At 42.1% G+C, this 67,472-nt stretch overlaps 3 protein-coding genes across 5 annotated transcripts; 1 reads left to right on the forward strand and 2 right to left on the reverse strand.

Moving 5' to 3' along the window:
* Positions 1 to 256: 256 nt before the first annotated feature.
* LOC121190044 (leucine-rich glioma-inactivated protein 1-like) lies at positions 257 to 5,837 on the forward strand. Its single transcript, XM_041050594.1, has 8 exons — positions 257 to 845; positions 1,076 to 1,147; positions 1,762 to 1,833; positions 1,924 to 1,995; positions 2,815 to 2,886; positions 3,335 to 3,504; positions 3,603 to 3,767; positions 3,901 to 5,837. Exons 1-8 carry the CDS (start codon positions 643 to 645, stop codon positions 4,716 to 4,718), a joined length of 1,644 nt encoding a protein of 547 aa, XP_040906528.1. The 5' UTR covers positions 257 to 642; the 3' UTR covers positions 4,719 to 5,837.
* A 373-nt stretch (positions 5,838 to 6,210) lies between these two features.
* On the reverse strand, positions 6,211 to 31,788 carry LOC121189842 (serine/threonine-protein kinase MARK1-like). 2 transcript variants are annotated; one of them, XM_041050310.1, is made up of 18 exons: positions 31,423 to 31,788; positions 28,448 to 28,648; positions 24,489 to 24,542; positions 16,630 to 16,678; positions 16,313 to 16,378; positions 15,947 to 16,017; positions 14,381 to 14,437; positions 13,980 to 14,216; positions 12,964 to 13,083; positions 12,115 to 12,214; positions 11,894 to 12,006; positions 11,612 to 11,804; positions 10,756 to 10,937; positions 10,194 to 10,285; positions 9,915 to 10,055; positions 9,487 to 9,738; positions 7,762 to 7,806; positions 6,211 to 7,641 (listed from the first exon to the last, which is right to left on the reverse strand). In XM_041050310.1, the coding sequence occupies exons 1-18, from the start codon at positions 31,471 to 31,473 to the stop codon at positions 7,296 to 7,298; spliced, it is 2,370 nt and encodes a 789-aa protein (XP_040906244.1). In that variant the 5' UTR covers positions 31,474 to 31,788; the 3' UTR covers positions 6,211 to 7,295. The 2 variants fall into 2 exon arrangements, with proteins under 2 accessions (XP_040906244.1, XP_040906246.1); XM_041050312.1 differs by having other exon boundaries at positions 11,651 to 11,804; positions 31,423 to 31,787.
* Positions 31,789 to 39,944: 8,156 nt separating this feature from the next.
* On the reverse strand, positions 39,945 to 57,486 carry efemp1 (EGF containing fibulin extracellular matrix protein 1). 2 transcript variants are annotated; one of them, XM_041050335.1, is made up of 11 exons: positions 57,285 to 57,486; positions 56,566 to 56,669; positions 56,360 to 56,405; positions 55,897 to 56,166; positions 45,320 to 45,442; positions 45,063 to 45,182; positions 43,706 to 43,825; positions 43,440 to 43,559; positions 42,464 to 42,590; positions 42,185 to 42,377; positions 39,945 to 41,948 (listed from the first exon to the last, which is right to left on the reverse strand). In XM_041050335.1, the coding sequence occupies exons 2-11, from the start codon at positions 56,644 to 56,646 to the stop codon at positions 41,787 to 41,789; spliced, it is 1,362 nt and encodes a 453-aa protein (XP_040906269.1). In that variant the 5' UTR covers positions 56,647 to 56,669; positions 57,285 to 57,486; the 3' UTR covers positions 39,945 to 41,786. The 2 variants fall into 2 exon arrangements, with proteins under 2 accessions (XP_040906269.1, XP_040906268.1); XM_041050334.1 differs by having other exon boundaries at positions 57,275 to 57,427.
* Positions 57,487 to 67,472: the final 9,986 nt, after the last annotated feature.

Consider the following 67,472-nt stretch of genomic DNA (forward strand, 5'->3'; position numbering starts at 1 on the left):
TATTTCTTTTATCACAGTAAATTTTCTTCGGGTTTCCCACCCGCTTCCCGCATAGAAAGCCCGTGTGCGTCTGCGCCACAGGCAGCAATCCGCTGGCTCATGTCAGGGCTTCATTTTCTCCCGCTGATTCACGAAAAATTACACAATTCCGTTGCCTATTGGGCGGAATCCTCCATGATCTTGACAGGGAGAGTGTGGCGTTGGCTGAAATCATAGGCGTGGTTTTGGATGGAGATGCTCCGTCTGCTCCCGCTGGGATCCCCACCTGCCCTCACACCGCGTTTGTCTCAGCGCCAGCCGCTATTTTCTTCAGCTTGAGCCACCACCGCGCGCATTTTATTAGATCTTATTTTTGTCACAGGAGAAACAGATCTTTTTTTTTTTCTTGGTCTGGGGGTGTAGTGTAGTTACAGCGCTCTGGACGTACGGGGCGCCCGGTTTAGTCACCTCCAGAGCAGCGGCGTCGGCGGCGGCGCACGGCACTTGGTGGAGATAAACAAGAGCGGACAGCGCGTCGCTTGGCCTCCAGGCAGTAGTAGCAGCAGCAGCAGCAGCAGCAGTGGAAAAGGAACCACAGCGGAGACCCTGGTTCATGTGTAGGGCTGTTCGACGCGCAGGTCGTGCCCGCAGCGGTTCGCAAGGATGGAAAATAGGCCTACACGCAGGATGCCCAGAAGATCGCCCTTGCTTGGCTTACTTGTGGTGGCGTCTGTTTTACTTGTAGTGGACACCAAGAAAGCCAAGCAGCCCCGCTGTCCCTCATCATGTACATGTACCAAAGATAACGCGTTGTGCGAAAGCGCAGGACTGATCCCTCGCAGCTTTCCCTTCGATGTCACGTCACTGTAAGTCACATTTTCGTTTTCTTATAAATTCCAAACCAGTGCTTCCCATTACAGTGATTTACAAAACAAGCTGGGCTTCACCTACTGCTGGTTAAAACGTGGATTTCTCTGCTGCTGCACAGTAATGCATGTCCAAGGAACAGACTGGGATAACTGTTCGCGTGAGACAGTCTGTGCTTTAAGGCTTTAACGGTGTGTCTTGTCTGTCTTTCGTGTTTTCTCCCCCACAGATCATTCGTCAAGTCTCAGTTCACTAATATCCCGAAAGAGAGCTTCATCCACACGCCTGCCCTGCATCTCCTGTGAGAAATCTCTCCGGAGCTTTTTGTTCTTCAGTCTTTGTTGCATGCTGTCAGTCCTAAGTGAGGTGATCAACGCCATGTTTAATGTTCTAGACATCTCCCTTCCACTGATGCTACACACTATAATAGACTAGATGTTGCTGCAGCTATTGATTAGAGTGAGGAGCTTTAAAAAAAAAAAATTTTTTTTTGAAGAAATTATTTCCATACATTCCCTTCCCTTTCTTGGCTTGGTAGAGTCTCTCAGCTGGGCATTTACCCAAGTCTTGTCTTAAAATGCATTTGTGTATATACTGGATCTGGTCTGGTTTCAGTATGAGCTTTTTCTATGGGGAATCCCTCCTTTTGAAGAGGGAATCCCCTTCACTCCTATCTCATGGGGTGGAGTATTGACTTGAGTCACTGTGTCATTCAAAACAAACATGTAAGACTGCAGGAATCCTAATGGAGCATTGATCCTTGTCTCTGATCTATTTGGGTTTCCCTTAAAAACAAAGGAGAGGGTTTTCCATCAGACACTTCCATTTTTTCAAAGTAAATGTGGGACGACAGCTTGTTATTATCCAGTTGTGACCCTGAATAGTAAAATATTAACCAGAGATATCCCTGCGCAGCCTCTTTACAGCCAACAACCTTGAATCTATAAACGAGGATGCTTTCCTTGGACTTCCTCATCTGGAGTATCTGTAAGTAGATGGCACAATTTTATCTTGGAAGGTGTTTCTAAAAGACAAGACTGCCTCCTTCCGCGTGTATTTACGCAACACCTTTTTCAGGTTCATTGAAAACAACGAAATCAAGTCGATATCACCACATGCTTTCCGTGGACTGAAAACCTTGGTGCATCTGTAAGTGTACATTTATAACTTCCTATTCAAAAATCACATGACACAAAAACATTCATCAGCGCTGAACATGTAACATGAATTTAAAATGTCATCGCTTTGTAAGAGAGAAAATGTAAAGAAGCTCTTCTGGTATTTTGTATTAGTAGGAAGTGTCGTAATCAGTCTGCAGGTGCAGGCAAGTGCTGTTCCATTGAAACGCTGACAAAGTTAATTACGCAACACTTTTTGCCACATAGACATTTCTCCCAACACTGTGCAGCTGTTAATATGATTATAAAGCAAATCCTGTCGCCTTTCCCGTCCAGCTCAATGAAGCTTAGAAGCTGAAGGTCTATTGTAAACATATTTTGTTACAGATATTAAGTAATTAAGCGAGGTCTCTTAAATTCTCCCATCTTCATTTCTTTGATACAAACAAGAAAATGTTCAGCAAGCCCCCAATGCAACAACAACAACAGCCCTCTCGACAGTGGAATCTACCCTTTTCCCCTCTTTTTGTAGCAGAGAAAGCCATAAAATGGCTGAGGAGGCAGCTCTAAAAATAGCTTAATGTTTCCTCAAACTCACAATAAGCAATGTTCCTGCCTCCAGTCTCCAGGGTGGCAATACAGTATGAGCCCAGGCTCTTTAACAGATATTCATATATTCCACTGCAAGGAAACACAGCATAAACCGCATCTACATTTAGATTTTGTCAGGCACTCGAAGTTCCTCTTATAAAGGAATATACAAAAAGCAGAATATGTGTATCATTACCATTTAGAATAATAGCATGAAGAGGGAAGTGATGATCTGCTATCTTTCCTCTTTTTCACGCAGGAGTCTAGCCTACAATAATTTGGAGACTCTGCCCAAAGATTTGTTCAAGGGTCTTGAGGCCTTGACAAAGGTGTAAGTATGAATTTTAATCCTGCATTATCTGGCAACAGGAGAGATAAATTGCATAGTTACTTCACGTATTATGTATGCTATCGCTGACTATGAGTTGTCAGTACAGGCTTCTAAATATAGAAAACTGTCTCATTATTCCACTTCAGCCAAGGCTTGAAAAATGTGTGGGCAGCTGGTGCTTTTAGCACCATTAAAATTACATGCGGCAGCGAGGTAGTTTGCAATGTATCACCCTCTGAAGATCTTCAGTTCTTCTTTATGGTTAATTTATAGTCCCTCTTGATATTAATGAGAGCTCAGAATGAAGATGTGAGGGCCAAAGAGCAAAGCCAGCAGTCAAACCTACATGACTGCAGCTTTTGAGATGAAAATCTATTCACAAAGCTGAGAGCATTCCTGTGAGCTTTTCAAGGGTTTGGAGGTTAGTTTGGTGGTTTTCTCCCTTCAGAGACTTGCGGGGGAACCAGTTCACCTGTGACTGTAAGCTCAAGTGGTTGGTGGAGTGGATATACAGCACCAATGCTACAGTGGATCAGATCTACTGCAAAGGCCCGGCCTCACAGCTGGACAAGAAGATCAACGATCTGGTGCCACAGTCCTTCGACTGCATCACCACAGGTGGAGTACAGAAAATACTCTTTATTTTTCCCACAATAATCACAGATTCTCTTGGTGTTTTAATGTTATTCAAAGTGTGTTTTTTCTTTCTGTGACAGAGTTTGCTTCCTACCAGTCCCTGAAGTTTGAGTCCATATCGGTGGAGTCATTTTCCTTTGGGAACGACCAGTATGTGGTTTTTGCTCAGCCCTTCATTGGGAAATGCAGCTTTCTAGAGTGGGATCACGTGGAGATGGTCTTCAGGAACTTTGACGATATTGACAGTGAGTAAACGTCATTTCAGAAATGCTGTAATATGGTGAGGGGGTGAGATTGGAAAAGAAACCACTAGATGGAGACAAGCATCTAAGACAAAGTGAAGCTGTAATGCTTTTATCTTTTCTTTCTCCTCACCAGGCACATCCACAGTGATTTGCAAACCTCTGGTCATTGACAACCAGCTCTTTATCATTGTGGCTCAGCTGTTTGGTGGCTCGCATATCTATAAACGTGACACCTCTGCAAATAAATTCATCAAGCTTCAAGGCATCGACATCCTCAAAATCCGCAAACCGAACGATGTTGAGACTTTCCGCATCGATGGAGAGTCTTTCTTTGTCATAGCAGACAGCTCCAAGGCCGGTTCCACCACCATCTACAAGTGGAACGGTAATGGCTTCTACTCTCACCAGTCTCTCCATCCATGGTATCGGGACACTGACGTGGAGTACATGGAGATTTCCTCCAAACCTCACCTGATCCTGTCCAGCAGTTCCCAGAGGCCGGTCATCTACCAGTGGAACAAAACCACCAAGCTGTTTGACAGACGCACCGACATCCCGGAGATGGAAGACGTCTACGCCGTGAAGCATTTCCAGGTCAAATCTGACCTCTTCATCTGCCTGACACGCTTCATTGGTGACTCCAAAGTGATGCGCTGGGATGGGGCCCTCTTCAGAGAATTGCAGACCATGCCCTCTCGTGGCTCCATGGTGTTCCAGCCTTTCGCTGTGGGCAGCTGGCAGTACGCCATCCTTGGCAGCGATTACTCTTTCACCCAGGTGTATCGCTGGGATGCCAAGAAGGGCGAGTTTGTCCATTTCCAGGAGCTGAACATCCAGGCGCCAAGAGCCTTCTCTCCTGTCTCCATAGACAACCGGCAGTTCCTGCTGGCCTCCAGTTTCAAAGGGAAAACTCAGATCTTTGAGCACCTGGTCATTGATCTGAGCAATTGAGTGATTGTTTTTTGTTTGTTTATTTTTTTTGGCTGATTGATAGGTTATTGGTAACTTTAGTGGTCTTTGTGTTTAAAGGAGGCTGTCTCAGCAGATACAGTGCTAAACAACACTGAAAGTGATCATCAGGTGATCCTAACTTGAGAAAGGCAGGCATTACTACCACTCATTTTTAAAACGCTTCCATTGAAATCAGTGCATGGCAAATGTAAAGATAAACGCATGTATTTCAACCAAATATACTTGGCTGAAATTCATGTTGAGTTCAATGCATGGATCTCAAGTTAGGATTAGACCCAAGATGTTGTCAAGACATTAATGCATGACCAGGGCCTCAGTCAGGCCGTCCCATCCTGATGAATGCAACATCCATGTTCATTAATCCATTAAACCTAGCATTGGCCAGTAGGTTATTTTTTGTGTTCAACCATTCATGTGACTCAGCAAAGTTTATACATTTGTAATCTCATATATTTATCTACGGAAAGTAATAATGAAATGGTACTTTTTAACCTATTAACATGTTTAACTGAACAGATCTGCCAAAACAAAATGTTTACATTTTTCTGTCTTTCCACTTGTTCGCTAAAAGATTTGTAAATGAAGCTTTTTGTAAGTTTAAGAGGGACCACGCCAGTTAGATAACTATTTGTTAAGGAGAATGATTTGAAATTATGTTTATAATTTGGAAAATATCAACAGAAATGTTGTGTGAGAATCTACCTGTATATCCTTGCAACTTACATTTTTATCATTAATGGTTTATATAATGTTTAAAGTATTGAAAAAAAATACAGTTTTTCACAAGGGGTATGGAAAACATTTTGGGCACATGTGGAACTATTTTCACACACTTAAAGGAACTGAAATGAAAAACTGAGGATATTGTTCATAATGCTTTACCTTTGACTAACATGTATGCAAAGTACATCAACCGTGTCATTATTAGGATTAAGTTATTGACTAATATCATGCTATTCAGAGTCAATAAAGGTTTACATCATTAACTGTTCTCATTTGAGCTCCCTGCTGGCACTGTGTAACGTGACATGGCTTAAGTGTGAAATGCCGACACGGTCCAACACACGTCAACACATCTGCTACATCGCTTGAGGGAAATTGTCGTTAGTCTGAAGTTAGTTGTGTAATTATCATACAGACAATGAGAAATTAAATAAAATAAATACAAACAAATAAAATCCTTTTTATTTTCTCCAACAAAGTGCACGCCTCAATTCTACAAAGCAGCACATTACAATGTAATGGAATAAATACAATAAAATCCGCTGAATTAAAAAAAAAAAAGACAAAAAAAAAAAAAAAGAAAAACACAAGCAAGGAGATACACAAGTACCTGCACAATCACACTGGTGGCAGGACTAAATCAGGCTCTTTAGAAAGGCTCCATGAGAGACATCTGCTTCTTTCATGGTGATTGTTTGACTTTTCATGCATCTTCAGTCCTTTGGATGACGTCCTGTCCTCTGCTTTCTAAAGTAAACCAATTTAAAACCTGCCTTTTTTTTTTTTTGTAATTGAGGACTACCAAACTAACATGAAAGAAATACAGGTGCATACTCTCATGTTCATACACATCACCCTGGAAAACTTGTGCAATAGCAGCCGGACCTCCGAATCACCAACCTACTGCTGAGAGAAAATAAAGTGAACACATTTTCAGTTTTAACTGAAGTTACTACTCAAGTCTATGTGGTGCAACTTAGTGTTTTTTTTTTGTAGGCAAATAAAACATAACATAAAAGGCAAGGGAAAACATCCCTTAATATTCCACAAAATAATTTAGTGCTCTTTAAATAAAATTAAAAACACTATTTTCATATGGTGGCTCTTAAAAAAAAAAAAAGAAAAGAAAAAATTAAAAAAAACTCACAGACCGAAAGGATAATGTTCTAAGAGACATCAATAATATTAGGAAAGAACTCAAATTCCATGAAAAAAGACAGTATTGACAATAAAATTCTGTACAGAACGCAAAATCAATATACAATACAGTACCTGCAGATGTTATGCATACAGTACAATTCTCTTTTTACATAGTTTTAGTATGGGCTCCAGCCTGATCTATATACTGACTTAACACAGGTGGAAAAGCGGCTATCTTAGCTTTCAGTAATTTTAATGGTTATTCAGCAAGGAGAGTAGATCTTGCAGTAGGCATTTAGAAAAAGAGATTGAAAACATTATTGCAGGATGGTCATCTTCAGTTGCATACTGCATGTGTTACATGAATGTGTCCTATGACAAGGAGCAGCGGGCTGATGAGACAGACAGAGAGCTGGACGGAAGAAAAAAAAGAGAGAGAGAAGTGGGAGGGGGGTTTAGCTGTTTTTGCTATCTCTCCGTCACAGAGGTTAAACCTTGTGAGATCTCTCTGATCCACTACCCTGTACAGTACATTCGTGGCCAGTATTGCACGTTACCAGCCGAGTCCACCCTGATTCTGCGTGGTGAGGACCTTCAAGTGCTGAATTTTGTCCTGTAAATCAACACTAATCCAGTGATGAGATGAGACCGTAACCAGAGCTCACCAAAGACTGACTGGGACTCCATCTGCTGTCACAGTTTGAGCTCATTGGCAATTTTGCAGGCGATATTCTTAAAGGCGATGGACGTGCCCGATATCCTCTTGAAGCGCACGCCGTTGAGTGAAAGGCGGGGCAGCTTGCACACCTCCATCTCCCATTGGACCAGGTTGTCCTGGCGAGCGTCGCCGTGGACGCAGAAGAGCAGGAAGCGTTCACGCTGCTCGTAATCGCAGCTGTTGGCGTCCAGAACCTTTCGAATCTCCCTCATCATCTCAGCAGGCTCCATGGAGGAGGTGGTCTTCATGCTCCAGGTGAAACGCAGCGAGCGAGGCTTGGAGTCCCGGCCGCCGTCCTCTTTAGCATCACCGGACGCACTCCTACAGCAATATAAGAAGAATACAGAGAAAGAGTAGAGGGAGGGAAAGACAGAGGCGCTGAAGGAGGCAGAGATTGGTTACGGGTTCTCTGTGAAATCTACTTCTCTATGAAATTCTCACCTTGGTGTTTCTGTCCTGGCACTGGCCTCTCCCTCACTAGGCACCCTGAAATAAACCAGGAATACACTGTTAACTCCCAAGAGCTGATGTCAACATGTGTTCTCACTCCACCCACCACCAGTACCACCGTCATCATCACTGGACACAGAGAGGGGTGTCAGGCATCATGCCAGGAAAGAATCCACACTCCTGGGTGTCAGGGTTCAGCACACAATGAGGCGACTGTGACTTTTTGAGGCACATATGGTCGCGGCTCCCTCGCAATAACCGAATGCATCCTACCGTCTTCTGTACGCCACCTTTCCTTAATCCCCACTGATATGTAAGGAGTGTTAAAGTGGTTCTAAATTTTTGATCCAGCCTGTGTAATTTGCTTTTCTCTTAAGCGCAGCATGAAGACGGGGGAGAGTAAGGAGAGGAAAGCCAGCGACTTGAGAAGCAGATATTGTGGCTTAGTACAGGAGAAGCTGGTGAGCTGTAAAGGTTTGTTCTCGAGGCAGTGGAAACAAGGGAAGGAAAAACACGGCATAACAAGGGTGTCAGTATGCAAGGATGTGGAGTGGTGGGCAAGAACGTAAGGGGTTAAGGAGACAGGGGCCAAGGTCATAGTGGGCACAGAGAGTTTTATTTTCTTTTATTTTTTGGACAGGGGGGCAGGACAGGGGGTGCAGCAAGCGTTGTGTTCTCCTACCTCCGGGTTGACCTGAAAGACAGAGCTCTATGCGGAGAGAAGAGGAGAGAAAGCTGTGAGCCTCTACCGGATGGGCCTTTATGAAGGTGACAGCAGGAGCTAAATAGTGAACGGGTGAGAAGGTTCTATCCTTTGCTTGTCATATCAACAGGAAAGGGTAACAGTGTGCGTGTAATAAGCTCTAAGGATTGGGAATAGATAAGAGCATATCTGTTTTCAAGAGGCTGGGGGAGAATGTGATGCTTTCTTTGGTTTCACTGCTGAAAAAGTTGAAGTAATCTCAACATTTTGTGCCAGGTACTCCTTAAATCTCTTTAGAGCTGGTTTTGAGGGATTCTAGTATTTTTTAAGTTCAAGCCAGACAAATCCATGGACGATATTTTATGTCTCATCATGCACTTTGAAGGCAAATAGAATAATTCAATGTAGATTAGTTCAATTACTGGATAGACAGCTATTAGAGCCTATAAAGAATGTACTAGTTGACATCCACAATAAATATTAATTGAGAATAACATTTTAAACATACTAAGAGAACTATTATGGGTGCATGAAAACAGAAACTTGAAAGAAAGTTTAGTATGCAATGCATTTATACCAAAAAGTTAATTAAAACATCTAGTTTAGTTATCCCAGTCATTCATGGTTGAAGAAGCCTAAACAGCCCTTTTCCTGGTTTTAATTTTAGCCCCTGACATTCAGTGTGATCAGAGTTAAGGATCAGTTACTGATATCACCATCTAACACAACTTTAGACATAATTCATAATTTGAGACATAAAACAGCATCCATGAGTTTGTCTAAGAAGGAAAAGAACAATTCCTTCAAAACCGAATGATTTCATTAAGATCAATTCTTTAGTCATTCAGGGAGGATTAAGTAGCACACTTTTTATTCCTATAGATTTTGAGAGAAGACTTCACACTCCAAATGTTTGCAACTTCAGTATGCCAAAGGGAACATGAATACCTGAAGCTGTAGGTGCCAGAAGTGTTAACTACAACCTAGTGTACTATTTGTTCATCTTCACTGACCTGCGGACAAACTTGGACGTGATCTTGCTGATGATCCCAGTGGAGGTGCCCCTGCGTTGCTGGGCGAGAGCCCCCGTGTCATGGGACAGTGTGGGCGAGGCCGGGGGGCCATTGTAGGTGGCACTGCGCCGGTCTCTGAGCTGAGCTCCATGGAAGGTGCTGCGACTGGTGGTACCACGAGGGAAACGGTTCTTCTCTGGGGTGCTAATACTGTGTGCAGATGGAGAGGTGGAAGGACCCCGGGGAGAGGAGCTGCAAAATACACAAAAATTACAGGAGAGAGGAGAGAGATGGTACATATCAGCATGTTTGCTAAGTATAATTTAGAAGTAAAACATACTGTCAGCATCACCATCTTCAACACAAATTTTTACATGTGATAGTGCATTAGCCTCTGTTATTACAGATGACAGGATGAGGGTGCTCACCTGGCTTTAAGCTCTGTGTTGTCGTCGATGGGGGGCAGTGTGCTCTTTGAAGGATGCCCTGACGATGACATGGACTTCGTGTGACGAGGTCGCGTAGAGCTCATGGCAGTCGATGGGGTGCTACCTGACACCTCAGTTAAACTGGGGACCAAGAGCAGAGAGTGTTCGCAAGTGAGGATAAAAACATTTCACTGAAACATGCTCATTTGTACAACCGGGTTTGTATTATGCACTATGACATTTGACACTGTAGTTTAGTGTGAACGTGTTGGTATTTACCTGCTGTCTTTGCCATTGGGAATAGCTGAATAGCGGTCAGTGGAGGATCGTTCACACACATATGTGTTCCTACGAGTCATTGATCCATTGGTCTATTTGTGAAGAGAGATAACAAAAAAATATTTTCAATTTTATCTGTTAGTGACAGATGGTCACTTAGGTCATTGAGAAATTCGGTTAAGAAAAAAAGATGTGGTTTAATTTTCACTGTTTATGAAAATTAAACCACAGTAAGCAAACAAACTAGTTTGTTAGATTTGATATATGCCTTTTTACTCCATGACAGTCGAAGCTAAAAATAAACCTACAAAGACAAGGAATAAAATGTACTTTATAGGAAAATATTTTGTAAAGCTTTATAAGCTTGATATAAAATGACCTCAGTGACTTAAAGCAACTTCCCCCTACACAACACGCAGCCAGCAGCACTCTCAGAGCTGGGAAGGACGAGGTTACTTTACTTGGCTTCTCACATGTAAGCTGAAGATGTAAGCTCTACTTTTGGACCTATTTGTTCAAGTGTATGTGGACATGTATCTGTGCGAGTCCTCTGTGTTCTCACCCCCACAGCACTTGTACTTTTCTTCCTCTCCTGAACCCCCAGTGGTGAAGCCGGAACGTCTCCTTTCGAGGTGCTGAGCTCCAGCCGGCGTGCTCCATCCCACTCCTCCCTGTGGTCGCTTTCCACGCTCAGCGCCTGGCCGCGCTTTGTATATGATACTGCCGGGGGCACAGATGGACCCACTAGGAGAGACACATGTGGGAACAAATTTACATACGTTCCACCTAGTACACCCTTACTTTTTCAAGGATTTTTAGACCACAAAAAAAGAACAAATAAGGATAATGTCCTTGTTACAATAGCGCCAAAAACAAAAAAGCCACTCAAAGCCAAGATTTACACATCATCCAGTCAGTCAGATACTATACTCTGCCACAAACATTTGTTTCATAAGTGGTACAGCTATAGAAGCCAAGGTGAGCAGGTACAAGACAAAGCTGTTCCCTCCTCATGCTTTGAGGTGCTGTTCCTGAGGGAGCTGCAGGAAAGCAGCCAGCCAGCAGATGGCGGCAGACACAATGGCCCCACATGACATAGAGGGAAGCTGCTACACAACCAGTGCAGTGTTAAGGTTGAGTCACTGATTTGTACATTTAAATATACTGTTTATGAAAATTAAACCACAGTAAGCAAACAAACTAGTTTGTTAGATTTGATATATGCCTTTTTACTCCATGACAGTCGAAGCTAAAAATAAACCTACAAAGACAAGGAATAAAATGTACTTTATAGGAAAATATTTTGTAAAGCTTTATAAGCTTGATATAAAATGACCTCAGTGACTTAAAGCAACTTCCCCCTACACAACACGCAGCCAGCAGCACTCTCAGAGCTGGGAAGGACGAGGTTACTTTACTTGGCTTCTCTACGACACCACCACCATCATCATCCCCACCATGATCACTGTAGCGGCGCTGCTTCTGATTGGCCGAGATGCTGCGTGTGACCTTGGGATGGGCGGGAGAAATGCTGGAGCTGTTGTTGATGTCACTGGTCGGCCGCTGTCGCTGACCCAGGATGCTGTTAGTCAGAGGCTCGCTCCCCTCGAACTGAATTACAAAGACACAAGATGAGGCATGTGATTAATGCATTGACTATTGGTGATGATGTCGAGACGATGTAGGTCAAACATACTGACCTCCGGAGCTTTTCTGCCCAACAGCAGGTAGGTGGCCATGACATCATCGTACTTCTGGCTATGTAGAGACTCTGTGATCTCATCTTTAGGGAAACCCATCGTCACCATGAGCTCTGATGGCGGAAAGAAGTCAACATAAATCACAGTTAGTCATGGACATGATAGAGAGTGACATCTACAGACACAGACAGACAGACACACACACACACAGTCTGACACACCTATTCTGGATGAATCACTGAAGTCCGCCTCAGGCTCGATGTAAGGTTTTAGCTCCTCCTCCTCATGACCCACATTCATCCAATGGTCTTTCATGATTTGCTAACAAAGAAACAGAACAGTAAGGGCTCATGTGTGTCCAGTACAATTAGCTCAACTGCAATTTCAACTATTAATCTTTTAATGGCAGATAATTAATTAAAGAACACGGCAGTTAAGTGCAGGGCAAATGACACAACAGACGAGTGAGAACTGGATGATGTCTTTATGAAATCTTTTTGATCGCCAGTTCAGCTGTGGCTCAACAACAGTGCAATCAATTGTTATTATTGGGGGAGAAATCTTTACTATTGAACTTCAGCCTGGTTCTGAGTGCAGGGGTGGTATCGACTCTGAACAGACTGAGTATGAATTGAACTGACACCAATATATTGTTTGCAAAGCAGAAACAAGCCCCAGCCATCCCAAATAACACAGATGCAGTGAAATCACAGTGAATAAGGATTTTTGTTGTTTTTAATATTTAGTTTATTTCTTATAATGCTTTAATGCTATAATGCAACAAATTCTGTTTAGTTTTATTATTTCTGAATGCTTTCATTAAAGAATTATGTAAGACCAGTCTTTGATCTCAGATGAATAATGTTTCCAAATCTCCATCTGACAGGCTGTAAATTGAAGTGCTCCGCCGGTTCATAATTAACAACAGCAACAATTATGTGGTTTCAGATGACGCACAACAAACTTGCTCCAAACCATTAGGGCTATCTGTTCGACTGCAGGCCTGCTGCTGTGCAAAACATTTGTGAACGGAGAGCAAAGAACTGCCACAGTGCAAACGCTGGTAATACCTCCAAACTTCCTCGTTTGACAGGGTTGAGAACGAGTAGTTTCTTCAGCAGGTTTTCACAGTCTGTGGACATGTAGAAAGGAATGCGGTACTTCCCCCGCAAGACCCTCTCCCTCAGCTCCTACACACCAAGCAACAAACAGACAGAGATGAAACAAAATCAGTTTTTTGGGGGTTTTTTTTTTGGCCATTTGGAGGCAGTGGACCAAGCTGTAAACACAACATTATCACTGTATAAAGCTGTTACGGCGAACATGTCAGCAAACAGTTGCCTATTCACTCATCCAGCAGATACAGAGCAACATGGGCATTATTGCCTCATTATATTCACTAGCAATGCTTGCAGCATACATTGGGTTTAAGCCTTTTTGCTATAAAATTCTCAGTTCAGTTCACCAACATGAGCAACCCCTTTCACATTACATACATTCATATGATTAATTGTTAATATAAAAATACTGATTATCTGTGCAGCTTTAAAAAAAGACTACAAATCACTTAGCGCAGCTATAAAGATGCATATCAAATTACCATATGTAGAATATTTCCATTTTTCTTGATCTGCTGCATTCACTGCAGCTTTGCGACTTTTTCCAAAACTGCTGCATTATTAAAACAGGGTGAATTAATCTCTGCAACGTCTCATTCAAATCGACAGACACAGGAAATTCCACCCTTAATTTGGTTATTCAAGTAACCCAGTTTTGGGTTGATGCATGTAAACATCCTAACTTGGTTAGAATAGCTTGAGTTCATGTCACTTATAAGGAAATTGGTTAAGATGCCAGGCACTTTAGCACTTTAATTTAGCTCTTCCCCTTTAATTTGGCTTTTTATCATGTATACAAATTCAGACTCAAACAGACTCATTTATGTATTTTGATGCATGCTTGTATTGTTCTTGTTGTTGTTGTTGTTGAAACTATGTTGTTTCATACTTTGTTTTGAAAGACAGACTAAAAGTCTCAGTGTCTTTCAAATTAACTAGGGTTAACAACGTGTTCTTGGAGTCCACACCTTTAGGTTCTGTCCGTCGAAGGGCAGTGATCCGCTGACCAGTGTGTAGAGGATGACCCCGAGGCTCCAGACGTCCACCTCTGGTCCATCGTACTTCTTTCCCTGGAAGAGTTCTGGAGCAGCGTACGGCGGGGAGCCACAGAAAGTGTCCAGCTTACTGCCCACAGTGAACTCGTTGCTAAAGCCAAAGTCAGCTATCTTGATGTTCATGTCTGCGTCTAACAACAGGTTCTCTGCCTGAGGTGGGGAGAGACGAGGATGAGGATTGTCGGGTTATCAGCGTTGACAAAACATTCATTTATGGAGGGTTTTTCTCAAGATAAACCACCTAGATATGGATAAAAGTCACAAGAAATCAGATATCAGAGTCTCAGAGAGACGGTAAGAGTTTAGATCCTTACCTTTAGATCCCTGTGTACTATCCTCCTCTGGTGACAATACTGCACTGCAGACACAATCTAAAATACAAACACACACATCACAAGACACTATCAGATATCAAGAAAGAAAACTATTTATATAGCACTTTTCAAAACAGTAGTTAGGCAGTTCTTTTCACAAAGATGGAAAATATAAGAGACAAACATATATCATATATACATCTATAAAATGTTAAAAACAGTGAAAAAATGTTCAAGTTCATTCTGATGTCCTCAATTTACTTGTTTTGCCTAAGCCCAAAACATATTCAATATACTGTCAAAGAAAGGCAGCAAAATCTCTCATTTGAGAAGCTGAAACCAGAGAATATTTGGCCTTTTTGCTTGAATACTAACTGAAAGGACTAACTGACTGACTGACTCAAAATAATTGGCAATTAATGACTAATTGAGTAATTGTTGCAGCTCTACAGCACAAAGAACAAAATATTGAAAATGGTAGTCATTGTTGTGTGAGGTGAAAACCGTACCACAGTTTATCTCAAACTGCAAGGCAATAAACAAACAGGAACTCTTTCATGCTAGCAAGACTTCACGTTAGATGTAAATTATCGACATTTTTTTTACAGATATGACCGGCAAAATAGGAAATCCTTATTGAGCAAAAACTTCAGTCAAACCAGAAATCAATTAATTACTCAGATTTAGACATTTGAAGTATGTCCTCTATGTCCAAACACTCCAATTTGCCTACAGTTTCCATCATGCTAATGGAAATACCATTCAATTAATCTAATTTTTGCTAACGTCCTCAGTATTGTTAAGGGTTGATAAAACTTGGTTTTAGGGCCGGGGGCATGATATATATATTTTTTTTTTGCTTCTGAAAGAGAGGTATGTCTGAGCATCACTGGGTTATTGTAAACTCTACCTGAGGTTTATGAACTACATTTCTCATGCAAGTCAACACTCAACAGTTGCTATGGCAGCTGACAAGGAAATTTCACTAACATATGTCAGAATAGCTACAGTGTCAATCAAAAAGAAAACCTGCTGTTCTTTGACAGATGCCACCTACCTGCCTGCACTCAGGCATACACATGAACACTTTTACCTTTCTGAATGCTCAGCTATCTGTACTGCAACACACTCACACACAGACACACAAACTGCCCACACTGTGTGACACACAGTTCCTCTGAGTCATCTAAAACCATCAATGAGGGATTTTTAATATGAACAGCCATGTTCAGAACTTGTCTATCAAAATCTTGTTTGTGCTTCATTGAATAAAAAGAGAAAAATGTTCTAATTCTTTACATTTCAGGGCATACGTGAGCATGAAAGAGGCTATTACATTCACAAACTGCTGTAGATGCCTTACTGCTCTTACAGCACCACTAGGTGTCAGAGCAGCATCTCTAAGGAAGTGGTTCTCAACCCACGTTCCCTCAGAACAAGCTATCTGTGCTCCATCTTTCCTCTGCAGTTGGTGACGAAGCTTGATCTTGGTGCATGCAGTCTTCCCTCTGAAAACAGTATCGGAATGATGACAGACGTGCGAGCGCTGCGATACTGGTGACTCACCTGTCTGAACTTGGCCCTGGCCTCCTTCTCCTTCATCCTGCCATGAGCCACTAGATAGTCAAATACCTCTCCTGGCATAGACAGAAGAAATATACAATTATTAATCAGTTTATACAATCTTTATCACACCGTACCAAATAACATATTCATGCTCACCATCTACCAAATGGCAGGTTTTACAATGAAGCATTTGAGATTTGTAAAGATCAAGATGTTCTGTGATGAATATTACATTAGAGGCAGCTTAAACTTGCATGACCTTGTGGCATACAGTACCGACAGTGTTTTTGTCTGTTATTAAATTGCTCTAGAACTGATCAACCAAATGTCTCACATTTAGTGGGCATGCATTAAGGCTTCACTCACCACCGCTGGCGTACTCCATCACCAAATAAAGTGTCTTCTCTGTCTCGATCACCTCAAACAATTTCACTACGAGAGATTTTGGGAAAAGGGAAAGAGAAGCAGGATTAAAATAAATGAGCTATTTACAGTGGAATAGACTGAGGTTCTGATATCTGAGTCTGAAATTATTTTGAACAGGAAATCAAGAAGATCCCACTCAAAAAAAAAAATCAATAAATCAACTGACCTATAAGTGTGATTTTTTTTTAAAGAATGATATTTCTTTGATGGAAGTTGAACTGGTTTAGCTTGGTGCCAGAGTTGCAGTTTGAACTTACCTATATTTGGATGATTCAGTATCTTCATTATTCGGACTTCCCTGAAGAGCTGTTGAGACACAGAGGGACATTTAGTGCATCCAAAAACAGGCTGAATGACATTACAAGCAGGGACGGTGTGTGCCAGCTCTGTGACAGCACTATTAGAAAATGCTATTAGGCACTGATTAGGGAGCTAAGTGGAGGGAACTGAGCCACAATAAACTGCAAACTGTGTATACATCTGAAACTGGATTACACTCTGCAGGAACATGAGAGGACCTGAGGATCATAGGACTACTGTACTGTGTAAAGCAATATGACTGAGGCAGTGACAACGTCGCACTAAACTGTGCCCTACACAGATAAGGAGCAGAATTACAACTCCACTGACATGCTGCAGTACAGCCAGCCGGCCGGTTCACCATCTAAATAGCTAAACAACAGCATAACACACAGCCAGCTACTGCAGAGTAGCAGTACACGGGCTTACATCCTGCCAGTAAGGCATCTGTGGCCTAATATAATCATCTTAACACAGACTTCCAAAAAACAGCAGCAAAGTCATATTGAGGCCTTGGTGCTGCAGTTCCAGAAAACAAAGCCCAGCTGAATTTGAGCTCCAGGGTTTAATTTGATAAGAGTCCCTCTACTGCAGACGTGAAAAGTTTCTATCCAGTGTTGGGAAAAACCCCTAAAAGGAAAAAGCACTATGTATAATAGTTGAGTGCAGAATCGGAAAGAGGAGTATTCAGAGTTATAATCATTTAAAACTGTCTGTCCTCAGTCTTGGCATGACTGTTTATGCCAGACAAGCTCCTGCAGCCACTTAGAGGTGCTGTTGAAACATTTACATCCTGCTGATTCCCAGTCGTGCTGTGCTGAGGGTGTGTTTGAGTGTTAAATTTCAACACTCACTCGACTGGGATTTAGCATCTACTGCTACCGGAGACAGAACACAGATTTTGTCTTTTGCAGATCACTTTGACAGAGCAAAAGGGTTGTGAGCGATGCTTTCAGCCTGTTTTCAAATGAGAAAATTGACAATTGCTCCACATGCCATTATTGGACATGTCAAATTAAAAAAAATGAGAATGGACACTGTAGTGGTGTGTGTACCAGTGTGTGCGTGCAACTTTTCTAATGGTCCTTTTAAGTCTTACATAAGTGCTGGGATAGTCTATGTTTCTAGGTCATCAAACACAGCCATTATACCAGTGTGAGCAGGCCCGACTCTGTGGGACCTCTCAGCTACAGTCTGGTTCAACAACATGCAGGTACTCTCTCTCACCCTAATTCTTTCCTCTGTTCTCTGCCTCTACTTGCTCGCCTGCCTCTCTTTTTCTTTCTTTCTGACATCTCTTGTCTCATTTGGCCCTGCACCCACACAGAACATACAGAGAGATTCTGCTTTTTTTTCTTACTGTCAAAATAATCCCATAAAAAGACTAAGAAAAGCAACAAAGACTTTTTTCCTGCTAACAAGTATTGCCTGTGTAGCCAAGGCCTGTTACAGATTATTCCTCTGTGTCATAATTGTCCACCAACTATTTAAAATGCATTAATGAGCCACACTGCTGCACTGGGTGGCATCTTGGATGAACATGAGCACTGTAGTTCCCACATGCACTATCTTGCTGTGGAAATACTCCCTAGGGCATCAAATGTGTATTAATCCACAACAGAAAATAGTTCCTAAAACATGAATGATTTACTCCTGTTAATGCTTGCTAAACACCAGAGCACCCAACTGTTTTAGGTCTTTTTTTAATGTTTGTGAACCAATAGGCTTGGGTTTGAGTGCCACCGACATGGTCAGGTAGTCAGACAGTACTGACAGATTGACTAACACAATGTTAATTTTGTTCTTTTCATGGGATTTGTTGACAATCCAGTAAGAAAAATACAGAATAATACTACATGAGTGCACTGTAAATGAAAATAACCTGATGTGTAAACACATTCAAGGGTAAAATATTCTATGCACACAGAGAAAAATGTCATAGTAAAAAACAAAAAGTCAGACACTGTCAAACAATGCATATATGTTGACCATACACCAACCTGCCAATCTACCTCTCTGAATGTTCTGTGATTTATATATATATGATTTGTCTTGTTACGCAGAACTATTAAAGTAATGTATTTGTCTATTTTAAATCTAACATTTTAAAGTTAATGTGTGTGCATGCAGATTTCATAGTCTGATTTGTTAGGGGACCATGTTTTTGTCTTCAAAACCTTCAGTTCCTGAGTGGCTCAGAACAGCGAGCTTCTCCTGTGTGGCAAAAACCCTGCTCCACATTCATCAGCTGCTATGTTGGCCTGAGAGGTTCCCCCATGGTAACAAAGTCAATTAGAGTGTAAATACACTGACACAATAACCAGAAGATGTCCTGCAGTACACAAGAATAAACACATAAGTCAAGGCCTCAAATATGCCTCCATCCACGCACGTACTTTTACATGTGTAGCGTCCATCAAGACAGAAATTCTTTTATTATTCTGAATGAGTGATGAACTGAAGAGTCAGTGTTTTATCTCAATCTCTTATCTTTTCTTCTCTCTGTCTCTTTCCCTCTCTCTCTCTCATTCTCTCTCTGTCTCCCTTGTTTGCGTCATTGCCCTAAAGCCCCTCACATGGGAAGCACGCATGCAGCCACTTGGAAACAAAAATTAGAACAAATTTGAGAAGGGCAGTGGAAAACGACAACAACAAACACAGTGCCTGTCAATACAATCTCAATAGGGATTTGGCCACCACGGAGGATGACAAGAGATAATGAGTTTGGGGTCTTTGATCCAGTCTAGTATAAATATCAATAATATCTACAGGCACAAAGGGGAGTCACAGCATGGCATAAAGCAGCTTTTAAAATAGTTCTCGACAAGGTGAGCAAGTAGTGAATATTTGGGCCAAACTTCCTTTCAGGCAAAATGACCTTTTTTCAAAATAAAATGAATCAAAACACTCAATTCAAAAGAGGAACTGAGACAGTGATTGACGAAAATGATTACAAGAATAGCTGCAAAAACACAATGTGTATCACACACATGAAAACACGCCATTTCCAGTGTGCATGAGTCTCAGTAGTCTGTGCCAGTGACCTACTTCCAGCCACCCAGGGGCGCCCAGACTCCCAAACTAGCCTTAATTACAACAGAGTCCCCGTGCAGAAGAAGCTGAACAGCAGATATCAGTCTGAGAGCACTTACAGGAACTGGCTGGACTATTTCAGTCACAGCAGCACAGCTGCTCATTCAACATGGAGATTATTGATAGGATGAGTAGCCTGGAAGCCTTCATCCCTCTAATGAGTGTGTGTGCGTGCATGTTTCCATGTGCACAAACAGTTTTTCAAAACCACATATTAGTAAATAACCAATACTTGGTTTGTCGGAGAGAGAGAGACAGAAAGACAAGCAAACGGGCAGGCAGAGGGATCGAAAGTGTCACTGACATGGAGACGCACCGTCCTGTCCTGTCCTCGAGCCTCAAGGTACTGAAAACAACCCCAACAAGAAAAGACACGTCTCCCTGTTTCTATCTCTCTCTGCTTCTGCAAAGATGTGCCACTTGTTATTCATTATCCACAACACCAAAAGACGACTCAGCAGCTTTCAATTTTGCCCAAAAGCCCATTTTAACAATCCATCAAAGACTGAAAACGTACATCTGAGAACATGTAAACCATGCATATCTTAACAGCCTCAACATTTGATGTGTATTATGATTCACCTCAGACAACAGTGCTGTCTGTCTAATCATGTTCCACATATCTGAACAAGACCAAAGCTCCTCTAGCCCATGGGCTTGACAGCATTTTATTGGCTAATGCAAAGTGGCAGGGACAAGACAGACACAAACAACAGCCATCAAGAGAGCTTGACCCCATGGTGGGCTTTTTACAACTGGCAGATAACACACAAATAGAGTCAGAGCATGTTGTTCTAAAGGCTTTCTGGCTGCCTTAATAAACAGAAATCATCATGCAATCGCATTCAGATATAAGCTAGTGAGACTGAAGGTTAGCACTGGGGTCTTAGTTTGGCTTGGCTTTTAGATGTTAGTTTTCGGGGAGAAGCTGCCAGTGTTTCTGTCGTGTCGTTTACTCTCTTCACTCTCTGCAGCCTGTTTTACGTCACAAACCAAACAGCTCCACCTTTTCCAAATGTGAATGTGTGTTCAATTTTAACAGCACAAGCTTTGATTTTGTCCAAGACAGCACATCCACAGCAGCATGCCCTAAGAGTCAATCGTATAACCTTTAATATTTCCTTGGTGTTGTCTTTGTGGAAGCAATGAAAAGAAACAGCTCTTATTTACAGATTAGAAATAGAGAGAGCGATGGGCTGGTGGGATGAGAGCAGTGTTTGCTCAGTGAAAAGAGGGGATTAACGGAGAGGCCTATTTTAGGGCTAAAATGCCTAAAAACCATGACAAAGTCAACATCCCTGACCACAGATGACTTGTGATGCATTTCCTGTGGCGGATCTAAGGAGGTGATTTGGAAGCTCAGCTGACCTCATTTCCTGTTACACTGAAACCACCACAAAGTCTCACCAGGGCAGAGAGCGCCAATGGGCCATAAAGTAACAGACTAGAGCTTCATTCTAACCCCATGACTCATTCTGGACTCTGCTTACATCTTTTTAAAACCAAATAATCCGAGGGAAACACCAGACTGACAAAGATAAGCTAAGGAAAATAAGTGATAAAAACATGGATTTTAAGACTGACTTCATTTCTTCATCTCTGCGATGTGAACCCTACTTTAAATCCTACTCAGAGATCAGTGAGAGAACTCCTGTGTATATGAGTGAATTAATGGTTGCACACAGGTACAGAAATTAATGCATGCATATGAAATGTTGCCAATACTATGCCTGAAAAACTGAAAAAAAAGGTTTTGCCAGCTAGAGCCTTCTGCATAAACCAAAGGATGCATGCTTGTTATGCAGGTTTCTGTGTGTGTGTGCGTGTGGCTGTATAGGATCTGCCAGAGCGCTGGCTGTGCCTACAGTACCAGATGGTGTGCCCACAGCCTGCCTCCTCTGAGACCATAAAAAGAGAGATCAGTGGCATTTTGACAGGGCTAACATGAAAGAGACGCCGTTAACAGTGAGTGGATGTGTGATGTGGCCAGAGAAGACCTCTCAAACCTCGCTCACCCACACTGACCAACAAACAGGATCCCAAAAAAAAAAGAAAAAAACAATTTTGTTACACTACGTTACACTAACAGTGCACAGTGAAATATATTCATCGTTCAGTTCTTCCCCAGGGTTATCCTCAGAACAAAATGTTTAATCAACTCCAAAGCAGAGGCAGAGGAGACAAGGCCTGCTTTTCAGATGCACCAGAAAATCCTTGAACCTCTGCTCTTCATGCATGTAAAAAGCCTGAGTCACTGAATCAATAATTACGCCCGTCTGTTGTTTATATCCGCCTCTAGAAATAGCCCGCTCAACTATACAGAATGAACATGAAAATGTACACCGTGCTGCGATAAATTTATTGACCAAGAAGCTGTGTTGCACAACTACAACGACCACTTTTCTGTGGATATTGGATGGATTTGTGGATGACTTCCTAATATTTTACATTCATTCACTGTTAAATTTTCTTGCTGCCTTCTCAGGATAAGGGTTATGATGGGAAAAGAACAAGAAGACCAACTCAGACACCCTAGGGGAACTCAGTGAAATTCAGTCTAGACTTCTAAATATGAAGAATGCCTCCAACAAGCGGCTATAGCAAAAATACTGAAATGACAGATGTCAGAGAGAGATGTGGACATCACCAAAGACCTAAGTTGTGGACAGTTTCCAAAAAAAGGGTTGTTGTTTTTTTTTTATTTGACTTTAAATACTCTAAATGAACATGGTTGGAAGGTAAAATGATCTGGAGTGTTCTTGTGATCCCCAAAGTCTATTTGTTAAATTGGGAGGGGTTCTTGCCCCCGGCTCCAAAAACCAGGAATAAGAAGCAGTGATTGACAATGTTGATGTTTTTCATTTCTTGCCCTTTTCTTCTAAGTCTACTTGGACATTTTTCTCAGATATTATTTGGCAAGCCCAAGGTCACAAGAGCAACCAAGCAAAAACTGTATTAAAGTAGACATTGCCTTTAATGCATCCATAGGAGAGCTTTCACAAGGATCGTATAGGACACTCTGAGTCAATGAGACAATCGATTCAATCTAGGAGACAACTGCTGCATTATAAGACAAGCTTCTGCATTGCAGATGGCACTTCTGTATACCATTACAGCAATCTATAACACAGAGCAGAGGACATTAAAATATATAACAACATATAAGGTCCATACTGAGATACAAGCCTCTCTACACTTAGAGGTGCATGAAAAAAGACACCTGATTTAACACAGCAATGTACTTATAAGTGCAAACATCAGTGTGCATATATGCTATCACACCAATAATAGCTCATCCCCCATAAAAAGCTATAAGACTTCTACATATTGATCCTCTCAGGTCTACTGCAGCTGACATCTGAAAGGCCCACTGAATAATTGATCGCAGAGATCCTGATTGGTCTAAAGTCTCACATGATACGTCTGCCCAGCTACGTTCATCACCAGGCAGCGGACAACCCGACCCATTGGCTATGTGTCCACTCATAAAGGTGGAGTCCGTTTATATTAAGAATCTTAATGGCATGCGCACGCACACACAGACGATGTTTCAAAATGTTCATTACTCCACTGTGTGAGTGCAGATTAGGAACCACACAATAGGCTGTTTAACAAAAGAGCTTACACAATGAAATTTATCTCAGTCAGATTAGATGAGTATGGAACTGAGAGCTTGAAATTCTCACAGCATCTTCGCGGAAGAACTGCAGTCGGATCCCATTATGATCCAAGTCAATTACAGATGTGCTTTGCTCATGGAGAACAATGTCAGGAACAAAATCATGCTAGAAATGCCCTGATAGGCTAAAACGTGTCTACAGATCTACAAGTACAATTTCTAAGAGAACTAAATTTACTCTCACATTAGGCCTTTATAATTAGACTTTGTTTGATTGGCCCAGAGTTAATTTCTTCCAGTAACACTCGATGAGTTCACTCCCGTCATCCCCATTCAGACCGATGCTGGATGGCAGACATTTTGGGAAGCTAATTGTTGTCATTATTTGGTCATTAAGATGCTTACAGGAGCAATATTTTCTCACCCCAATGGCTTACGGAGAGATAGAGACCAGGAGAATTTATGTAGGTGGGGTTAGTTGTAATGGTTCATTAATATAATCTGTCACTATGGCAGCTGCTTACCAGTTTGTTCATCATTTACAGTAAAACAGTAAAATTAAAAGAGCAGCAGTGGTGAGCCACACTACAATAATGTCATTACCATAAAAAGAATTCCTATCAGTCAGCTGCACACCTGCTGCTAACTGACTGCTTTCCTTACACATGGTCTAAGCTACCATCAGGATTGTATGTGTATGGGTGAGTGTGTGTCTGTGTGTGTGTGTGTTTAATCAGCAGAAAGAGCTGGATTTGGACTCAGTAATCAGGAAACGGTCCCAAACCCTTCGCTGTAATTGGTTATGACTGCTAGACAAGGGTAAGTGACAAACATGCAGGCAGGGGTATTTTTAGCCGCTCCTAACCACGAACCAACAGAGAGTCAGGAGTGGGGAGGGGGGGAGTGGTGTTGGTGGAAGTGGAGATTAAACATGCCTTGTGGTCTCTCCTGACTACAACTGATTACATTATGTAAAACAACACATCCTGAGTTCAAAGAGCAAAGAAAAAGAGTGGCAAGAACTCTGGAATGACTAATGGAAAAGCCATGAGCACTATAACCAAGACGTTAATGTTACCATGTGGCCATAAAACACAGACTCACCTTCTGTAGACTGGTGGGATTCAGCTGGGTTTTGTCTATAATCTTCACCGCCACCTAGAGAGAGGAAAGACAGGATGACAAAGACAGAGGAAGAAAGGGATTCGGGAGAGGTGGGGTGGGGGAAGAAGGAGATAAAAGACAACCGAGATGTCAAAACTAATTCTAGTTGTGTATTTGTGTTTTGGTTGAACAGCAAAAGCCTGTGTTGAAATGAACTACCCTCATTATTTCACTTTCAGCTGTGAAGCGGCTTTGTCAAAACATGTCACAGCTGAATCGGTGTGTTCAGTCTGAACACACCTTAAAGCTCCTCTATTCAGCATTTTCTGAAGGGACCAAGCTTTGAACAACAGACATAAAAAACAGATACAGAAAAAAACAGATATTTGTTCATGATGATGAATATATAAGAAGTCTAAGCAAATTCATCCACAGACAATCCTAAGACAGAGAGTGGCTAAAGCAAACTGTCTCCGTGTAGGACACTTTGCTTTAGTACATATGACTCTGCAGGTCGATGTAGCTCGATGTTGGCTCGGCAGATATCGCTGGGCTGCAGTCTGATCCATCCATCTCAATAATAGCCCCAAAGTGCACACTGAAACAGACCTGCTCCCCTCACTTTCTGAGAGCTCAGCAGCTTTCACAAAGCCACCAGCTGAGCCATACTGCAGACTCACCAGTAAGCCCCATACGTTATGCTGATGAGTGACTGACAAGCACTTTTACAAAGTAATGTAATTACAGTGAAATAATACATGTGGACTTTCATCATTGAACAAAATTATGCAACAATAATTATACAGTTTAGTTGCACAGACTTGAGAATGGCTTAATAAATATGAACGTCATTAGTACTGACTGGCTGAGTTTATGCTCTGACCAAAGACAGAACCTTTTTAAGCTACACTAAGGAAAGTGCAGAGCTCTGAGGATGGCAGCAGTAGCAAGTTCCTGGTCGGTCCACACCATTTCAGAGCTGCATGGCCTCTATAGGCCTCAAGAGGACTTTTGTCATCTTTTATGTTCCATTGACCTCCGACCTCTCTGAAGAAAGGAGAAAGAGGCGAAACTGCCTTTGGAGATGACACAAGAGCATGTATTACAATTTATTATAACAGAATTACTGTGACTCTGGGCTTTTGAGAGCATAAAAAAAAACATGCTTCAGTGGATGCAGACGCTGGCTGTAATCCCAAGCAGCCTGTTAAGGGGAAAACCAGGAGGCAAATGCTGAGTCATGACGGGGAGAATACAGGTTATTCGTCCCAGGCAGGGTTTCCCTTAGACCTGCAAGATGCTGGGACATTTTATATCATCCAAACCCGAACACTAAACTTCATAATAACACCAGTGTAGCAGCTGTGAAAGGAACAGAGCGTAGCAGGGAGACGAGAGAGCGGAGTGAAGGACTGCAGAGAGGCTCGCTGTAGGAGTACGCAGGTGGTGTCTTTTAGCAGCCTGTTTTAGGTGGGCAGGTGCACAGACATGCCTCATTCCCCTCCTCTTTGCTTCCTCCTGTCATGGACAAAATTCAGGTAGAGGCATGTACAGGCGTGATACTTATATGTCTATGTCTGTGTGTGTGTGTGTGTCTGTGGTGGTGTATGCCTACAGGTGCTGGAACTGTCCTCATGTGTCACTCTTTTGTTCCAACTTCCACTATTCCCTTTGCATGAGTCAGAGATATTCATTATATTTCCTCCACAGTACACTGTACCAATATTTCCCTTTTTGTTATCAGATTGAAAGATTTGATGAATGCGCGGATGGCATCACATCATATGTGAGAGTTTATGTGCGTGTGTGTGTGTGTGTGTGTGTTTCTCTCTCTAATGGATTTGAGGGTGAATAATTCAGTCCCACAGAGACAGAAGGGCAACGTGCATCACTGTTAATTATTCAGCGCATTCGTAACACACGGGCCATATGCTCTTCACTGTATGCAGGTCTTTTGATCATGCGTGCATATAAAACACGTACACGTGAATGTGCAGACAGAGGACATCAAGGTGAAACTTAGTCATAGCATCAATTGTGTGCTGAAGTGCTTTACATGTTCCTCTGCACTTTTATTTCCCTCTCAACAGTTTTTTTTCACAACCACAGGGTCATGATGCCTGTTTTAGTAACGGTATCACTGTTGTTAGGCAGGTAGCAGGGCTGGCTGATATGTTTGAAATCAATATTACAATATTAATGACAATATATATATAAAATATACATGAATGTACATAATATCCTTTTATTGATCCATGTATGTCAAAGCAAACTATATACAACATACCAACTTGCCACATAACAGCTGTATGTTCATGTTTGCTTAGCCGTTTTTTAGATTTGTTGTCTTTATGTCTCTATTTGGTTTTTTAGTACATTAGTTATACATAATGTGTGTGGGTACGCTGGGAGCTTCTGAAAACTGAGTCAAAATCTTTTTCTGTATCAACATTAGAGCTGAAATGATTAGTCAATTAATGTGTGACATTTGAATTTCCTGAAAATTGATATATTAAACTGATAAACAATAATATTATATCCTGGCCCCTCCCTAGGAGACGAGGGCATATGGTAGAGGCAAATGTTTCCATCTGTGCAGCTGAATGTGTGTGTGTGTGTGTGTGTCCTCATGCCGTAGTCACCCTGTTCAGCAGGTAAAGGACACTGTCACCTAGAAGTGGCTGCTGCTCTGACTCACCTCCTTTTGGCTCCACAGAGCTCCTTTTGATGTTTAGCAATTTGCAATAAAGCAAAACTGTAATTTGTTTTAAGTGTGAGACCGGCTATGTTCAAGCTAAGATAGCATCAGTTTTAGTGGGTTATGTTCTTTCCACCTGTTCTGAGTCTCACTCTGATCCATGTCTTTGCATTCTGATGAGCCAGCAGAGGCACTGAGGCACACAAAGCAGTGCCTGACCTTCTCAGCAAACAGTGGGTAGGATACCCAGTATGGCTGTTTAACCTTAGCATTAAAGGACGCAGAACGGATCAAACTGTGACCGGTTTCACTTTGTAGAATATTTATACTCCAAATACTCTAATATGAAGAGGTAGTTAATGAAACTCTGATGATTAAAGGATGCAAGCGGCTAAGACAAAGACATAAGAGGACATCTGAGGTGGATCAGGGCTGTCAGTGAGTGCTGTGGGTCCTGCTGAGTGAAAGACAGTGAACAGATCGCAGGACATTGTTTTCTCCTTAGGGAAGCAGGAGCTTTAATTACAGACACACCAAAGCAGGATGTCTATCACTCTGACAGGTCAGCAGTGTATGACTGTCTGTGTGTGTGTGTGTAAGCGTGTGACAGAGACAGAAGCAGAGAACCTGACCTGGCCTGAATGGGAGAACTAACATGGTCAAGTACAATGTTGTCACGACAGGAGATCATTCATTCTCCTGACAGGTTTCACTTGGAGCAAATCAGTGTCTCATATACAAAAAGCTGTTCAAGCAAAATATTTCTGTGAAAGGATTAAAGAAAATAAATACTGAATGGTACCATCCTTCTGTTACACTCTCCTTTCTCTGGTGGATGCATAAAATTGGAATTTGAATGAGAACTGTGACCTTACGTACACAATCTGAACTACTTTTCAGTTAACTAAATCAAAGTTATTTTAAGCCAAAATGCTGAGAATTGCCTGGTTTCTGAATCTTCTTCGATGGCAAGTTCAATATCTTTGGGTAGCTTTAGGCTAAAACAAGCAATTTTCAGCTTGGGCTCTGGGATCTACATATTTTTCCCTATTTTCAGACTTAATAGCCCAAACAATCTATCAATTAATCAAGAAAATAAAGTGCATATTAACTCATAATGAAACAATAAAATGCTGCCCAAACTGTTAGCATGTAGCAATGAAAGAGTGAGGCTGGCAAAGATTTTAGGATAAAGTATTAAATAAGGACAAAACAGAAATGCCTACATGATTTTAAAAATGTAAATAAATACTTGTCTCACCTCTCGTCCAGTCAGGACATGTCGTGCCAGCTTCACCTTGGCGAAATTCCCCTTCCCAATGGTCTTGAGGAGGCGGTAATTGCCAATATGGGGATGCTCCTCTGTGGAGGTGAAAGAGTTGCGACATCGCGGAAGGCTGTGGCGACTCGCAGACTTTGTCGGGGGGACTGGGGGTTCAACAAAACCGTCCACCGATGAGTGCTGCAGAAAAGCCAAATGAGTGGACATCAGAAATATCCTCATTTCCTGACCGGAACTTTGATTTATATACTGACAAAAATAACGAGTCCCTGAACCTCCACAAGTACCCTTCCTCTCGTTACATTGGATGCACACATACAGAAAATGCAGCAGAGTGCTGCAGTGGAGGTTTGGCTGTGCCAAAGCTGGGATGTTTGCTGTGCAAACACAGATGAACCCATTAACTCAGTCTAAAATCCAAGAGGAGGAGTTCTATATGTGCATGTGTATGTGTGTCAGAGAATATATATCTACAATTACATACAGATACTCACAGAAGTACCTTGCAAGTATGCCTAGTGAGGAACTGTGTGCAAGAGAATCAGGTTCCCTCCTCTCCCTTTGTGACACCTTACCCTCCTAACCTAAAGAGCTTATCAGTCACAAGACAAGATTTGATAACAAAAGAAAGTGAACTCCTTTGACTTTGTGCCTTTGAGAAAACCTACAGGGTCAAGACTTATAACAATGTTACCGGCTCCACAGATAACAGCATGGTATAACAGCCATGTGAAGGTGAATTAAGAACAGCTTGCTATAAGTACAATGCTGGCACAGGCTATGCATAGTCTCTGCTGCCTGTTTCCTCTCCTCTACAACAGCTGCTGATGTCAGTCCAGGTCAGAGATCCCATGATCCTCTGCTCCTGAGCACCACACCCAGCCAGAGAATAAAGCCTCGGTCTAGTTACCCAGGCTCCCCTGCTCCCATTTCACCGGGGAAACGCAACACCCTGCAGGGTGCACATCACCTCAGCTAGCCCACATTCTGACAGAGGGAGAGCTACGCTGCAGGATTCAAACGCTCCCCAGTGTCACACTGTGTGTGTGTGTGAGGGGGGGGGGGGGGGGGCAAGGAGAAATGTTGATCAGGTGCCAGTCAAAGTCAGCATCCTTGTTTTTAATGCACCAAAACGCTGTTTTAGATCTCCATGACAGAGCAGTCTGTGCAGCTTGCACTTGCCTTTCTCATATTTGCAGCTGATAAATACACACTAAAATGGCTCTAATTCTCTCCATCAACTTTAGATACTTCATATTTATCATATGGCCAGTTCATCCTTCAGCCACTCATGCGTGTACACACAAACACACACATGGCCCGGCACAAAATTCCCCAAATTAACTGAGGAGCATCTGGACAAGCAGGTGATTTGCAGCACTAGTGCTTGATTAATACACAAAGTTTGTTTCACTCGCCCATCCATTAGCTTCTAACCACTGACGCTGAGTCTTCAGGGACGCCAGACATTTAAAAAACAAATAAATAAATAAATAACACACACCTGTGCAGACACACACATAAAAATAAGAAAGCTGGGAGAGAGCTTCTTCTATTTTGCTGCACTAAAAGCCACTCGTCCCTCTGAGTAATAAGCTGTTATGCAATGCAGTTCAGCTGCTAGTGGGCCCTGGGGCTGCATGCTCGAGTCAAACAGAGGCAGGCTAGGCTGGCTGGCTACTGCCAGGGCTGCTGAGGCAGTGCTTTAATAGCCGCCTAACAGTCTATGTCTATGTCTGTGAGACCTAAAGTAGCATTAGACTGTTGGACAGTTACATTAGCAGGCCCCTAAGCTGATGCACTGCTAAACACAGAGATTGATCAGAGAGAGCTGATACCATCGTGTAAACATCACCTTAAGGGTTTGTTAAGTTATATAACTTTGCTGGAACAGAAATCCCTTTTCTGATTTTAATCTTATCACCTGAATGTGAACAATCCAGACACATGTACTCTGAAATGCAGAGCAAAAATAAAAGTACTGTTCTTAAATCTGGGAACAACCTTTAAAATACTGCTTCCGGCAATTTTTTCATTGCTTGAACTTGTAACACAATAAAATACAAGGAGGCTCCTGTCTGTGCCTCGTCTTGTTTCCAAGAAAAATCAGATGAACCCAGATATGCCAGAGTCTGTCAGCGTACATACAGCAGTGCTCATTTGGACTGATCTCAGGTATTTATTATTATTATTATTATGCTGTGCTCTGCGCGCGTGAGTGTACGCGCGCGAGCAGCGGGGTGATGAGTGGTCGTTCATAAACATTCCTTCACACAGAGGATGAGGAATCTCCCGCGGTTTAAGCCATTTCTTTGCCTTTTTGCCTGTATACTGCTTCAGCTCATCAGTGTCGTGGCAGCAGAATGGTGAATAATAACTCGCTCCCTCCTCCTCCTCCTCCTCCTCCTCAGCAGTGAGCGTGCAGTTACAAAAGGGCCCAATAGGTGATGGATGTCACATTGCGATGCTATTGCCATTGAAAAGTAGGGCAACATCCTCCCCCACCCTCCCTAATTATTGACGTTGTGGACTAGAAAATACCCTCAGTTGTACGAGAGGAGCATCACCATTTTCTCTCAGGCCACAGAGACAACGTTTTAATTCTCGGCGTTAAGATTCAAGCCTCGCGTGTTGCCGTTAAAGCCAGCATACTGACGCAGTGCGTTGTTGTGGCTAGCCTTATTGTGTACAGAAACTGGGACAGACACAACCAGACTGCACCTTAATTCTAGGTTATTCTAGGCTCCATGCTTTTATTCCAAAAGAAGACAAAAAAAATCCCACAGTGCTCTTTGGTCGAGTCTCTCTGCAACACTGTAGCCCCCCTCAAAAAAAAAAAAAAGCGCTGTCATAAACCTGCACCGACCAGTGCGCAAAATAGCCAGTTCCCCGGTCATTATTATTCCGCTCCCACGTCCGGTATCACACCGGCGTTTCTGGATAGCAGCACTTACATTCTCGGTGTCACGCTCGTTCACCGTAGGCAATGGCGTTCTGGTCGACATCTTGTGTGCTTCGCAGGCCGCTCCGCGATGCAGCGGGCTGGGCAGAGCAGAACAGACACGGCGCGGTCCGTCGGGGAGAGCGGTGCCTCTGTCCCTCTCTACATCCCCTGTAAACACCGCAAACGGCGGCCCCCCCTTTTTTTTTTTTTACCGCTGCATAGCGCTCACAAGGCCCGGCCGACACGCCAGATTTTCTTATTAGCTTTGTGCACTTCCCTTCAGGTAGGCTAGTGGCAGACAGAAAAGGAGGAAAGATAGACTGAGAGAGAGGGAGCGGGAGAGAGAGTGGAGGGGAGGGGGGGAGGCTGGCCAGGAAGATGCGTCGGTAGCGAACGGGTCTGCGCAGCGCATCTCAAACCTCCCACCAGGAAGGATGGAGGGAACTCTCTCTCTCTCGCAGTCTCTCTCTGGCTCTCTCACACATATATACTCCCTTTGTCTTCTCTTCATAGCTCATTACTCAAGTCACCAGAAAATAGTTAAGCGCACAGTTGCTAGTGTCCGATTTAGACCAGATCTAACTATAGGGAGTGTACAGCCTGCCAAACCGGTCCATTATACTACATGCAGAAGCCCTAATGACCCGATTATACAAAATAGTTCATATGGCAGCATTTTAAGACCGTATTAAGGAGGTTTTGCAGTATGACTGAATAAAGGGCTGAATTAATGCTACTAAAATATTTTTGAAATGCTTTATTTCTTATTTACTTTGTTTAAAGGTTATGTTATGTGACTTGGTTGGATGTGTCAGCTCTTTATGCGTGGAAATGTGGTCTTACGGTGCAGTCATTTACTGCTCCATGTGGTGTTTGAACATGACAATGTGGTAAACACTGTCCAGAGAGAGGCCTAGTTCAAGGGTAAGGCCTGTGTCACACGTAAACTGGACAGACTTTGCCATCTGTTGGACCATTACAGCATTGCACCCTTAACTGTTCCTCCAGTTGTGGTTGATAATATAAGAATTAAATTTCCCGAGTGAGCAGGGAACAGATTACGAGCAACTCTCCGCTGTAATGAGAGGCACATCTTGTGTTTCTCATCCATGATTCATTGCTCGGGTTTTTCTGGGTGTGGTGATGGATAGTGTGACGCACGTGTGCGTGCGCAGTTTGTCCTCTAGGTGTCAGACTGCACCTGCAATATGGCGCACATCTGCAACGTTTGACGTGTGGGGGGCAAACAAATAATGCCATCGCTCATCTTTTTGCTTGTATTACTTTCAGCTTTTATCCCCTGTCTCCTAAGTCGTGAATGTGCTGACATGAGGAGTGAGAGTCCGTCACTGGGTCTCTTGTATGAGATGTCATGTCTTCTTAGTCTCTGCAGTGTTATTGTGGAATTCAGGCAGACAGTGCACCTTCCTGGGTGTTACATGACTGATGGTTTGTCTCACACAGCAGAGAGGCCCGAACCATAATAATGGACACAGCATGACATAACATATAACAATAACTGATGGATATAGGACCTGAAAGCCACTGAGAGCATTAGGCCTGTTTTTGTGGATTTGAGGAATCTGTTGTTTATTTTTCACCAACTACAAACCCAGTTCCATAACACCGGTTCAACAAGACCTCCCATCAGCCAAGGTAGGTCAGAGTGCTCAGATAAATTTCATTGAAAAATGTTTTGTCTTCACAATGTTTTTAGGGAGAGATATCAGAACAATATGCAAAGAGATAAGATGGTTCAACAAAATAGAAGGGGTCCAACACTGAATCTTGGCATGAAGATGGGCATTTTTGGAATTCTGCATCTGATCCCAGCGTGGATCGGGTCCCAGCATAGCAGATCTTATCCTCTCTGAGCCTTAACAACTGGGACCAGCTAAATTATTCCAGCAAGATGCATCCTCTTACTACTAATACTGAACTTTTTGGCAGTGTTTTGCTAGTATCTATTTTAGATTTGGTAACATTTAGGTTTTTTTTTTTAATATGTATGTGTGTGAATCCATACATTTCCACAGTGAAACGACAGAAATTCTGTTCACCAGTGTTCACCAGAAAGACTGACTTGTTCACTTGGACACAAAATAAATTTACCCTTAAAACAGTCAGTTCAACTTGTGGTCTTGTGGGTCTTGTATTGAGCTGAGGCCTTCAGTACTCTTGTTCCTCAGTGCTCAGACATCCACAGAGCATGCTTGGTTCGGGCCTGGGATTTGCATTCTCTACCTGAGTTGCACTGCTGTGGAATGTAATGGGCACTGACACTGGTTTAATGAGTGCATGTACACCCAGGGCCAAATGCAATTACATGCTCTCACAGGCAACCATCAAAAAAGAGGCAGCTGTTAACAGCCATTCATCGCGGATGGTCATGCAGTTAACTGTATTTGCAGGGCAGGGGGTGAGAGGAAAGAGTAGAAAGACAGAGAAAGAGGGGGGAGAGGCTAAACTCATTATGAGACAGATAGGGGAGTAGCATCTGTCAGCATTGGCCCTTTACCATAGCTCCTTTTGCCTGACTCAGTCTCACCACTGAAAGTCAAACCAATGCTTTCCAGTCAGTGTTAGCACACATCCTGCACAAGTGTGGGAAATACTACTACGAACAGCCTCTTTGGGAAGGATTTTTTGCATGCTCACTTTAGCCCCATTTTGTGCCTCTCATGTATTACCATTACATTCGAGTCACAGACCTAAGCATCTGTTTCTCTGAAAAATAAATACCCAGTGATGTTGAGAAACCCAGAAGGTTGTTTAACATTTACAGCTGTTCTGAAGGTATTTTCAAATTCCTCAAAGACTCTTCAAACCATCTGAATGAAACAATAATCCTACCACTGCACAATGCAAAAGATTTGTTGCTATATTTCTCACCCAGGTAGTGGAAATGACATATATCCTTGCTCTTTTTGTGCAACACAAGAAAAATATGAAGGCATTGTTTGAGGAAATATAAAACAGTGCAAAGTATAATCAGTATAGACAAATACAATTAATTATCCATTTTGGTTCATGTCAAATAAAAAGGTTACCTCATGGATTTAGCATCACACTTGTATTGCATTGTCTTACTCACAGTTGTCAGTTTTTTTTAAAAAGGACACCTACATTACCTACAATGCTGTTCGACCGAAGACACTTCAATAAGAGATTTGGCATTTGCGGTGTGTTATGCTTGTAGTAGCTAATGTAGCCTCAAACGGTGATGAGGAGAGGGCTCTTGAGGTCTGGTAAACTTCATCTCCAAATTGATGAGACTTCACACAGCTCCCTCTGGAGCCACAAAAGGTTTTATACAACTTTTTGTGTGAAATTGATGGAGTTCCCCTTTAAATAAATGCCGTGTCTGGCTGTTTTTGTTTGGATTGGGAAACAGGGACGCAGCTTGGGAAACAGGTTAAAAATCTTTTTGTGGTGCAGCAGAAGGAAATTTGTTTTTCATCCAGTTAGTCTGAAATCTTTGTGGATTCTGGAAATATCTTCTGAGCTGCCGTAAGTATTTTTAAAACGGCATTCAGGGTTTTTCAAAGGCCTGCAGCTATTTATTTTTCAGAAAAACAGATGCCTAGCTCTGTGACTCAAATGTAATGGTAATACATGAGAAAAACTCATTTTTGACCTATTGTCTAATTTATTTGAAAGGAACATGTGCCAACATGATTAAGTCTTGTTTGGGTAAGTTTTGAATTACCACTGTACCAGCACATGTTGTAGTTTGAGTTACCTCTCATCAATTTCAGCTGAAAACACAAAAAGTATTACAAATTTAAAAAAAAAAAAAGTCGTCAGCAGACATTCCTGCTTTGGAAACCTGTTAACTGCACACCTTACAAGGCAGAGCTTGCACTGCGCTGTCTGCTCTGACAAGTCAATAAAACCCACTGGTATGCTGAATATTTTTGGAAGGCAAGATAGATATGAGGCTGTGGTGGAATTTGATCAGGCAGAGAGCCAGCCTTCTGTTCATTACAGAGCTTTCCAGCAGTAACACACCCTCCCAGTGTGCACACCTCAACCTGAGGAAAAGTATTACTGACTGGCACGTCAAGAGCCCGCGCCCACCCTTGGCCTCCCCTCACCTGCCTGTCTTCATCGCTGTCACACATGCATGTGTTCACGCCCACACACGCTACATACAATACACACACACACCATGTAACTCGCTCGCTCTTGATTTCTCCCAAGTTGAACAGGGAGGGATGGCAAGGAAGTGGAAAATATGAAAAGGCTTGAAAATCCAGGGCAGATGTGAGCTGACAGGGTGGGAGAGATGGAAGTGGACTGGGAGCAATGGGTGTAAGTGAGAATCTCAAGATTTAGCTGCAAAACTGTGTTGGATTGTTTTTCTGACACTGTTGAGGAGTGAGGCAGGGAATTTCACACTAAACAGGCTTTAATTTTGGAAGACATCCACTTGATTTGTCTAACTCAGACTGCTGAAGCCTCACATTCGCTTCAGATAAACTTTAGAACACATTTTTACACAGAACAAGGACTGTGGATTTTATCCCCCATCATTTTCACTGAGGTCCTGTTAGGAATGGATCTCATAATGGCCAGTATGTGCAGGTAAAAACCCTCTCCTTTAGGAGGGTAGCATGTGTGTGAGGAAGCCCCCCTCTAGCAATGACCTTCCTTTTAGGATTATCTCTCTTGAACAGTTTCCTGCTACACCTTGACTTTGGGTCTATCAGAGCCCAGTGAGTCAACTCGCCCTCCATCACTGAGTCACTCAGTAACACTTTCTAGCCATAAATCCTATAAATGGTTAAAAAAAAACACAACTAATGGCTTTATTAATAAATATAAAATGATTTGGCAATGATGTGGTGTTACCAAACTATATTTGCTGTTTGTTATTCACTAACTGTGATGAAGGTGAAAGTCATCCCGCCCTAAAAGTTGCAACAGAACTAACAGAGCATTGAGAAAGATGCCAATCAAGCGCAGTCTGTGCATGTCTGCACTGTCCAGAGAACAGTTCTAATCAGGCAGTGTAAGTGAAAACACCTGTATGGCTGGACAACAGGGACTTTAATTGATCATTGGCACCATTTGAAACAGTGCAGAGAAGCTGCTCCTTCCAACTCTGAGAGTACATCTTAAATCACCTCTTTAACTTGGACTCAAGTACTCCCCAAAAACACTTCCACTTTTTTCATGCATGGCCTGTTAGCCTTTACCTTCTACTTTTTTTTCTCATCAACTTAGATATGTATTTCTTTGTCTGCGTGTGTGTGTGCATACTTGGTACCATAGATCAAGCCTTCTCTGAATAAAGCAACACTTGAGGGACCTAGCTGTGGCCTAACTTGATGCACTCCAGGTCCAAGATATTTCCACTTTTGACCCAGCAGCAAATGATAGACACTACACTATGTAGCAGAAATATAAACTTTTTCTCCCCTGATATGAACTTGTATCATAAAAGGCCTTTACTGTTACTGTACTTGGGGATAATTATCATCCTTGTATATCATGTTTTCCCTTGTAATTATGTCATAATTCAAAGGCTTCCCTGGCGAGCTAAAAACAGTCAGGTACGTCATCATATAACCAACTCTTCTCTGAGGAATGAGCCTATTAATTGTCAGGATATAATTACATTCACAACACCCTGAGGGCCCGTCTCGTTCAGTCATCTCAGAGTTACTGCTCCAAACTATAATTAGAGAATGTAATCACACAGGTATGGACCTCCAGGATTTATTTTTCAGCCTGACTGAAGGCTGATTGAAACGACATCTGAGGCTGGGCACCAGGCAGGGAGTGTTTACAACCTGGCGCATGTTCAACAGCCACATGCAGTGGCACCAGGCAGCATACCATACCTTCAGAGTTCACAGTTTACATACACAAACATGCACACATGGATGGGTGGTTCTGCTAATTTGTTTGACGTGCGCATGTTCTTGTTAGCTTAGTGATTTCTTGAGTGGCATGTGTTTCCCTCTGAGTGCCCTTGTGCGGTTATGCCACCCTCATGTGGCACTTTTTGCCAGTGTTAACAAGTGACCTCATCCCATTATGTCTTTCCGATCTCAAATGCCATCCAATAAACTACTCATTTCTCACCTCCTCATGCACTCACTCACTCTCTTTTACCATTAAAACACCTCTTACCTCTCTCCTTGACTCCCACTCTAAAGAGCTCAAGACAGACTGGAGACAACATAAAGTAACTGCGCACTATGAAGTGATTGTGAGTGATTTCCTGGCGAGAAGTGACTAATCACTTGAGATTTAACAACATTTATGTGATTTAGACCCCTTAGAACCTGGATGACTCTGAAACCAGTGGATATCTAAGTTAATGTGGTTCTGCTGTACCTTAAACACTGTTTCATCATCTTATTAGTGGTAGTTTTTTTATGTTTCCCTTTAGGAACTGTTTGGTGGGAATCCTAAATAAGGCAATGACTCAATAAAAGTTAAGGGATTTTATCTTCTTGGTTTCAAATTTGGAACACCAAGAGGACAAAAACTGCCCAAAATCCCAGGTTCACTGGAGTCTACAAGGCCTCGCTAACCTTGAGGCCCTGTATTGTGGAGGGGCCTGAGTTAAAAGGTGTTTCTATAACCATTATTGTTTAAAGAAGAAAACTACCCTGAATATGTCTTTAGGGTTATCTTGAGAGTTCAAATACTTTATAGAAAACCTGTGTTATCAGCTGGGGGCATTTAGCTTTAAGATGGGGCAGTTAACAATGGAATAATGAGAAATGTAGGATGCACTAAAGATGACTAACACCTGAGCTGCTTTAGAGGGGCAATACTTGATCACTTGAAGTTTGCCTTTAAAGGTACCCTGTGGAATTTTTGACCACTAGTAGCGCTATGGATCAGTGTTTTTATGAGAGGTCCCCATTTTTTTTTTTGTATCATTCACATGCATATGGAAACATGCATGCACATGAGCAAACAGGCAATGCAATATACATTCCTGCTGCCAGTTTCACACTATATCACTGATCAGTAGTTGGTGGCGGTAACAATGAAAGAAACATACAAATGTTCCAGCAAAGGAGAGGAAGACTGCCAGCAAGCAAACTTAAATGAAAACAATGCATGATATAAAATATATTGAAAACAGCTTTGCAAGAATTTTATAAGGAGGAGAATATACTCACTGTGTTTGTTAGGCCTCAAGGATACACACAATGCATTTTGGTGAGAAACACTGAAAATACAAGAATACAATACAAACAAAAGTTACAAGCAGCATCACTAATTCAGAATTACACACAGAGTATAAATGGGGGAAACAGCAGGGCATCAAAGGTCTCCTTAGGGGTTCATCTGGCCCTGTTTGTAATGAATCTGATACTGTAGGTATTTTTAATGCAAGTGTACTGCGTTTCTCCCCTAAATGGAACAAACAGCCTGGCCTCCAGATACTATACAGAGGTAGAAAGTATGTTTACTGATGCCTTGTGAGGAGGCATGGCATCGAGCGATCCACAAACCTCAACCAGCCTGTCATCTTCACTGATTGATGATGTTACAAAACATCCCTTGATACTGATACATCCACATGCTTTTGGACAAATTTGACACTCAGCAGTGATACATGAATTTTTAGTGGAACAATACTCAAAAATCTGACCCCAGGCAAGTTCAGAGTATAAAAACTAAGAAATAGAGACAGGACAGTTATTGCCTCACTGGGATACTGTAGTGAGGAGATGACAGAGGGCAACAAACATCCAACTCACTGAACTTTCAAGATTTTTTTTTTCCTTTCTGTGATCTCGGGCCAATGGATGGGCTTTGATCTATTTAATAAATCTAACAGTGATAAATGAAATGTCCAGCTATATGCGGGGAGGTTAAGTTATCTTCACTGTTACTCTGAGTGGAATATTAATCAAGAACAAGAACCTGAAAATGTTGCTCTTCTTAAGAAGTTCAGCGCTTGGTTGAGTCACAGAAAAAGTGGGTGAGCAATGTTTTCTCCTGGGGCTTGAATCATGCACGGACAGCAAAAACACAGCTCCAGTGAGCGGGGAGCTGAAGATGGGGTTAGGGGAACAATGACACATCATGTATCATCTTACACGTCCCAGCGCTGCTCTGACTAAAGCTCTAGACAGCAGAATGATTGAGTAACAACTTACCATAAAACCACTCCCAACCAATTTCAGATCTAAATATGTGTGTGTGTATGTGTGTGTGTACAGACATCATATTTGTCCCTCAGCACACATTGACTCAACATACTATATTACTATATCCCCTCTGGATCTCTTTAAATAAGATAGATATCATGGCCAGAGCATAATGTTCACTGAATTTATCATTGTTACATTCAGATGAAATCATCCTCACGTTTTCCCAAAAGCATGAGAAGAGCAGTGGAGCATTTCACACCACCACTGCACTTTCCATTACACTGTATGTGAAGTCAGATCTTGTTCTCTTTGGTACAGGCACGCAGCATTTCTTACGATCAGTTTTCACACACTTTCAAAGTTTCTCTGTTCTGCTGGATGTACAAAAAACAGCAACACTGAGTCCCATTTATCCATCATATTTTATTTAAACAATTTAAATTTTGCTCTTCAGAGTACAATCAATATAAGATACATATGTCAAAATATACTTTAAATAGAAGAGAAAAACATTAAGGCATTTTGATGATTAACAGTCTTGACAGCATGACTGATTAAGGTTAAATTTTTTTGTGTTTATACCTCTAAGGCACTATGGCATGATCACTGCTGAAACCACATAAAAGACTTCCAGACAAAGATGGATAACTTTCTAACTTACTTAGAGTGGTGACAATGTGCTGGTTTTCATTGTGGTTTTCAGTGCAGTGCGTCTACAGTGTACAGTGTTTCAGCAATAAGCCAGAGCAGGCACGTGGAGTCACGAAAGGCAAAGCAGGTAGTGAAAGATTCCTCATCCTGCCAAAAGTGTGGTGGCATCGTATTAACACTTTAATAATCCCGCGTTTCACACATGAACCAGCTACGTGGCAAAGCGCTGTAATTATCTTTATCACGCAAGGCAGCCTGGTGCCAGTGTGACTTCTTGACTGGGACCGACATTAGAAAGCCCAGCTGTTCCTCTGGAGAATCACTGTGGCACCAATGAGCGGTCAATTGGCCAAGGTGTATTATGAAAGCCGTCATTTCCTGCGCGTGTTCTCAAGTTCAAAAGTCTCTGTTATTGCCTCTGTGACCGAGGGCTGTTAGGATGGCATCAAAGAAACGCATAAACAGCTCAACCACATCCACTGAACCTGGGGCAGAGAACAAGCTCTTTCTCACTCTTTCCCTTTCTCTCCCTCTGTGTTTAACACTTTCACTTGCTTGCATGCAAAAACAAAGTCAGGCACACACACACATACACTCTCACACACTCACACAAACATCCCCACACACTCACACAAACATCCCCCCACACACACACATATACACACAGATTTGTTACCTAGGTATGTACATGACTTAACTCCTGTGAGTAAAGTCTACGAGCATGAAGCCTGTTGTCATACAAAGTTTAGCACTCTCTCAACTCACAGGCACATTCCCTCCCTTTACACTTCTGAACTGTTCTGGACTTTTCTGGAAATTATTACTCATGAGTAAAACTATACAGAAACTTGCACGAATAGCGTGGCGCAGCAGTACTAACCCCTACAACATTTATCAACAAAAGCTGTGATTTACAAATTACTTTTGTTTCAGACAATGCTCATACTGGATATTTGTCATGTACATTAATATAGAAAATATGATTTCTCTCTCTTTCTTCTCTTTCTTAACAGAGTGCTTCACTGATGCACAAATTGGTTATTGTAAGCTGTTCTGGTTTGAACAAAGTGATTAATGTAGGTACAGCTGCATCAAAAATTCATCACAGTTAGGATGTGTGTCCACTAGGCCTCTTTTCCTGAGTGCCACTCCTCTGTTCCCCAATTGTGTTTAATATAGAAGTAGCAAACAACCACTGCAGGTGAAAATGCTGCATACAGCATCTTTCTTACATCCACTTCAGGCACTTGGACCCCGAAATGTTTCAACTTTAAAGATGAAAAATGTTTTAGTGCTGTTGTTGAAACACAGTGTCTGATCCTTCAGTACACTTAACACCTTCCATCACAATGCTTCCCAGCACCTTGAGAGAAAAAGATGCCCAGTGGTCACATTACAGCATGGACTGGTCTGTCTTGAGCAAGCCTATTGGAACTGCTGTGCTGATGTATGAGTCTGGGACAGCCTATGTTATATGTTGTATGCATGTAGTGTATGAAAATGTACAGTATTTTATGCTGATACAGGCATCTGCTGTGCTACGCTGCTATGTTTGCTGAACCAGACTTATGTGGGCTGCTGGGAATTGCGGTGCTCAGAAAGCGTAGGGCCCAACTATGATGGTGAGCCGCAGCAGTGAGCTGGAGCGGTAGTTCATGGTCAGATGGTGAGTGATCATCTCCAGGTCCACAACGTACTCCTTGGGGCCTGACAGAGGCTTGGTTAGCACCAGCATGGCACTCACATTGCTGGAACGCTGCAAAAAACATAATCGATCACAATTGTATTTACTGTCCTACAGGTGCCATATGTTGATAAAATATCAGGTTGAGTTACAAGATGGAGTCAGGGTGATAATAACAGCATGAAAATGGGTTATTATTAGCTTTAAACTACAGATTTTGAGAGCATCATCACACCAGCAGTTTAACATTTCATTAGCTGATTATCACCTGTTACACCCTCCCCCAAATGATTCGCATTGAATCTTACCCGCAGGAAAAACTCTCCTCCCTCATTCCCAGCTTTGATCCTGAAGGTGTTGTGTGTGTTGGCGTAGATGTTGGTGGCCTGAATCTGGAAAATGTCCGCTGGCACAGTCCGGTCTGCCTGGATGCTCATGTATTTATAGACAATTGATGGTGGGAGACCCTGGCACTCAGCCTGAGAACGGCAGATACAGCGACTGCAAACACAACAATTACAACAATCTCTGTGAAACTGGCCACACTTACGATACTGAAACAAAAGAAATGGATGATGTTTACTGACTTTTCAGAGGTTTTGGTATAAGGCCCCTCGCAGGGGTTTCTGGGATAGCAGCGGAAGCCTCCGTAATAGTTCCAGCACATTTCATCATCTTGGCAGTTATGGGTCCCCGTCTCACATTCATTTATGTCTGGTGATTGGCAGAGTGACAAAGAGAGAGAGAGAGAGAAAAGTACTGAATAGTCAAAAATAGCTGGATGACAAAGCTAGTATCCCCTACTTCCAAAACACACACAAACTCTACACGCTTCATGAACCTGAGCTGCGAAAACACAAAGTTCAGAACATTGGGAATGGTGTTTCAGGGTTGTAGCTGTATTTCCAGCTGCTGTGAAGATAGAAGGAAACAGAAGAGGGAAGCCCCTGATGCAACCCCACACAGGCATAACTGCAGCTCTCTCCCTGCAACACCATGAAAATAGCCCCATCAAAACATGCCCCAAACCACAGGGCTATTTCTGGCACAGCAACCTGGATTCATCACTAAAAGGTCCCCCTGACACAACAGGCCGGATTCATGGCTCCCCCTATAAAGCCTGCACCTGACCGAGGGAGAGAGGAAAAAATAACAGCTCACCCTTTGAGAGAGCGCCGGAGCTTCAAATAAATCCACTTCAAGAAACCAACATCATGCATATAAATTCACAGAGGTGGCTTAGCAGGACAACACAAAGTTGCTGTGTTTGTGTTGCCCAACCTCTGCATTCTTTCCATGACAGTACTGGTTGAGAGCGGGTTTCATTCCTGCCTAAGAGGTAGAATAGTGGATGATAGCACGAATGATCAAGTTTCCCTTAACAATTATCTTCAAAGAGTTCAGGAAGAGCAGGAAGGAAGGGAGAGAGGATGACCCGCTTGGGAACTTTGTTGTGAGTGAAAACAAAAAAGGAGGGGAAGATGGATAAATAAATAAACTAAGAAGGGACAAAAAAAGACTGATAGAAGGAAAAGGGAGAGAAAAAAAGGAGGACTGCAGTACCTTGACACAACCTGTTTCCCTGGAGCTGATATCCATCTGGACACTCGCAGGAGTAACTTCCTGGGCTGTTAATACACTGGTACTGACACATGTAGCTGGAGAAGCTGCATTCATCAACATCTGTACAAAAATATGCACACACACACAAACACAGATAATAGAGTATAAGGCAGTGGGAATGTGATGGTTTTTTTACAAACATGCACTTATCTGCTACTATAAAGAGTCTGTGTGTTTCTGTATGTGTTCCATGTATGTGTGTCCACCTTGGCAGGAGACCATGTCTTGCGCCAGCTCGTAGCCCTGATCACACTGGCAGAGGAAAGAGCCAATCAGGTTATAGCAGTGGTGCTGACAGGGACTCTGCACGTCACACTCATTCACATCTGGAACAAAAGCAGGTGTTTTACATATATGGATATAGTAAAGATCATAACTGGCACATTGTATTTCCTGTAGGGAAACTGAAACCCACTACAGGTCAAAGGGAGGCAGAGAGATGCACACACACAAATACAATTTGTTCACATTCAGCACAAACACACATATACATGTTTCAGCATAGCTGGGAACCAGTCAAGAGTTTTGATGGATTTCTAAATATGTTTGAGAGATAAACAGCTCTCTATCACAGCACATTTTCAATAACCTCCTTAGACTTCAGCAGGAGATTTGCTGTGTGGGTTCAGGTTGCATGGTCAATCTCATGATATCTCTGAGCCTCCAGGCATTCAAAGCAACAGCATGTGCACCACTTGTTTTGTTAGAGTCATTCCTGATCTCAAAATATCTGCATACTGAGAAACACAGTAAACGTTTGAGATCACATCCTCTGCTGTGTATTAAGATAAGATAAGATAAGATAAGATAAGAGAATCCTTTATTAGTCCCTCAGTGGGGAAATTGCATTTAGCAACAGCAGGGATACAGTACAATAAGTGAAAGTGAGATATAAGTAAGAGGCCAATATGGCCAGAACAAGATTTAAATAAGGTAGAATAACTATGAGACAAGAAAATAGCTGCTGTAAAAAAATTAAAAAATATACCTACATAAATAAATAAATATGAGATGGAGATTGTTGAGTTGAGTGACTATAGTACACAAATATTGCACACTAATAACTGGGTTATTGCACATTGATGTATTACACCACACCTCTTTACATCTAACTGCTACTTTATTTAATAACACTTTTATTCATGCATTTTCATTAACTATACTTGCTAATAGTCTTTTGTTTACTTTTTTCATGTTATTATGTTTCATCATGTACTGCACACACTTAATTCTCTCTTGGCCTAGTCTGTGGTTTTGCTCTACTTGTGTTTCCAGTAAAGCACTCTGTAAACACAGTTTTTAGAAAGTGAAACGTAAATGAAGGTAATTATGATTATTATTATTATACGCGCTTGCCATTTGCATTGAGCATGCAAGTAGCAACAGGTACATAAAGCTATTAAATGTCAGCCTGGCAACAGGGAAGGTTAGGTGGATACACGCTGCAACACAAAATGTCTGACAGGCTGCTTCTGAGTAACAAAGCATCGAAGCGAGATGTTATTATAATTCATTCAACACACACTCACACATGAGTCCACATGGCTCTTACCAGCGACTTACCAACACAGCTGTGGTTGTTGCTAGCCAACTTGTGACCCGTGTTGCACTCACAGTAGTACGAGCCCTGGGTGTTCACACATCTGTGCATGCAGTAGTGGGTCATGGCACACTCGTCTCTGTCTGCCGGAAAACACAAACACAAACATGTACAGGGGAGCCAAAGAGACATGGGCAGTAAGATACATCACAAAAAAACTTTTTTTTTTTTTTTTTTAGAAAGAGTGTGTTTTGTGTGTCTGTGAACAACAGTGACTCACCTACACAGTGGTCTCCGTTCCTCTGGTAGCCTGTAGGACACTGGCAGGTATAGGAGCCTCTGGTGTTATAGCACATCTGTTCAGGCCCGCAAGTGTGTCGACCTGTCGCACACTCATCTATGTCTGCAATAAACACACAGGTACACTCTCAGACACTGAGAGGAAGCTACACAAACTTAACTACTTAACTACACTACTGTATGTATGCAGGAACACGTGGCAGACAAAGCAAAGCAACATGTCTGGACTGTATGCACTCTGTGATCTGTGATGTGTGAACTGTTTTCAACAGAGAAAAATCTGTGATCACTGACACCATCACATCACACACGTGGGCATAAACACACATGTTCACACAGAGAGCGGGCGATTAAATAAAGAGGGCTTTTATTTAGCAGCTGAGGGTGAAGGGGAAAAACACAGATCATATCTTCTGCTAACAGGACAGCTTTTTGAAGGGGGAAGTTTGTATTTGTGTGTGTGTGTGTGTGTGTGTGTGTGTGTGTGTGTGACTGAAAGAGGGAGAAAGAGCTCAACTGATAAGTCATGTGCTTTCTACCATAACGTCTCGCTCTCTCAACAGGCATCCATCAAGCCAAAAGCACACACAAATCCAAACGCATTCACTTTCTATCTCTCAACCCATCATTAATAAGTTATATAACATGATAAGGAGTAGTCTGATGTTAGTATAAGAGGCTTAAAAACACAAAGCTATTGCCAGAAAGATGCTCCATTTCCCAAATCAATTCAAACTATTTTTTACTGCAGTGTAAAATGTCTATACTGTAAACAACTTTGCAGATTTACCAATGACTAACTTAATGATAAACATGATTTCAGAAGTGTAAACTCAAAAGCTGCCAACTCAGATTTTAAAGTTAGGACCAGAATGTTTGAGATTAATGGTACTGTACATACAATCAGCAGTAAGAGATTCTGTCAGTGTTTTAATAATGGGATAAACCTCCTCTTTTTTCCCCTTATGTTACTGGTTAAGTTTTCAGTCACAGTTGAATTTTCCAGCTTGGGGCTAAAATTCAGGACACAGCAGAAGGAAGATTCTCTTATTATGTTGATCCTATAAACAGGTTCTCCATTTTGGTTTGTTTGGAGCCACAGTCTGTTTAAAAAAAAAAAAAGGATTTTCTCACTATAACCCCCTCACTTGTGTTTTTTCTGAGCTTCTATCTTTTCTCTCTTTCTCACACACACACACACACTACAAATACAACCATACTGTATATTCTTCTCTCATCCCTGTAGGTCCACCAGCAGTCCTCTTGGGTGGTCTGACACAACCCATCATATGCAGACAGCCAGTGGGCATCAGTTTAAGAGCATGACAGACAGTTATCCTTAATACCCCCCGACACACACACACACACAGAGGTAAGGAGGAGGGTACTATTACTGCATTGTGATTTGACACGTGTGCAGCCTAACAATAATCAGAAGAACCTGACTGGAGGAAGGCTGGAAAACTTGAAGCTTCGCTCTGTCTCTACACATTCACGTACTGCCCTTATTCCTATGCTGCAGATTTTAGATGCAGTGCAAAAGAGACAAAGAGTAACATGATTATGGAGCCCATTTTCACAGAAAACACACTAATATCAAACACGTAAAAGCCCAACTTGCAGATGCACTGATATCTTTCAAATGATATCCCCCCCTAGAAATGTTTCATGTGGCATGGTCTCAGCTGAAAGGGATCATGACCTTCTCTGAGTGCCTCAGATGCCAGTCCCACAGCATCTACCCTCCAGTGGGACTAGAGCCGGTGAGAACTTGGCATGATTTGCTGTGGAAGACCCCATGAAACAAAAGGTGCACAGAAGGTGAGTTGTCTTGAAACCTTAAAGGAAGGAAAGGGAAGAGAGGATACAGTGTGCTCTCCTCTACGGGGGCACAGTGATAAGATGAACTCAGTACATTAGAAACAAAACCAAGGCTTATCTAAAGGTGCACCTGAGAAACAACAGGTGCGAATTACACAGAAGGAGGAATGCCCAGACAAGCCTTGTTGCTCACTGACCCGCTTTGTAAAGGACAAAGATAAAAGCAGTGCTGTTCTAGAGAACCTATGCCCTGATGTGGCTTGAAAGGCATGTGGGAAAGTGCATCCTTTAACCAGCACCAAGTGTCAGTGAGAAACCAAATGCTTGGATCATAGCAGTATCCTATTGTGGCACACTAACCCAATTGCAACAGCCGAAAGGCTTGATTACATGGCTCTTAGAAACATCCCTAGTGCATTAGAGGGGTTCTGTCCCTGCTGGTGGTGGACCTGCAGCATCCAGATTTAGCCTCTAAGGTCAAGAGATCCACCTAGTCTGGATGTGGAGATTTCAGATTTCCCCATGTGGTGTGTATCGTGCAAATACGGTATATTGTTGGTACTGTATAAGCAAATATTTGAATGAATATCAACAAATAGTTAGACAGGAGATAGCAACAGTCAGAAGTCGGGATCAAGTCCCTGTGAATCACAACCACGCCTACTTTCTGGAGGTATTTGGTGATTCACTGGGACTGGAAATGCCTTGCCCTCTGGCTGTAGACTCAGACAACACAAGTCTGAGTGAGACTCCTGCTAAAACGAAGTGTTGATTCTGTTGCAGTGCCAAAAAACAGAAAACAAAAATCATGCCAGTGAATTGTTACAGTTTTGGCGACAGAAATGTTTACAGTGTTTACCACTTTAGTTTAGCATGTTAACATTTGCCAATTAGCACTATACACAAGCAACTGGGAATGTCACGTTTGCAGGTATTATACGACATAAACCAAAATAGTGGACAAACGGACAGTCAGTGGACAATCCATTGGTTTAAGCTTTTACGTTCTTGGACAAGATTAGTGTCAGCTCAGACAGGCAGCAGAGTCTGACTGATTGCACTTGACTTTGTTCAGACTGAATTCAGGACGAAATCTGAGCCAAAGTGGGTCCACATATGGCCTCAAGACTTGGGCTACGAATCTGTTCCTTATAGCGGCATTTTCTCTCTTTTTAGGTCATTGTTGCCAACCAGAATTAAATCAGGTGGACTTGGAATGATTTTGAATTACCTGGCATGAACTCAACAGCATTTATACCGCTGTTGGGCAGAGTGGTCTTGGCTACCTGGGAGGCTGAATGAATCTTTATACAAGGTGTCGCTGGTGCAGTGGGCAGACATCTGTGGCCGAATCATGTTCCAACACTCTCCTGCGTGAGGTGTAGAAACCATGAACTGTTAGAGAAAGGAGTAACTGCACATGACTGTAAACTGTTTAAAGGGAGCAATGCTTCCCAAGAAGTTGTGTGTACAGAAAAGTCCGAGTCATCCTCACTCCCTTCACGAACGCTTGGAGAGCTCTAAATAAAAGCATATGTGCTGAATGCAATCCAAAGGTTCATTCACGGGAATATCTTGTGGTAACTGCTACTTTGTCACTAAACTTTTAAGAAGCTGCCAATACAAAGTTACACAAGCTACGCAAAAGTGTGTCCATGCAAGTGTGTGTGTGTGTGTGTGTTGGGTGGGGGTGCTGGCTCTTAGGTCCCATAAAGTCTCCACAGCTTACCACATGCAGTAGGCCTACAGTCCATATAGTTTACACAGGAAAACAGATTTTACTGCAACAAGCCACCAAATGTGATGATGTCTTGCATGTGGGGAGAAGTGACTGTTCTCTGAGGTCAGCCCCCCCCCCCAAAAAAAAATTAACACAACTTACAAGTGACTGTGACGATTCAGATGACATGTTTCTTGAAAGAGCGAGCGTGCTGTAACATCACAGAGAAAGACAAGGCTGTCCAGCAGCAGAGTGGAAGATGTGGAGTAGAAGGGAAGAATGAGGAGAAAGGGTGGAGGCTTTTCTTTTTTTTTTTTAAAAAGGGCTTTTTAAGATTTGAAGTTAGATTTACAGCCGTGTGTGCATACGTGATGTCAGAGTTAAAAAACTCCTTGCTTTTCAGGGAGATTAATTCTAAATGCCTTGCGGGAGCTGGGGGAGTAACGGGTGGCGGCAGCTCAAAGAATGTGAGTGTGCGTGTACGGGTGAGTGGGTGTGTGTATCAGAGGTCCTGTTTGAGGTGCTCCAACATTAAATGGCTTTTTTTTTTGCAGAGTTTATGTTTTACAGAAAGGACTGACACACTATGAGGAGATGCATGTGTGATGTGTGTGCACATTTCTGGTAGTGCGTGCATATGCATGGAGAAAACCCCCCCCCCCAAAAAAACATGTTTGTCCAAAACGGGGACTAAAAATTGTTTGGCCTGAATTCAGAACAATGTGTTATTTGCTCCAGATTTACACTGACATGATAGGGCTTGTTGTAATTATCACTTGAGAGCATTTAGTCTTGTTTTCACTGAACCACTGCAATGGAAAGCAGGAGCTGTTCCAAAGAACAGTTGGAGCCATCCTGCTGTTGGACAGCATCTCTGTTTCCCTCTGATTATTGGATAATTCAATCTTTGGGAAAGCAGGGGGCAAGATGTGCAATGTTAATAGCCCATAAAATTTCACAGCGTCAAAATTTATCAGCATGTCATACACCAGCCTCTGAGTGTTTGGTTTTGCTTAACCTCAAACACCTTAATATCACCCCTCCTGGCAAACACTGCGCTGCACGTTTTTTCATTTGTGTATAATTCTCTGCAATGCAGTGTGAAATGCAGCTATCACTGGCTTGAAGACGACCTCAGGACAAATGGGAGTGGCAGTGCTTCCCTTTCAATGCAAGTCCAAACACAAAGCAGATAAGAAATCAAAGAATTCAAGACACTCAAACTTTATATTCCGTGTATTTCCATCCGTATTAGGGCATGAAATATTTCCATGCTCCGGCTATTCGCACCACTCCCAAGATTCCCCTCTCATCACTCTCATTGTTCGGGAGGAACAGGAGTTTTAGTCATGTTGACACTTACTAACTGATTTGTGAGTTTGTTCCACACTCTTCTAAAGGTCAGGCAGAGTCTTGACGTTCTTGAAAATCCGTCCGGTGTGCCAGCTACATTCCCAACTGATAATAATCCTTCCTGTTACTCTGAAAATGTCTACAAAAAAAGAAGTGCAGAGCAGCTCTCCTGCTATTCAACGTGAAGGAGATCAATCACTCTGCCCACCCGACATGTCGATAGTCAGGCTGTAGCCATTTACAGCCTTCTCAGAAAATTTGCGGCATGGAAGGAATGAAACCAGTAAACGCGGACACTGAGAATATGGTCAAAATACCACTGCGATAGCAAGAATCAAGAGAAAGAGTGTGAGAAACACAGATTGTGCGAGTGTCACCCAGCTGAGTGCAACAGTGATTTATAGCAGCACCGCGTCCCTTTCCATCATGAGGTAAACGGAAAGATCAACACATGTAAGCACATCAGAGGAGGAAGCAGCTGGCCTTTGGACAGGCACCGACCTCCGGGAGAATAACAACAACAACATTAAGCGCTTACACCGAGGAGGCAGGACAAAGCTGCTTCCCTCTTGCTTCTCCTTGCCATCATTGATGTGATGGCAGAGAGAAGCCAGCAGCAAACCGCATGCAATAACAGCCCACTGTACAGCAACACTGCACAAGCCAAAAGAGGGACTGCCTGCAGGACGGACTGAAAGACACTCTAGTCCCTTCTGGCAGGAGGCTGATGATGTCCCTCAAAAAGCAGGAAGGGCTAGAAGTCATTCTCTGAAATTTATTTTAAGATTCCTCATGTAATGTGTTGATTTTGTTTGAGGATGTTATTGCTGAAGTTGTAGTTGTTTTAGTTTTCATTTCTAGGTTTCTAAAATCAAGAGATTACAAACATATTGTCATGGAGACACAGATGTCAAAATACGTCCAGTAATTAAAAGAGCATTAAAGTATTTGATTCTTTTTTATCAGCAACTGAGGAGTTGCGACATCCACAGGGTTCTGGCATAGTTTACAAATGGAAAGTGTTTTGAAAGCCAGAAATCTCAGCAATGTTGATTAACTAGCACTGACTTTAAAACATGACCAATACTGGATGTCTGAGGCAGATGCTGATATCGGTAACTTCTTTAAAGATTGTAATGATTTATCGGCCGGTCTTTTAACATAAAGGCAAAACATAATCATGATGAGAAACCCCTCGTTTTGCTTGTTAAAGAATTTTGACCAAGATACCGAGCAGGATATTCTACAGTTAAAAAAATAAACTTGTCAGTGCCCTCTGGTGGACAAACTGTGTAATGGCAACCCTGTTTTAGTGAACGTCAGGGAACATTCATTTGCGAACAATATTAAGAGTTTACAGCCATGCTAGTGGTTCTGTGAGGCTGTCCTTAGGCACAGTGGTGCACTGAGCTACATAATAACATCAACATACTAAGATTCTCACAATGACAATACTCAGTCACCGCAGATATATAGTTTACTACGTTCAATTTCTTAGTTTAGCATGTTAACATGCTAACATTTGCTAACAAACATTAAACACAAAGTATAACTGAGGCTGTTGGAAATATCGAAGGATTGTTCATTCAATTCATCTTGAATGCCAAAAATTTCACAGCAATACATCCAAACATTTCGTCTCGACAACAAACCGATGTTGAGATATTTCAATCTGAACCAAAGTGGTGAGCCAACAAACCAAACAACACTGTCAACCAATCTACAATTCACAGGCTCAAAGATGAAACATCAGTTGTTACAGCTGAAGCTTCAGTGTAACAGGTGCAATGAGCTGGGCAGTAAAATCACAAGGCACCGGGACAATCGCACAGCAAAGACACACTGATGCAGGACAGTGCAAATCATCAGTCTGAGAACAGGTGGAAGAAAAGGGCTTAGATGGTAATAGGAGGGTTGAAAAGGCACAAAGGTTTGTCTCAGGTGTCTTTTTGTTTAAGTAACCCTAAACAAAGTGGGTCAGTTTTCATCAAGCAGAGGCTTTCTGTTTGATCCCACTTCCTCCTGTCGAGCAATAAAATCATTGCAGAATGTTTTAATCAAACATCCTGTATGTTTTGTATCACGTTCACCTCAGCGTTGAAGTCTTAGGCACAGATTTTCTAAATCTGTGTTGCTTATCTTTGATGGATGTTTGGGAGAAACAAACATGAACAGGATAACATCTGAAGGAATTTCCTGAAAAACTGTTATCGCTCTCTGTGTATCCTCGTTTTAGATCGTCTGTGGAATGGCAAAGACTGGTCTCTGGGGCTTGTTTCTTCAAATGCAAATGTCAGGATGAGACAACAAGAAGTGGAGCTGTAAAGTTTAAACTGTAAAGGTCAAATCATGAAGCCTGCTGGCAGCGTCATGTTGTGCTTTGCAACCACCGGGCTCTCTCTGCTCGTACTGCTCTCTGCATTCCTGCTCCTCGCAGATCGATCCGATGCTTATCTGTCAAGGTGGTGAGTAATTCCTACCATCACAAAAGATGGGAGCAAACGGAAAAAACAACCACCACTGACATTCCAGAGATATTCCTCCCAAGTGCATTGCATCTGCATGGAAAAATGTTATTGCATGCAGTCGGCCTTGTTCGGAAAAGTACACAAGTTCTCTGTCACAGAGGGCTTAACAGCCTTAATAGAACATACTTAGGAAAGATTTCCAGCAACTGCAGGTGAAGAGCATCCAGACGTAGCTGAAATTAGTCAGGCATGTAGGTGGTAATGTGGCCTACATGACCTCAGGAAACCAGACAGGTAAACAGGAGTGGCATGTGCTTTCATGTCCCATACTGCAGCATATGAGTGTCTAATTTTGACATGAAAAATAAATAGGCAGAAGCTAAAGTATGTAAACTCAGGACCTGTAAGGAGAATAACAGAACCCACAAAGTGTAAAACATGATATTTATCATTCTCTTTGACCAACATTATATGCTCAAAGCCACTGAAAGTCCAGTTAAGTTTGTGTTTCTAAAATGTGAGGGTGTACTCTCAAATAATGTTCAACTATAAATGGGAATCATAAAATAACTACTTTCCACTTTTCATCAGATTTAATGACTGATTCGACCACTTTTGATGGACAACCTTCATTTCTAAGAGGAAGTGATCTCACCTCTGATGAAAATAAGAGTTTATATGCAAGCATAAGAGTACAACAAGCCACTTGTAGGCATCTCCCAGTGCTAAACACAGTAAGTATGTGTGTGTATGTTTTGGAGGGTGGGGGAGGTCATGGAAATGTGGGGCATCATTAAGCTGTCACACTTACAGTAAAGCTTCATAGTTTCTCTGTGTGGCTGAGCTGGAGTAGGGAGCCAGCTTCCCCTATGTGTCACTACAACAACACACACTTAGGCTCGGGTTCACACTCCGGGCCAAAGGCTTTATTACCCATTTGCAATAGTTATCCACATGGGAACGCATATTAAAGTTACATTTAAAAGGAAAAATACAAGGGTGAAGTGTATTATGTAATTTGTGGTTTGTTTTAGTTTTAATCAGCATTAGGAACAGTGCACTTAAGCTATTTTGCTATTTGTTTTTTAGAAAGGGTTTTTTTTTTTCACACTTTAAGTTGTGCTTTGGAAAACTGGCTTCGTTTTTTTGCAGAGCATTTAGCTGATCTCTCTGCTATTGCTGCCGCACACTCAGCAATAAATCACCAAAGCAACTCAGCAGCAGAACAACCCATGACGTTGGTACAACCTGGCTTGGTCAGTGCTCCGGCACTTCTGTGGTTATTTAGTCAGTGTCAGCCTTTCATGTTCCCCTTTGCCCTACCTGACTCGGCACCCTAGGTTTCCTGCACAGAGTGGTGAGTTAGCAGGGAAGGAGCCTGATGTAAGCGCTATTTGATACATTGAGGTTTCCCCCCATTGAAAGTTAATGGGAATTCCTTTGCTAGCAAGATACGTAGCTGTGCAAAACAGCTTCTACGGAGCAAAAAAAAAACAGAAACGACAACTCTGCACCCAAGAACAATTGGAACATTATAGCAAGTTAAAGGTAATGACAGAGAAACTGGAGACTGATGTAAACAAAGATTATATCACCCCACCAGCAGAAATATACACCCACATAACGGCACGAGATGCCTTCCAGTTAAAGCTCCAGTCATTTCAAAGCAATAAAACTGACAGCAACAGCCTATCTTTGTTTAGCCCATGCACTGGAACAGCACACCAGTGAATGACTAAGTATTATACCCATGCCAGCTCGCTTATGCGGTAACTTTAGCTGATATGCTGCCATGTTTTACACTCTAATAAAACCTAATTGGGTTCCAATTCACAGAAACACATAAAGCACCTCACACATACCTTTGCCCCAGGTGTAAAATCAAATTTGTTACTTTCACTGGAGCTCTGTGACCGCAAGCCTCACCACACAGCCACTCACCACATGCCTCTGCCTTTGGCAAGAGGAGCTCCTAACCACTGAACACATGTACTGTATGCTAATACACTTTGCCTCACATTACATTTACAGGGCTAACTCTGAGTATCCACATTAACTCCCCCGATCGCTCGCAGACTAAGAGAGAGATGATGAACAAAAAGATGTAAGAGGTTACGAGAGATTGAAATCAGAGATTCTGTCCCTCAGGTGAAGCTATGAACATCTGGGCACCATTGTGTGTGTGTGTGTGTGTGTGTGTGTGTGTGTATGTGTGGGTGGGTGTGTTGGTGAGACAAAGAATGAATCTTTAAACCACTCCCCATTTCAGAAGATCAAAGAGTCTCGCTCAAACACAGGATCACACCCACACAGTACTGTGCAGCTACCAAAATCACAAGCTTGTCAAGGCCCAGGGAATCTTTACTGTAGGTCTAAAGGCTATATATGGAGAACAGAGCCTGCCACAGTGTTATAAAATCTCCTTGATTTGCCCCCGGAAAAGAGGGCCTGAAAACCCAAAACAAGAACGGGTTTTTTTTTTTTATATTTTAGGAAGAAAGTGAACTCTGGCCAAAAACATCATGCTGCGAGCTACCAAAGAGTTCAGTAAACATGACATCACAGAGAGAAAAAGCGAGAAGCTTGCAACACATCTGGCAGCTACGCATGGTTTAGCTGTTGATGACTGTCAGACAGATGGATGAACAGTTCACCTTTGGAGTGCTGCTTATCGAGGCTCTAAAGTCATTAGCGAGTAATTATCAAATGCCTACGTAGCTCTGCTAGAGACGCATTCAGACACATTCAGACACATTCTTCCAGGCAGTAGCACTGCGTCTGCCCAGGTGCAACAAAAGCAATACTACTGATACTGAAGAGATTAAAAACACTTCTCAGTAGCACCTCTTAATTCTGCCAGTATACCGCAGCACACAGCAGTCTGCAACCACATGAAGACTAAAAGTTTAATCTTTAATATTCTGGAAGATTTTTTATAAAATAACTTTTTATGTAGAGAGCGTGGCTGCCATCCATTTTACATTTGCAGATCGTATTTTGTGGTTACACCTCTGCTCCTGCTGACAGAGTCCAGTTTCCCTCCTCAGGAGCTTGTCAACACCACTTGCTGAGATAAGAGGAACTGTCTCCATGTGTTGGTGTAAAGCACTAAAAAATGAAAGGCTACTTTTTCAAGGTATTATGATGGTACTTCATCTGGTCTTACAGCTGAACAAAGGGTGAAGCTGATCTCACCTCTGCAGAGGTTCTGCTCATCTGCAGTGAATCCGGGTGCACAGCGGATGGTCCGGCCGGTCTGGGGGACTCTCTGGCCAGGAAACACCTGTGTGAACTGAGGCTGGCTCGGTGGGACAGGGGGGACGGGGTCCGGCAGCGGCACCTGCTCGCCGTCCTTACTGATATAGATGACGGCGCTCTTTGGGAGGCAGAGGTATCCCCCAAAGTGGTTGATACACTGCATCCCTCCTTTGCAGGCATCACTCAACAAAGCACACTCGTCAATATCTGATGCAAGGAAAACAGTGTGACAGAAAGAAGGAAAGACATTAGATGTGGCATTTTCTGTACTTCTGTGTTATTTTAACAACTAAGAATAAGATTGGGCAAAAACAGATGAAAAATAAAGACAGGATTAAACTCATTAAGCATGAAAATCTGCACAAATGGATAACATTTAAGGCAATTTGTCATCTCTCACCTCTGCACTGCTCTCTGACTCGGTCATACTCATACCCTTCTGTGCACTGTGAAGGACAAGGATAATCACTACCATGAAGTGGCACGCATTTTGTAAAAACATATAAAAAGTAAAAACACCAGCATATGTTTTCCATCAGTAAATTAAAGTATACAGCATCTCAAACAAGACAGAACGGGTTAAAAAAAAAAAAGTCGCTGACTTACCGTGTAGGAGATGGGTTCCTCAGCCTCCTGAGAGAGGACATGCGTGAAAACCGCACAAAGGCACACACAGATCCCCAGCATGTCGGCCAAACGTCGGAGGAGCACTGTAACGAGATGCAGAGGAACCGACTGGATGGAGCGTGCAAGATCATTTTTTTGCTTGACAAGCCTACACGCTTTAATACCAGTTATTACATCACTGATGGCATTGCTTAACGAGTCTCAACGTCTCCCGCTGCTGGCGTGGTGTTTACGTTGGCACCACTCCAGCTAAATCTGCGACTTCAACTAAGTGAAGTGTTTTGCTTTTTTTTTTCTTTCTGCTGTTTTTCTCCAAAAGGATTAGTGCGTAATACGCGTAAAGATCGTGCGTAAACATGCCCTTGTGTGTCAGTCAGCGTCGGGAAAAATGAACAAGTTAACCAGCCGTGCAGAGGTCGTGTTGATTAGAACTCTATTTGCACATGTCCAACTTAACAAGGTGGCCGATCAAATGTTTCTGCCCTGTTCATCACGGCCTCGTTTCAAGATACTGACACTTGTTACCGGACAAGCGAACTACATCAGAAACAAGTGCTACCGCAGATGTTTGTTTTTTTTCCTCACTTGTTTCAACATTCACACTCCTTCTGTGTATTGTTTTCACTCTTATCTGATCACAGCGCGGTGTGCAGTAGCTTTGTCATTTTGTGGTGCCTTGGCGACGTACCTGCGATTACCTGCGGATCTCCAACGCTGCTGGCGTGCTGAAGAAAACGTCCCCGGTTTTGTTTTGCTGTTTTGTTTAGTTGGAAATCCGAGTGTGTGCGCGGAGCGGGATGGTTTTTGTCCTGCAGACGGTGCAGTGGATGTTAGGTGGTTGTCGGAGTGCAAGCAGCACTTGTGATGAACATGCGGCTCGTACTGTATAACATGCTGGGGGCGGTGTACCGGGCAGGTTGAGCTCCGGGTTTGTCTCTCACCGGGGTGCAGTGAGCGATCAGCAGACTACAGTGGCTCCCTCTATAGACTGATGAGTAGTTTTTTTTTTTTTTTGTAAGGCGCTCATCAAAGGATTATCAGAATATCATACTTACTCTAAACTGATTCGACTGCTGCACATGATATTCTCGAGAAAAATACTGTTATTAGTCTAAAAAACCAAAGTAAACACAGTTAAGTTTTCCACTGTGTCTCTGCTTTGGTCTCACATGCAGTTAACATTGAACCTAGAATCCACTGTGTTCTTTTCCTTAAACACTCCCATGAGGAGTTTGGAATGATATTGTCCTTATTTTTGTATTATTTTGTAATAGTTCTCTAAGTTCTCTGGAGCCATACTCCCTTTTAATTTTTAGAGGCCGACAGCATTTCTACATACTGTTGGCCTGTTTCTATTGACAGATATTCCTCTGTCACTTTTGGGGTTGTAACATATTGACCCCACCAAGCTGTGAGAGACTTCAGTGCTTTGGTATATGTGCTTTATGTGTGTGCAGCAGGTGGTTAAATCAAATCATGTGTTGAAGCCTCTGTCAGCAACCACTACATTAGCCTCTAATACATTTCATGGTGTTTACAAGATGCCTGCGCTTCAGGAACATCTGCTGGAATTGGCATGGCTTCCTGGATTTCCCATGGGTGAAGAGACAGCAAGTGATTGTGTTTGTGTGTGTGTGTGTATACTCATGTACATGTGCCAGCAGCTTGTTGATATGAGTGGCTAGAGATGGACTTGGCACCACCTCCTTTAATGCTGACCTTCCACGCAGGGTGTGGAAGACAGAGGATTGTAGATAGATTCTGCATGGTGCCATATCCTGTAGGTGCAGAGTCAAACTCAAACTTTACTTGGCAAAAAATTGGTTTGTCTCTTCCAAGACTCAAATCAGTGTTTAATCTTTAATGTCAGTATTTAACTCATAATTAGCACGAGTTTACCAGGTTAAACACATTAAAACTGGGAATTTAAAGGCCGTGTTCTGGTACTGTACTGTGGTGATATTCATGTCCGCCCTCATGGTGACTCAATGAACCAATACAGAGTATGGCATAGGAATAAACTACAGAATATTCAAGTAAATAACAGTAACTGTGACCCACAAAATAAATGTGCAAAAGGCTTGACTCTTCACTAAAAGTTTATTTTACTTGGCAAGCTATTCAGCAGATGAACAAAAAAAGGCAGAGACATTTAGATAAAGCACTTGATTTATCAAAGCCGTTTTGAAACTGTTTTTAGAGATTAATAGAAGATTTTATCCAAGACCAATGAAAGATATGATGAGAGAATTTTCCCTCTGGTCCTATTTCTCACTCGAATCAAATGAAATAGTCGTGCCTGCAAACAAAGGCAAGGCTGAGGTGGGTGTGTCCCCTCGGGTGCATCTCTAGGTGTGAGAAAGTCTCCGCAGCAATGTTACTGAAGTCGAAGCAGATGATTCTTCTCACACTGATGTTACAAAAGCACCGGTCTAACTGATACAGTACATTTGGACATGTGTGCCAAAAAAATGCATTAAAACAGAATCTGTGCAGAAACGTCAGAGAAAGAAAAACACGCTAACATGTGACCTGAAATGACCCAGGCGTCCCATTTGGACTTAAGTAAACAAGGAGGGAATATAAGACACCAGATAGCATGACCATACATTTAAATGTCAGAGTGATATATTGGACCTTAGCTTAACGTAAGTACTGCTTTGAGTTTCACAACATCTCTATGATCATTATTACCTAATCCCCCAGCCCACAATGGAGACTAACACACACACAGACACATGCACGCACACACGCGGACACATGCATGCATGCACACACACACGCACACGTGCACACACACACTTTAACTCTGGGGTAGCCATGTGGCAAGTGTATCAAGTACATTGATGGGAATCTGTTCAGTGTTACCTTTTAACAGCCTTAGGAACAAAAATACAAATTTAACTATGTATACTGAGAGCTAATACACTAGCGAGGTACATTTTTCCGAGCCAGTACTTTGTGACGTTTCTTTCGATGCTGAAGGCAATGCATCAGGTACTGTTGGCTATTGAGCATCAGCCAATCAGTTCCTGATGCAGTATCATCCACATCAGAAAGCTCTTCTTCACCCCAGCATCACAGCAGGGGCAACAAAAGCCGGATAGCTCTCAGAACATCTATGTCCTTCTGCAATAACTCCTAATGGTGAGAGGAATGATACAAAAATAACCCAAACTCATAAAAACAAGACATTATTATTCTTTTCATCCTACCATAATACAATAGCCAATACTGTACAGTACACATCATTGTAAGTCAAGATGGCAGCAGAAGCATCTGGAAAGTGAATTCATGCAAATTCAAAATGGGCATGCATTATGAAAGAGCTGCAAGAGATGAGGCTGCACTTCAAAAGACTGTCGAAAAGAAATTTTTAAAAAAGTGGGGAAGGGGGATGCGAGAGGAGGAAGAGCAGACAGAGAGGGTGTCTGTGAAACGCGCTTGTGTAATTGCAGTGACATCTTCATTGAGAGCCCTCCATCTCTTTCCTGTGTGCTCCAAAGGGCGTCGCTGACGCCGGTCGATGGGGAGAGCAGCCGAGGCGCTGTGTTTAGCATAATCCCAGAGGCCATTGTGAGAGCAGCTAGTGAACGACTCACAGTTGCCAGCTGAGATTTCACCAAAACACAGCAGAACACAAGGAGAAGGGGATGAGATAGGAAAATCAGAGGTGGAGGAGGGGTACGAGTGGGGAAAGGACTCGGTCGAGAGACAGGAGGATTGGTAGAGCTAATGAGGAAAAAAATGTCTATGTGCCAAATATTACATTAGACTGAATCTGGAGAATATTTTGTGTATGTAGGTCTTGTGCTGAGTGGTGGGGAGTGGCAGGGCGGCTGCAGGATCAGGGTGGTTTTGGTTATCTGTGGTGAGTGTGCAGCTTGCGCAGCATCAAAGAGGAAAAGTTTAAAGTGTGAAACACATTTTCTTCCAGGTGGACTGCACCTGTTGGCCCTTATTCAGGATTGTAATTCAATAATCTCCCCGCCTTTTTCAGCTTTTAACCAATCATTAACTGTTTTGACTTGTAACAGTCGGGCATAAAAAAGATTAAGCAAAACTGTCACATGGCAACATCTCTTCTCTTGTGCAATGATCATTACCTTAAGCTAGATTTGATCACCGTTTCAGGCAGGCAGACAGTTTTGGAGCCAACCTTTGGTAAACAATTTGGTCTCCTCCTAGCATGCTGCAGAAAACACTGAGATGAAAAACGTGCAGCCCAGACAATGGCAACAAAGTCTTCATAGTTTGTGATCTAGAGAATGGAGATGAAATAAAAAGACAGTTTAGGGGTTTCGGTTACAGAGTTTTTCCACAGGCATATTAGACAAACTGCAGAATCTCTCCAGGTGATTGTGAGAATATAAAGCACCATCACAGTTGCCTGCAGAGATTACCCAGTCAGCCCATAGATTCCTCACTTGTGCCCTGACTCCTACACACACACACTGTTCTGTGGTGGGTACATGTTCTAGATATAAGAGTCAATTGGCAGCAGATGGTTAACACAGATCAGGATAAAGACCAAGCTTTGACCCTATCCCCCCCCACCGTTCCAAGAGGTCTTGTGTTACCATGGTGACAAGGCCGAGGCACGTGCCTCCCATTGTTGAGCTGTATCCTCCAGGGTCAGCCGCACACCCAGTTAGAGGTCAGATGTCACCCAGGCCTCTCGCTCAGGTCACTACTCACCAGCCTTTAGCCTCTGACCCCAACGAGCACTGAAACAAATTGGGAGATCGAGGAGGGAGGGAAGGACGAGATCACAAAAATATTTACTCAACAATTCCGCATGGTCACATGACAATTCAGGATATTCTGACAAACTCGGGAATCTGTTGTGCTTCAGGTTTTCTAAGTGCAGGTTAGCAGTGTAGTCCTGCGAGGGAAGTGTACAGTAGTGGGGAGTCACTCTGCATGTTACAGTATGTCTCCCTCTTGTGGTGAAGTATGATACTTTGAATAATTTCACAATTTATGTGGCCTTGATTCAAATTGTGGCACAAAAAAGCTGAATATGGGGCGTCCTGGTGCCCTAGTGATGCGTACAATATAAGCGCATAAGCCCTGGTTTGATTCTACTCTAATACCTTTATTCCATGTCACCCCCCCTTCTCTGTCAACTTTTGACTATATCGTAGAAAAAAACTGTAAAAAAAATATAATAAAAGGGAAAATGCCAAAAAATGTCACATTTATGCTGAGATTTGTTGAACTGGTGTAACAAAAATATGAGATACACATAATATTGAACAGCCTTTTATCCTTGATGTTTTTTAGACCATGATTTCATGCTGGATTCTTACAAAGATATTATTTCACATGTGATATGTCCACATGTTGACCATGGTCATGCATACATCTTGTTGAAAAAGCCTCTGGACCCTTATTATGTTAAATTAACAAAACACTATTGGCTATTGCAATTTAACTGACCAAATCAGACATGTCCTCACATTTTTGGAGAAATCTTTCGCCAGAGGTGCCATCTTTTCCATTGAGCCTGGATGCATGTTGGGATATTCAGGTCATCGAGTTGCAAAGTGTTGCTCAGGCGTTGACAAAAGAAAAATCTTAAGTTTATTAAACGGAACAGGCTGACAGTCCACACTTTGTTAGGCAGTGAATGAACAGAGTGGTTTTGACAGGCCTAACCTCTTAAGCTTCGGGTCCCACTGAGCTCAGCACAGCTAGAGCTAAATGCCATCTGTCCCAACATCATGAGGCCCCCCCAACCTGTCCCCCACCAGTTTAGCATAAAAATCATTCAATACTGCTATTAAAGGGAAAATACAGATAATTCTACTCATCTGATATCAAGTCCCCTAAATTCAAAATAATAATATTCAGTAAAGGCTAACATGTTAAGACTGTCCAGGTGAAATACTTTGCAGACAATAGCTGCGCCTGTAATCCACATGATTTGGAAATGTACAAGATAGATGCACTGTGGGTTATCAGCAGAACAGTTTTCTTTGAAGACTTTAGTAAAAGTTGAGGTGAATGTATTTGTATATAAATATATTTTATAAATATGTGTAGCTTGGGCCTTGGGCATCTACTAGTCTTGCTGTATAGTTACACTTTATTTTAAAGTGCAAAACATGCTGAGAGGGGAGTGAGAAAAGACTGAGAAGTAAAAAATGGTCAACCTAAATGACACTAGTGACCCCTAAATAGGGTCACTACTTCACTATGAATTCAAATTATAAAAATATATATATTAAAAAGTTTTGATTTTGCAAATAATGCTACTCGGCCCCCACATTCGACCCTTTACTGGTTATGCTGGGAAGGTCAAGATCCTGCTGTAAGTTTCTGGTCTCACACAGACAACCTATTCAAAGCCCAAATCATTGTTTTCTTCAGTTAGTCTCTCACTGTGACTCATCAATGGCTACTCTAAATTCAGTTTTGAACAAATTCATTTTACGCTTAACTGACTTCCACATACAGCACTGAACAATTAAATAATGATATCACCATATAAACTTTCGTCTCCATCCCTTCACAGTGGTGTCTGCTCCGTTAGCTGTCATCTAATGTTAGGAGCAAGAAATGACCTTTGTGCCCTGTAGCCAACGTGTGTGCTTTAGCACTTCATTAAGGCCCTGGACCTTCACTGTACAAGCAATTGTCTTCCTCTAACAAAAAGACTGACGCATTGTATCAGTTGGAGGTAAATTTATCAAAGGAGGCCGATACAATGGACAGAGCAGCCCAAATTATGAAACAGGTCTGTAAGGGGCCTCCTGCAGAGCCATATTGTACTGTTTGTTGATAGTCCAATTCGGACCGAATGACATGTGGTGACATTCGGATAGAAAACAGTGCGATGTGTGAGAGTGTATACAGAGAAATGGAGACGTACAATATATGAGTCCATAAATGTGAGTCCATGTGCAGCATGGTGTGTGGGAGTTGTGTGAAATTATGTGGGGTTTCATTTGTGTATATGAAGCCACGCTGGGAAACACAGGCAACCCATAGACCTCTGAGGTGCACGCTGACTAAAAACAATTGGGATCTCCATGAACTGATGTGACATGTGTATTTGTCCCAACCTTTCCGTTAGAGGAGCCCTTGTGTAGAGGTGATGGAAAAAAAAAAAACGCATGAAGAAAGGGAGGGAAAGAGGGACAGTAGGATGATGAAGGGGCACAACGAGAGTAAAAGGCATCAACCTACAACAGTACAAGCTGCACAGAATCTGAGGGTGGGGTTCCATCTCTTGCGCAGCCACACACATAAGAAGATGCACATAAAAATAGGCAGATTGTGTATTAAATGAAACTAAAGTACGCATTTTATTATTGTTTCGATGATTTATCTTATGATAAATTTCCCTCAGTAGCTGTTGTCCGCAGTCATTTTTTTAACGGTGAATTTCTACGCCATGGTTACTAGAGAGCTTCAACGACTGTGCAATTAATTGATCAACATAAAATTCAATTATTTTGATGATCGTCTGAAGCATTTAAGCGAAAACACCAAATACTCTCTTGTTCCAGCCTCTCCAGTGTGGACATTTGCTGTTTTGTCTTTTTTTTGAATGGCTGCTCTGACATTTTATAGATCAAGCAATTAATTGAGAAAATAATCTGCAGATTGATCAATAGTAAAATAACCGTTGGTTGCAGCCCTTCTTATCTTACCAATACAAAAATGATCTGTTGGCAGGCAAACACTCCATTTAGACTAGATTCTTAACTTCATATAAAAACACTTACTGTAGAACTGTAGAGACCAGTTTTAATTTGACAGTCGTTCAGTGTGGGACTGGTTGTCATTTAGCCCCTGCACTGCAGTCCCAGATGAAATGGGCCGATGGAACATCAGGCTACTGACTGTCCTGACCATATTTACATCCCATCTCAGTTATTGGACGCATAATTCCTCCACACATCTCTTCAATCTTCTGTCGGCCACACACACACATATACATGGCTGACTACAATTATAATTTCATATGCCCCAGTGTGTCAGCCACCCGAGCAATTTTCTACCACTTAAATATGAATTTATGTCTCATGTAAGTGAGTTGGGAGTCGATCTAGGCCCATTGGAGGACTGGCCTTTTCCCAGGGAGCATTCTGTTACAGGCCTCTGGTCATTTCAAGGTCCCTGTTCATCACCTTAATTTAACAAACTGCACTGGCACCGAATGAGGCCGTGCCATCTTATCATCTTTGATCTTTACCTAGTCACAGTATCACCCAATCTTACATAAAGTAGCAACTAATTTTTTCCCCCAAACCTCTAGTAAGAACAAGTGGATGTTAACTCAAAGCATCTCCTCAAAAGAATATTGCTACTAAACATGGGCCCCATTTATAAATCAGTTACCTGATTTAAACTTAAATGTAAATCAGTTCCGGTGCGTATTTTTAAAATACAGTCACGGTGTAATATTAAACTTCAGATATCTTTATAATCAACTTGCTGCGTAAACTTGAACATTTAAGAGATTTCACTGTATATAAAAGGTGTTGCTTTTTAAAAATGCTGAGTCAAGTTTAAGAATGTACCATAAAAACAGTTTCCTCTGATGAAGAGTCTTCTCTGCTCCTCGCCGAGCTGAAGAAAAAAAACACCACAGTTCTAGTAGTGTGGTAACATACACTGCATCATTGTGTGGGTTCACTGCTGTGTGTACTGTATATCTATGACAGTGTTAACAATGCAAGCACGTGGCTCACCTCGGGCTACGGGGATATATACTTTCAAACCTCCAGACCCCAACACAGGCAGCAGGAACTTCATTGATATCTTTCCTTAACTTTGCTTCTCAAGGTCTGTTTTTTTTTAATAACTATTCAATTCTAAGTTCCTGGTAAAGCCATTACTTTAGTTTAGAATTCCACAGTTTTGTGAATAAGGCTGAAGCATTATTTTTATTACTTTGAAAAGGCGTATTTTCAATCCTGAGGATAAAACCCTCGACAAAACCTTCTCATTAGTGCAACTTTCACAGGGTCAGTTATTGGCTGTTTTATTGGCCGCATCACATCATAGAAAGCAGTAATATGTGACCTTTACAAAGAGCATTTCTTGACAACACGGGCACCACATCATTTAATTAAGACCCCATCAGAGGGCAAAAAAAACCCCAAAACCATTGTAGGTGTCTTAATAGACACTTCTTTGCCCTACGCAATACAGTTAAACACTTAATTCCTTTAATAAACTTTTCTCTATTTCTATTCTATTAATCTACACATTTTGAGAAGCCAAAATAGAACAGAAAAATTGTTTCCACACTTAACAAATAATATATTGAAGCTATAGGAATAGTTTTTGGAAGGCAGGGAAGTTTTTACCCTACTTCAGTACTTGTGTATGGTGTGCTTTTTACTAGAAGTAAGTAGTTAGCTGCTGCTGCAGTTCAGTAGATAAATGTGAAGTGAACCTTTCAGCTGATCAAACTATGTCTGAAAGGCAAGACCTTGACCACATGATCGATCACCTGCTCTTATCACAACAATAACCCGTCCACCTGCTGCTTATCACACACGCTCTCCAAAACCCTTGCAGGTATTGCAAAATGCATAGAGTCCTCAACATGCTCTACCTTATCCAAAACCCAAGGTTTTTACGCCCATCTGTCAAATGCACCTGGCTTTTGCCCATACCATAGAGCTATAAATAGGTTAGACAAGATGGCATCGTCGCATAGTTTAACAAAATATGCTGTAAATTTTTGAAATAATTAAAAAAAAATCTATTTTGTAAGAAAATATATTTAAAAAACTAAATACTTATACTGTTGCATACAGATACTGGTCAAACATAAGGACAAAAGAACTAGGTAGTTCATATGGGTGTGAGGCACACGCAAACCTCTTTAGCAACTGACATCAGGTACATGCAGGGAAACAAGATGCCTAGCAGGCATGGAGAGGCCTCTGTGAGGCTAATAACAGCGTGCAATAGTTACAGTGAGGGAAGGACCTTCAGTTATGTATGCTGTACTTACACTGCTTACAGTATGTACAGAAGGGGTGATGTTGTAAATGCAAGAAACAACCTGTCCCTCATTGTTTTAGTAAAAAAAAAATTTAACTTAAACAACATGAATGGCACAAACATTACAGATCTCACTTTGTGCAGATATTAATATTATTATTACACCTAGAGAATCAAAACCTGATAGAAACGGGGGAAATTATTTATGTCTGACTGTGTACATGAGGCTCAGTTACACCATAAAATCTTAGCTCTCGTCATAGTTTGAAAAGACATGGCGCCGCACAAATGTGTTGTATGAGTTACGGTGCAGGGTTAAGACAAAGTCCAGAAAAATGCAGTGCTGCAGGTAAAGTGCTGTGTAATTCCAGTCCAGAGAAAGGACTTGAGGGACCAGCAAAAGAGCAATGCGGCTCACCGTGCATTTGTGATTGATGGTCTCTGTCTGTGCAATAGCTGACAGAGCAACATGTACATCTCTCTTATTCACGCGCTTAATGCCGTGCACACATCGTATAGTGTGCTCAACATATATGCACAACAACCTATTTGTGTATTGTGCATGTGGAGCCTACCTTCAGGTAACATACGTCAGGCCCATCATTGTGGCTCGTTTTTTTGAATATCATGTTAACTGTGACATCTTGGTTTGGAGACCAACCTGGGATCTTTGTTGCATGTCCTCTTTGGTCCCCTGATCTTGTCTTTTATTTCTTACTCCCATCGTGGCACACTGTTCAATGAAACAGGAAAAAAAGGGAGAAAAAAAATCTTTAATGATTAAAATCCTTAAGAAAGGCGCATAACATACAGATTGTTATACTTTGTTAATAATATGGATTAACAATACTGCATACAGTATGAACATATTTCCCTCAATCCTTGATCCTGTCACGTCTCTGTTGTCCGGTGCC

The sequence above is a fragment of the Toxotes jaculatrix genome, chromosome 11 (genome assembly GCF_017976425.1).
Source record: "Toxotes jaculatrix isolate fToxJac2 chromosome 11, fToxJac2.pri, whole genome shotgun sequence".
Taxonomy (NCBI): domain Eukaryota; kingdom Metazoa; phylum Chordata; class Actinopteri; family Toxotidae; genus Toxotes; species Toxotes jaculatrix.

What these genes read in the sequence shown, in the direction of transcription:
- efemp1 (XM_041050335.1), bottom strand. Translation starts at nt 56,646, where the DNA reads ATGCTGGGGATCTGTGTGTGCCTTTGTGCGGTTTTCACGCATGTCCTC. An exon ending in AGTCAGAGAGCAGTGCAGAG is followed by an intron (nt 56,167 to 56,359) that starts GTGAGAGATGAC and finishes TCCTTGCATCAG; the next exon opens with ATATTGACGAGTGTGCTTTG. An exon ending in GAACGGAGACCACTGTGTAG is followed by an intron (nt 45,183 to 45,319) that starts GTGAGTCACTGT and finishes GTTTTCCGGCAG; the next exon opens with ACAGAGACGAGTGTGCCATG.
- LOC121190044 (XM_041050594.1), top strand. Translation starts at nt 643, where the DNA reads ATGGAAAATAGGCCTACACGCAGGATGCCCAGAAGATCGCCCTTGCTT. An exon ending in CTTGAGGCCTTGACAAAGGT is followed by an intron (nt 2,887 to 3,334) that starts GTAAGTATGAAT and finishes TTCTCCCTTCAG; the next exon opens with AGACTTGCGGGGGAACCAGT. An exon ending in CTTCGACTGCATCACCACAG is followed by an intron (nt 3,505 to 3,602) that starts GTGGAGTACAGA and finishes TTTCTGTGACAG; the next exon opens with AGTTTGCTTCCTACCAGTCC.
- LOC121189842 (XM_041050310.1), bottom strand. Translation starts at nt 31,473, where the DNA reads ATGTCGACCAGAACGCCATTGCCTACGGTGAACGAGCGTGACACCGAG. An exon ending in ATGTCCTGACTGGACGAGAG is followed by an intron (nt 24,543 to 28,447) that starts GTGAGACAAGTA and finishes TCCTCTCTCTAG; the next exon opens with GTGGCGGTGAAGATTATAGA. An exon ending in ACTGAATCATCCAAATATAG is followed by an intron (nt 16,379 to 16,629) that starts GTAAGTTCAAAC and finishes AATCTCTCGTAG; the next exon opens with TGAAATTGTTTGAGGTGATC.